The sequence below is a fragment of the Phalangium opilio genome, unplaced genomic scaffold (genome assembly GCF_054372755.1).
Source record: "Phalangium opilio isolate 3A_F unplaced genomic scaffold, DU_Popi_V2 ptg000037l_1, whole genome shotgun sequence".
Classification (NCBI taxonomy): domain Eukaryota; kingdom Metazoa; phylum Arthropoda; class Arachnida; order Opiliones; family Phalangiidae; genus Phalangium; species Phalangium opilio.
Genome location: NW_028324160.1, coordinates 2,714,187 through 2,786,275, shown reverse-complemented (window position 1 = coordinate 2,786,275; position 72,089 = coordinate 2,714,187). Strand labels below are relative to the sequence as shown.

Genomic DNA, 72,089 nt, shown 5'->3' with positions numbered 1-72,089 from the left:
GAATGAATATCGTTACATTGCTTGAATTAAAGCAAAAAGTATAAAAATAATGGTTTCAATGAATATATTTGAAAATAGTGAAGAAATACTCAAAGTATGCTTCTTTGGCCGTGAAACGTCTATTTTGAAAATGTTATTAAAAATCGAGGTAAATTTTTAATTATTGTTCAATCGAGATGAAATCACTTTCAATGAGTGTTTTATAGGGAATTAAGCTGAATTCGGTCAAAAATTTCTCCAGAAAAAAATGCATTCAAAAAAGTACCGAAAAAAATCGCATGTTTTTCTTCTTCAAGATACAAAATCCGTGACAACGATTTCTTATTGAAAAATTGAATTTTAACAGTTTTTTGAATGAATATCGTTACATTTGCTTGAATTAAAGCAAAAAGTATAAAAATAATGGTTTCAGTGGTTATTTTTGAAAATAGTGAAGAAATACTCAAAATATGCTTCTTTGGCCGTGAAACGTCGATTTTGAAAATGTTATTAAAAATCGAGGTACATTTTTATTTATTGTTCAATCGAGATGAAATCACTTTTAATGAGTGTTTTATAGGGAATTAAGCTGAATTCGGTCAAACATTTCTCCAGAAAAAAATGCATTCAAAAGTGTACCGAAAAAATCGCATGTTTTTTTTCTTCAAGATACAAAATCCGTGACAACGATTTCTTATTTAAAATTGAATTTTAACAGTTTGTTGAATGAATATCGTTACATTTGCTTGAATTAAAGCAAAAAGTATAAAAATAATGCTTTCAGTGAACATATTTGAAAATAGTGAAGAAATACTCAAAGTATGCTTCTTTGGCCGTGAAACGTCGATTTTGAAAATGTTATTAAAAATCGAGGTACATTTTTATTTATTGTTCAATCGAGATGAAATCACTTTTAATGAGTGTTTTATAGGGAATTAAGCTGAATTCGGTCAAAAATTTCTCCAGAAAAAAATTCATTCAAAAAAGTACCGAAAAAATCGCAGGTTTTTCTTCTTCAAGACACAAAATCCGTGAATACGATTTCTTACTGAAAATTGAATTTTAACAGTTTTTTGAATGAATATCGTTACATTGCTTGAATTAAAGCAAAAAGTATAAAAATAATGGTTTCAGTGAACATATTTGAAAATAGTGAAGAAATACTCAAAGTATGCTTCTTTGGCCGTGAAACGTCGATTTTGAAAATGTTATTAAAAATCGAGGTAAATTTTTAATTATTGTTCAATCAAGAAGAAATCACTTTCAAAGAGTGTTTTATAGGGAATTAAGCTGAATTCGGTCAAACATTTCTCCAAAAAAAATGCATTTAAAAGTGTACCGAAAAAATCGCATGTTTTTTTTCTTCAAGATACAAAATCCGTGACAATGATTTCTTATTTAAAATTGAATTTTAACAGTTTGTTGAATGAATATCGTTACATTTGCTTGAATTAACGCAAAAATTACAAAAATAATGGTTTCATTGGTTATATTTGAAAATAGTGAACAATAACTCAAAATGTTTTTCTTAGGCCGAGTTACGTCGATTTTGAAAATGTTATTAAAAATCGAGGTACATTTTTAATTATTGTTCAATCGAGATGAAATCACTTTCAATGAGTGTTTTATAGGGAATTAAGCTGAATTCGGTCAAAAATTTCTCCAGAAAAAAATGCATTCAAAAAAGTACCGAAAAAATCGCATGTTTTTCTTCTTCAAGATACAAAATCCGTGACAACGATTTCTTATTGAAAAATTGAATTTTAACAGTTTTTTGATTGAATATCGTTACATTTGCTTGAATTAAAGCAAAAAGTATAAAAATAATGGTTTCAGTGAATATATTTGTAAATAGTGAAGAAATACTCAAAATATGCTTCGTTGGCGGTGAAACGTCGATTTTTAAAATGTTATTAAAAATCGAGGTACATTTTTAATTATTGTTCAATCGAGATGAAATCACTTTTAATGAGTGTTTTATAGGGAATTAAGCTGAATTCGGTCAAACATTTCTCCAGAAAAAAATGCATTTAAAAGTGTACCGAAAAAATCGCATGTTTTTCTTCTTCAAGATACAAAATCCGTGACAACGATTTCTTATTGAAAAATTGAATTTTAACAGTTTTTTGAATGAATATCGTTACATTTGCTTGAATTAAAGCAAAAAGTATAAAAATAATGGTTTCAGTGAATATATTTGTAAATAGTGAAGAAATACTCAAAATATGCTTCGTTGGCGGTGAAACGTCGATTTTTAAAATGTTATTAAAAATCGAGGTACATTTTTAATTATTGTTCAATGGAGATGAAATCACTTTTAATGAGTGTTTTATAGGGAACTAAGCTGAATTCGGTCAAAAATTTCTCCAGAAAAAAATGCATTCAAAAAAGTACCGAAAAAATCGCATGTTTTTCTTCTTCAAGATACAAAATCCGTGACAACGATTTCTTATTTAAAATTGAATTTTAACAGTTTGTTGAATGAATATCGTTACATTTGCTTGAATTAACGCAAAAATTACAAAAATAATGGTTTCAGTGGTTATATTTGAAAACAGTGAACAAATACTCAAAATGTTTTTCTTAGGCCGAGTTACGTCGATTTTGAAAATGTTATTAAAAATCGAGGTACATTTTTATTTAATGTTCAATCGAGATGAAATCACTTTTATTGAGTGTTTTATAGGGAATTAAGCTGAATTCGGTCAAACATTTCTCCAGAAAAATATGAATTCAAAAAAGTACCGAAAAAATCGCATGTTTTTCTTCTTCAAGATACAAAATCCGTGACAACGATTTCTTATTGAAAATTGAATTTTAACAGTTTTTTGAATGAATATCGTTACATTGCTTGAATTAAAGCAAAAAGTATAAAAATAATGGTTTCAATGAATATATTTGAAAATAGTGAAGAAATACTCAAAGTATGCTTCTTTGAATTTGAATTTGAATTTGAATTTGATGCTTCTTTGGCCGTGAAACGTCGATTTTGAAAATGTTATTAAAAATCGAGGTAAATTTTTAATTATTGTTCAATCGAGATGAAATCACTTTCAATGAGTGTTTTATAGGGAATTAAGCTGAATTCGGTCAAAAATGTCTCCTGAAAAAAATGCATTCAAAAAAGTACCGAAAAAATCGCATGTTTTTCTTCTTCAAGTTACAAAATCAGTGACAACGATTTCTTATTGAAAAATTGAATTTTAACAGTTTTTTGAATGAATATCGTTACATTTTCTTGAATTAAAGCAAAAAGTATAAAAATAATGGTTTCAGTGGTTATATTTGAAAATAGTGAAGAAATACTCAAAATATGCTTCTTTGGCCGTGAAACGTCGATTTTGAAAATGTTATTAAAAATCGAGGTACATTTTTATTTATTGTTCAATCGAGATGAAATCACTTTTAATGAGTGTTTTATAGGGAATTAAGCTGAATTCGGTCAAAAATTTCTCCAGAAAAAAATGCATTCAAAAAAGTACCGAAAAAATCGCATGTTTTTCTTCTTCAAGATACAAAATCCGTGACAACGATTTCTTATTGAAAAATTTAATTTTAACAGTTTTTTGATTGAATATCGTTATATTTGCTTGAATTAAAGCAAAAAGTATAAAAATAATGGTTTCAGTGTATATATTTGTAAATAGTGAAGAAATACTCAAAATATGCTTCGTTGGCGGTGAAACGTCGATTTTTAAAATGTTATTAAAAATCGAGGTACATTTTTAATTATTGTTCAATCGAGATGAAATCACTTTTAATGAGTGTTTTATAGGGAATTAAGCTGAATTCGGTCAAACATTTCTCCAGAAAAAAATGCATTCAAAAGTGTACCGAAAAAATCGCATGTTTTTTTTCTTCAAGATACAAAATCCGTGACAACGATTTCTTATTTAAAATTGAATTTTAACAGTTTTTTGAATGAATATCGTTACATTTGCTTGAATTAACGCAAAAATTACAAAAATAATGGTTTCAGAGGTTATATTTGAAAACAGTGAACAAATACTCAAAATGTTTTTCTTAGGCCGAGTTACGTCGATTTTGAAAATGTTATTAAAAATCGAGGTACATTTTTATTTAATGTTCAATCGAGATGAAATCACTTTTATTGAGTGATTTATAGGGAATTAAGCTGAATTCGGTCAAAAATTTCTCCAGAAAAATATGAATTCAAAAAAGTACCGAAAAAATCGCATGTTTTTCTTCTTCAAGATACAAAATCCGTGACAACGATTTCTTATTGAAAATTGAATTTTAACAGTTTTTTGAATGAATATCGTTACATTGCTTGAATTAAAGCAAAAAGTATAAAAATAATGGTTTCAATGAATATATTTGAAAATAGTGAAGAAATACTCAAAGTATGCTTCTTTGGCCGTGAAACGTCGATTTTGAAAATGTTATTAAAAATCGAGGTAAATTTTTAATTATTGTTCAATCGAGATGAAATCACTTTCAATGAGTGTTTTATAGGGAATTAAGCTGAATTCGGTCAAAAATGTCTCCTGAAAAAAATGCATTCAAAAAAGTACCGAAAAAATCGCATGTTTTTTTTCTTCAAGTTACAAAATCAGTGACAACGATTTCTTATTGAAAAATTGAATTTTAACAGTTTTTTGAATGAATATCGTTACATTTTCTTGAATTAAAGCAAAAAGTATAAAAATAATGGTTTCAGTGGTTATATTTGAAAATAGTGAAGAAATACTCAAAATATGCTTCTTTGGCCGTGAAACGTCGATTTTGAAAATGTTATTAAAAATCGAGGTACATTTTGATTTATTGTTCAATCGAGATGAAATCACTTTTAATGAGTGTTTTAAAGGGAATTAAGCTGAATTCGGTCAAAGATTTCTCCAGAAAAAAATGCATTCAAAAAAGTACCGAAAAAATCGCATGCTTTTCTTCTTCAAGATACAAAATCCGTGACAACGATTTCTTATTGAAAAATTTAATTTTAACAGTTTTTTGATTGAATATCGTTACATTTGCTTGAATTAAAGCAAAAAGTATAAAAATAATGGTTTCAGTGTATATATTTGTAAATAGTGAAGAAATACTCAAAATATGCTTCGTTGGCGGTGAAACGTCGATTTTTAAAATGTTATTAAAAATCGAGGTACATTTTTAATTATTGTTCAATCGAGATGAAATCACTTTTAATGAGTGTTTTATAGGGAATTAAGCTGAATTCGGTCAAACATTTCTCCAGAAAAAAATGCATTCAAAAGTGTACCGAAAAAATCGCATGTTTTTTTTCTTCAAGATACAAAATCCGTGACAACGATTTCTTATTTAAAATTGAATTTTAACAGTTTGTTGAATGAATATCGTTACATTTGCTTGAATTAACGCAAAAATTACAAAAATAATGGTTTCAGTGGTTATATTTGAAAACAGTGAACAAATACTCAAAATGTTTTTCTTAGGCCGAGTTACGTCGATTTTGAAAATGTTATTAAAAATCGAGGTACATTTTTATTTAATGTTCAATCGAGATGAAATCACTTTTATTGAGTGTTTTATAGGGAATTAAGCTGAATTCGGTCAAAAATTTCTCCTGAAAAAAATGCATTCAAAAAAGTACCGAAAAAAATCGCATGTTTTTCTTCTTCAAGATACAAAATCAGTGACAACGATTTCTTATTGAAAAATTGAATTTTAACAGTTTTTTGAATGAATATCGTTACATTTGCTTGAATTAAAGCAAAAATTATAAAAATAATGGTTTCAGTGAATATATTTGTAAATAGTGAAGAAATACTCAAAATATGCTTCGTTGGCGGTGAAACGTCGATTTTTAAAATGTTATTAAAAATCGAGGTACATTTTTAATTATTGTTCAATCGAGATGAAATCACTTTTAATGAGTGTTTTATAGGGAATTAAGCTGAATTCGGTCAAACATTTCTCCAGAAAAAAATGCATTTAAAAGTGTACCGAAAAAATCGCATGTTTTTCTTCTTCAAGATACAAAATCCGTGACAACGATTTCTTATTGAAAAATTGAATTTTAACAGTTTTTTGAATGAATATCGTTACATTTGCTTGAATTAAAGGAAAAAGTATAAAAATAATGGTTTCAGTGAATATATTTGTAAATAGTGAAGAAATACTCAAAATATGCTTCGTTGGCGGTGAAACGTCGATTTTTAAAATGTTATTAAAAATCGAGGTACATTTTTAATTATTGTTCAATCGAGATGAAATCACTTTTAATGAGTGTTTTATAGGGAACTAAGCTGAATTCGGTCAAAAATTTCTCCAGAAAAAATGCATTCAAAAAAGTACCGAAAAAATCGCATGTTTTTCTTCTTCAAGATACAAAATCCGTGACAACGATTTCTTATTGAAAAATTTAATTTTAACAGTTTTTTGATTGAATATCGTTACATTTGCTTGAATTAAAGCAAAAAGTATAAAAATAATGGTTTCAGTGGTTATATTTGAAAATAGTGAAGAAATACTCAAAATATGCTTCTTTGGCCGTGAAACGTCGATTTTGAAAATTTTATTAAAAATCGAGGTACATTTTTATTTATTGTTCAATCGAGATGAAATCACTTTTAATGAGTGTTTTATAGGGAATTAAGCTGAATTCGGTCAAAAATGTCTCCTGAAAAAAATGCATTCAAAAAAGTACCGAAAAAATCGCATGTTTTTCTTCTTCAAGATACAAAATCAGTGACAACGATTTCTTATTGAAAAATTGAATTTTAACAGTTTTTTGAATGAATATCGTTACATTGCTTGAATTAAAGCAAAAAGTATAAAAATAATGGTTTCAATGAATATATTTGAAAATAGTGAAGAAATACTCAAAGTATGCTTCTTTGGCCGTGAAACGTCGATTTTGAAAATGTTATTAAAAATCGAGGTAAATTTTTAATTATTGTTCAATCGAGATGAAATCACTTTCAATGAGTGTTTTATAGGGAATTAAGCTGAATTCGGTCAAAAATTTCTCCAGAAAAAAATGCATTCAAAAAAGTACCGAAAAAATCGCATGTTTTTCTTCTTCAAGATACAAAATCCGTGACAACGATTTCTTATTTAAAATTGAATTTTTACAGTTTGTTGAATGAATATCGTTACATTTGCTTGAATTAACGCAAAAATTACAAAAATAATGGTTTCAGTGGTTATATTTGAAAATAGTGAACAAATACTCAAAATGTTTTTCTTAGGCCGAGTTACGTCGATTTTGAAAATGTTATTAAAAATCGAGGTACATTTTTATTTATTGATCAATCGAGATGATATCACTTTTAATGAGTGTTTTATAGAGAATTAAGCTGAATTCGGTCAAAAATTTCTCCAAAAAAAAAATGCATTCAAAAGTGTACCGAAAAAATCGCATGTTTTTCTTCTTCAAGATACAAAATCCGTGACAACGATTTCTTATTGAAAAATTGAATTTTAACAGTTTTTTGAATGAATATCGTTACATTTGCTTGAATTAAAGCAAAAAGTATAAAAATAATGGTTTCAGTGAATATATTTGTAAATAGTGAAGAAATACTCAAAATATGCTTCGTTGGCGGTGAAACGTCGATTTTTAAAATGTTATTAAAAATCGAGGTACATTTTTAATTATTGTTCAATCGAGATGAAATCACTTTTAATGAGTGTTTTATAGGGAACTAAGCTGAATTCGGTCAAAAATTTCTCCAGAAAAAAATGCATTCAAAAAAGTACCGAAAAAATCGCATGTTTTTCTTCTTCAAGATACAAAATCCGTGACAACGATTTCTTATTGAAAAATTTAATTTTAACAGTTTTTTGATTGAATATCGTTACATTTGCTTGAATTAAAGCCAAAAGTATAAAAATAATGGTTTCAGTGAATATATTTGTAAATAGTGAAGAAATACTCAAAATATGCTTCGTTGGCGGTGAAACGTCGACTTTTAAAATGTTATTAAAAATCGAGGTACATTTTTAATTATTGTTCAATCGAGATGAAATCACTTTTAATGAGTGTTTTATAGGGAATTTAGCTGAATTCGGTCAAACATTTCTCCAGAAAAAAATGCATTCAAAAGTGTACCGAAAAAATCGCATGTTTTATTTCTTCAAGATACAAAATCCGTGACAACGATTTCTTATTTAAAATTGAATTTTAACAGTTTGTTGAATGAATATCGTTACATTTGCTTGAATTAACGCAAAAATTACAAAAATAATGGTTTCAGTGGTTATATTTGAAAACAGTGAACAAATACTCAAAATGTTTTTCTTAGGCCGAGTTACGTCGATTTTGAAAATGTTATTAAAAATCGAGGTACATTTTTATTTAATGTTCAATCGAGATGAAATCACTTTTATTGAGTGTTTTATAGGGAATTAAGCTGAATTCGGTCAAAAATTTCTCCTGAAAAAAATGCATTCAAAAAAGTACCGAAAAAAATCGCATGTTTTTCTTCTTCAAGATACAAAATCAGTGACAACGATTTCTTATTGAAAAATTGAATTTTAACAGTTTTTTGAATGAATATCGTTACATTTGCTTGAATTAAAGCAAAAAGTATAAAAATAATGGTTTCAGTGAATATATTTGTAAATAGTGAAGAAATACTCAAAATATGCTTCGTTGGCGGTGAAACGTCGATTTTTAAAATGTTATTAAAAATCGAGGTACATTTTTAATTATTGTTCAATCAAGATGAAATCACTTTTAATGAGTGTTTTATAGGGAATTAAGCTGAATTCGGTCAAACATTTCTCCAGAAAAAAATGCATTTAAAAGTGTACCGAAAAAATCGCATGTTTTTCTTCTTCAAGATACAAAATCCGTGACAACGATTTCTTATTGAAAAATTGAATTTTAACAGTTTTTTGAATGAATATCGTTACATTTGCTTGAATTAAAGGAAAAAGTATAAAAATAATGGTTTCAGTGAATATATTTGTAAATAGTGAAGAAATACTCAAAATATGCTTCGTTGGCGGTGAAACGTCGATTTTGAAAATGTTATTAAAAATCGAGGTACATTTTTATTTATTGTTCAATCGAGATGAAATCACTTTTAATGAGTGTTTTATAGGGAATTAAGCTGAATTCGGTCAAAAATGTCTCCTGAAAAAAATGCATTCAAAAAAGTACCGAAAAAATCGCATGTTTTTCTTCTTCAAGATACAAAATCAGTGACAACGATTTCTTATTGAAAAATTGAATTTTAACAGTTTTTGGAATGAATATCGTTACATTGCTTGAATTAAAGCAAAAAGTATAAAAATAATGGTTTCAATGAATATATTTGAAAATAGTGAAGAAATACTCAAAGTATGCTTCTTTGGCCGTGAAACGTCGATTTTGAAAATGTTATTAAAAATCGAGGTAAATTTTTAATTATTGTTCAATCGAGATGAAATCACTTTCAATGAGTGTTTTATAGGGAATTAAGCTGAATTCGGTCAAAACTTTCTCCAGAAAAAAATGCATTCAAAAAAGTACCGAAAAAATCGCATGTTTTTCTTCTTCAAGACACAAAATCCGTGACAACGATTTCTTATTTAAAATTGAATTTTAACAGTTTTTTGATTGAATATCGTTACATTTGCTTGAATTAAAGCCAAAAGTATAAAAATAATGGTTTCAGTGTATATATTTGTAAATAGTGAAGAAATACTCAAAATATGCTTCGTTGGCGGTGAAACGTCGACTTTTAAAATGTTATTAAAAATCGAGGTACATTTTTAATTATATTTCAATCGAGATGAAATCACTTTTAATGAGTGTTTTATAGGGAATTAAGCTGAATTCGGTCAAACATTTCTCCAGAAAAAAATGCATTCAAAAGTGTACCGAAAAAATCGCATGTTTTTTTTCTTCAAGATACAAAATCCGTGACAACGATTTCTTATTTAAAATTGAATTTTAACAGTTTGTTGAATGAATATCGTTACATTTGCTTGAATTAACGCAAAAATTACAAAAATAATGGTTTCAGTGGTTATATTTGAAAACAGTGAACAAATACTCAAAATGTTTTTCTTAGGCCGAGTTACGTCGATTTTGAAAATGTTATTAAAAATCGAGGTACATTTTTATTTAATGTTCAATCGAGATGAAATCACTTTTATTGAGTGTTTTATAGGGAATTAAGCTGAATTCGGTCAAAAATTTCTCCAGAAAAATATGAATTCAAAAAAGTACCGAAAAAATCGCATGTTTTTCTTCTTCAAGATACAAAATCCGTGACAACGATTTCTTATTGAAAATTGAATTTTAACAGTTTTTTGAATGAATATCGTTACATTGCTTGAATTAAAGCAAAAAGTATAAAAATAATGGTTTCAATGAATATATTTGAAAATAGTGAAGAAATACTCAAAGTATGCTTCTTTGGCCGTGAAACGTCGATTTTGAATGCATTCAAAAAAGTACCGAAAAAATCGCATGTTTTTCTTCTTCAAGATACAAAATCCGTGACAACGATTTCTTATTTAAAATTGAATTTTAACAGTTTGTTGAATGAATATCGTTACATTTGCTTGAATTAAAGCAAAAAGTATAAAAATAATGGTTTCAGTGAATATATTTGTAAATAGTGAAGAAATACTCAAAATATGCTTCGTTGGCGGTGAAACGTCGATTTTTAAAATGTTATTAAAAATCGAGGTACATTTTTAATTATTGTTCAATCGAGATGAAATCACTTTTAATGAGTGTTTTATAGGGAACTAAGCTGAATTCGGTCAAAAATTTCTCCAGAAAAAATGCATTCAAAAAAGTACCGAAAAAATCGCATGTTTTTCTTCTTCAAGATACAAAATCCGTGACAACGATTTCTTATTGAAAAATTTAATTTTAACAGTTTTTTGATTGAATATCGTTACATTTGCTTGAATTAAAGCAAAAAGTATAAAAATAATGGTTTCAGTGTATATATTTGTAAGTAGTGAAGAAATACTCAAAATATGCTTCGTTGGCGGTGAAACGTCGATTTTTAAAATGTTATTAAAAATCGAGGTACATTTTTAATTATTGTTCAATCGAGATGAAATCACTTTTAATGAGTGTTTTATAGGGAATTAAGCTGAATTCGGTCAAACATTTCTCCAGAAAAAAATGCATTCAAAAGTGTACCGAAAAAATCGCATGTTTTTTTCTTCAAGATACAAAATCCGTGACAACGATTTCTTATTTAAAATTGAATTTTAACAGTTTGTTGAATGAATATCGTTACATTTGCTTGAATTAACGCAAAAATTACAAAAATAATGGTTTCAGTGAATATATTTGAAAACAGTGAACAAATACTCAAAATGTTTTTCTTAGGCCGAGTTACGTCGATTTTGAAAATGTTATTAAAAATCGAGGTAAATTTTTATTTATTGTTGAATCGAGATGAAATCACTTTTATTGAGTGTTTTATAGGGAATTAAGCTGACTGAATTCGGTCAAAAATTTCTCCAGAAAAAATGCATTCAAAAAAGTACCGAAAAAATCGCATGTTTTTCTTCTTCAAGATACAAAATCCGTGACAACGATTTCTTATTGAAAAATTGAATTTTAACAGTTTTTGAATGAATATCGTTACATTTGCTTGAATTAAAGCAAAAAGTATAAAAATAATGGTTTCAGTGAATATATTTGTAAATAGTGAAGAAATACTCAAAATATGCTTCGTTGGCGGTGAAACGTCGATTTTTAAAATGTTATTAAAAATCGAGGTACATTTTTAATTATTGTTCAATCGAGATGAAATCACTTTTAATGAGTGTTTTATAGGGAATTAAGCTGAATTCGGTCAAACATTTCTCCAGAAAATAATGCATTTAAAAGTGTACCGAAAAAATCGCATGTTTTTTTTCTTCAAGATACAAAATCCGTGACAACGATTTCTTATTTAAAATTGAATTTTATCAGTTTGTTGAATGAATATCGTTACATTTGCTTGAATTAACGCAAAAATTACAAAAATAATGGTTTCAGTGGTTATATTTGAAAATAGTGAACAAATACTCAAAATGTTTTTCTTAGGCCGAGTTACGTCGATTTTGAAAATGTTATTAAAAATCGAGGTACATTTTTATTTATTGTTCAATCGAGATGAAATCACTTTTATTGAGTGTTTTATAGGGAATTAAGCTGAATTCGGTCAAAAATTTCTCCAGAAAAAAATGCATTCAAAAAAGTACCGAAAAAATCGCATGTTTTTCTTCTTCAAGATACAAAATCCGTGACAACGATTTCTTATTGAAAATTGAATTTTAACAGTTTTTTGAATGAATATCGTTACATTTCTTGAATTAAAGCAAAAAGTATAAAAATAATGGTTTCAATGAATATATTTGAAAATAGTGAAGAAATACTCAAATTATGCTTCTTTGGCCGTGAAACGTCGATTTTGAAAATGTTATTAAAAATCGAGGTAAATTTTTAATTATTGTTCAATCGAGATGAAATCACTTTCAATGAGTGTTTTATAGGGAATTAAGCTGAATTCGGTCAAAAATTTCTCCAGAAAAAAATGCATTCAAAAAAGTACCGAAAAAATCGCATGTTTTTCTTCTTCAAGATACAAAATCCGTGACAACGATTTCTTATTTAAAATTGAATTTTAACTGTTTGTTGAATGAATATCGTTACATTTGCTTGAATTAACGCAAAAATTACAAAAATAATGGTTTCAGTGGTTATATTGGAAAATAGTGAACAAATACTCAAAATGTTTTTCTTAGGCCGAGTTACGTCGATTTTGAAAATGTTATTAAAAATCGAGGTACATTTTTATTTATTGTTCAATCGAGATTAAATCACTTTTATTGAGTGTTTTATAGGGAATTAAGCTGAATTCGGTCAAAAATTTCTCCAGAAAAAAATGCATTCAAAAAAGTACCGAAAAAATCGCATGTTTTTCTTCTTCAAGATACAAAATCCGTGACAACGATTTCTTATTGAAAATTGAATTTTAACAGTTTTTTGAATGAATATCGTTACATTGCTTGAATTAAAGCAAAAAGTATAAAAATAATGGTTTCAGTGAATATATTTGTAAATAGTGAAGAAATACTCAAAATATGCTTCGTTGGCGGTGAAACGTCGATTTTTAAAATGTTATTAAAAATCGAGGTACATTTTTAATTATTGTTCAGTCGAGATGAAATCACTTTTAATGAGTGTTTTATAGGGAACTAAGCTGAATTCGGTCAAAAATTTCTCCAGAAAAAAATGCATTCAAAAAAGTCCCGAATAAATCGCATGTTTTTTTTCTTCAAGATACAAAATCCGTGACAACGATTTCTTATTTAAAATTGAATTTTAACAGTTTGTTGAATGAATATCGTTACATTTGCTTGAATTAACGCAAAAATTACAAAAATAATGGTTTCAGTGGTTATATTTGAAAACAGTGAACAAATACTCAAAATGTTTTTCTTAGGCCGAGTTACGTCGATTTTGAAAATGTTATTAAAAATCGAGGTACATTTTTATTTAATGTTCAATCGAGATGAAATCACTTTTATTGAGTGTTTTATAGGGAATTAAGCTGAATTCGGTCAAAAATTTCTCCAGAAAAATATGAATTCAAAAAAGTACCGAAAAAATCGCATGTTTTTCTTCTTCAAGATACAAAATCCGTGACAACGATTTCTTATTGAAAATTGAATTTTAACAGTTTTTTGAATGAATATCGTTACATTGCTTGAATTAAAGCAAAAAGTATAAAAATAATGGTTTCAATGAATATATTTGAAAATAGTGAAGAAATACTCAAAGTATGCTTCTTTGGCCGTGAAACGTCGATTTTGAAAATGTTATTAAAAATCGAGGTAAATTTTTAATTATTGTTCAATCGAGATGAAATCACTTTCAATGAGTGTTTTATAGGGAATTAAGCTGAATTCGGTCAAAAATTTCTCCTGAAAAAAATGCATTCAAAAAAGTACCGAAAAAATCGCATGTTTTTCTTCTTCAAGATACAAAATCCGTGACAACGATTTCATATTGAAAAATTTAATTTTAACAGTTTTTGATTGAATATCGTTACATTTGCTTGAATTAAAGCAAAAAGTATAAAAATAATGGTTTCAGTGAACATATTTGAAAATAGTGAAGAAATACTCAAAGTATGCATCTTTGGCCGTGAAACGTCGATTTTGAAAATGTTATTAAAAATCGAGGTAAATTTTTAATTATTGTTCAATCGAGATGAAATCACTTTCAATGAGTGTTTTATAGGGAATTAAGCTGAATTCGGTCAAACATTTCTCCAGAAAAAAATGCATTCAAAAGTGTACCGAAAAAATCGCATGTTTTTTTTCTTCAAGATAAAAAATCCGTGACAACGATTTCTTATTTAAAATTGAATTTTAACAGTTTGTTGAATGAATATCGTTACATTTGCTTGAATTAACGCAAAAATTACAAAAATAATGGTTTCAGTGGTTATATTTGAAAACAGTGAACAAATACTCAAAATGTTTTTCTTAGGCCGAGTTACGTCGATTTTGAAAATGTTATTAAAAATCGAGGTACATTTTTATTTATTGTTCAATCGAGATGAAATCACTTTTATTGAGTGTTTTATAGCGAATTAAGCTGAATTCGGTCAAAAATTTCTCCAGAAAAAAATGCATTCAAAAAAGTACCGAAAAAATCGCATGTTTTTCTTCTTCAAGATACAAAATCCGTGACAACGATTTCTTATTGAAAAATTGAATTTTAACAGTTTTTTGAATGAATATCGTTACATTTGCTTGAATTAAAGCAAAAAGTATAAAAATAATGGTTTCAGTGACTATATTTGTAAATAGTGAAGAAATACTCAAAATATGCTTCGTTGGCGGTGAAACGTCGATTTTTAAAATGTTATTAAAAATCGAGGTACATTTTTAATTATTGTTCAGTCGAGATGAAATCACTTTTAATGAGTGTTTTATAGGGAACTAAGCTGAATTCGGTCAAAAATTTCTCCAGAAAAAAATGCATTCAAAAAAGTCCCGAATAAATCGCATGTTTTTTTTCTTCAAGATACAAAATCCGTGACAACGATTTCTTATTTAAAATTGAATTTTAACAGTTTGTTGAATGAATATCGTTACATTTGCTTGAATTAACGCAAAAATTACAAAAATAATGGTTTCAGTGGTTATATTTGAAAACAGTGAACAAATACTCAAAATGTTTTTCTTAGGCCGAGTTACGTCGATTTTGAAAATGTTATTAAAAATCGAGGTACATTTTTATTTAATGTTCAATCGAGATGAAATCACTTTTATTGAGTGTTTTATAGGGAATTAAGCTGAATTCGGTCAAAAATTTCTCCAGAAAAATATGAATTCAAAAAAGTACCGAAAAAATCGCATGTTTTTCTTCTTCAAGATACAAAATCCGTGACAACGATTTCTTATTGAAAATTGAATTTTAACAGTTTTTTGAATGAATATCGGTACATTGCTTGAATTAAAGCAAAAAGTATAAAAATAATGGTTTCAATGAATATATTTGAAAATAGTGAAGAAATACTCAAAGTATGCTTCTTTGGCCGTGAAACGTCGATTTTGAAAATGTTATTAAAAATCGAGGTAAATTTTTAATTATTGTTCAATCGAGATGAAATCACTTTCAATGAGTGTTTTATAGGGAATTAAGCTGAATTCGGTCAAAAATTTCTCCTGAAAAAAATGCATTCAAAAAAGTACCGAAAAAATCGCATGTTTTTCTTCTTCAAGATACAAAATCCGTGACAACGATTTCATATTGAAAAATTTAATTTTAACAGTTTTTGATTGAATATCGTTACATTTGCTTGAATTAAAGCAAACAGTATAAAAATAATGGTTTCAGTGAACATATTTGAAAATAGTGAAGAAATACTCAAAGTATGCATCTTTGGCCGTGAAACGTCGATTTTGAAAATGTTATTAAAAATCGAGGTAAATTTTTAATTATTGTTCAATCGAGATGAAATCACTTTCAATGAGTGTTTTATAGGGAATTAAGCTGAATTCGGTCAAAAAGTTCTCCAGAAAAAAATGAATTCAAAAAAGTACCGAAAAAATCGCATGTTTTTCTTCTTCAAGATACAAAATCCGTGACAACGATTTCTTATTTAAAATTGAATTTTAACAGTTTGTTGAATGAATATCGTTACATTGCTTGAATTAAAGCAAAAAGTATAAAAATAATGGTTTCAATGAATATATTTGAAAATAGTGAAGAAATACTCAAAGTATGCTTCTTTGGCCGTGAAACGTCGATTTTGAAAATGTTATTAAAAATCGAGGTAAATTTTTAATTATTGTTCAATCGAGATGAAATCCCTTTTATTGAGTGTTTTATAGGGAATTAAGCTGAATTCGGTCAAAAATTTCTCCAGAAAAAATGCATTCAAAAAAGTATCGAAAAAATCGCATGTTTTTCTTCTTCAAGATACAAAATCCGTGACAACGATTTCATATTGAAAAATTTAATTTTAACAGTTTTTGATTGAATATCGTTACATTTGCTTGAATTAAAGCAAAAAGTATAAAAATAATGGTTTCAGTGAACATATTTGAAAATAGTGAAGAAATACTCAAAGTATGCATCTTTGGCCGTGAAACGTCGATTTTTAAAATGTTATTAAAAATCGAGGTACATTTTTAATTATTGTTCAATCGAGATGAAATCACTTTTAATGAGTGTTTTATAGGGAATTAAGCTGAATTCGGTCAAACATTTCTCCAGAAAAAAATGCATTCAAAAGTGTACCGAAAAAATCGCATGTTTTTTTTCTTCAAGATAAAAAATCCGTGACAACGATTTCTTATTTAAAATTGAATTTTAACAGTTTGTTGAATGAATATCGTTACATTTGCTTGAATTAACGCAAAAATTACAAAAATAATGGTTTCAGTGGTTATATTTGAAAATAGTGAACAAATACTCAAAATGTTTTTCTTAGGCCGAGTTACGTCGATTTTGAAAATGTTATTAAAAATCGAGGTACATTTTTATTTATTGTTCAATCGAGATGAAATCACTTTTATTGAGTGTTTTATAGCGAATTAAGCTGAATTCGGTCAAAAATTTCTCCAGAAAAAAATGCATTCAAAAAAGTACCGAAAAAATCGCATGTTTTTCTTCTTCAAGATACAAAATCCGTGACAACGATTTCTTATTGAAAAATTGAATTTTAACAGTTTTTTGAATGAATATCGTTACATTTGCTTGAATTAAAGCAAAAAGTATAAAAATAATGGTTTCAGTGAATATATTTGTAAATGGTGAAGAAATACTCAAAATATGCTTCGTTGGCGGTGAAACGTCGATTTTTAAAATGTTATTAAAAATCGAGGTACATTTTTAATTATTGTTCAGTCGAGATGAAATCACTTTTAATGAGTGTTTTATAGGGAACTAAGCTGAATTCGGTCAAAAATTTCTCCAGAAAAAAATGCATTCAAAAAAGTCCCGAATAAATCGCATGTTTTTTTTCTTCAAGATACAAAATCCGTGACAACGATTTCTTATTTAAAATTGAATTTTAACAGTTTGTTGAATGAATATCGTTACATTTGCTTGAATTAACGCAAAAATTACAAAAATAATGGTTTCAGTGGTTATATTTGAAAACAGTGAACAAATACTCAAAATGTTTTTCTTAGGCCGAGTTACGTCGATTTTGAAAATGTTATTAAAAATCGAGGTACATTTTTATTTAATGTTCAATCGAGATGAAATCACTTTTATTGAGTGTTTTATAGGGAATTAAGCTGAATTCGGTCAAAAATTTCTCCAGAAAAATATGAATTCAAAAAAGTACCGAAAAAATCGCATGTTTTTCTTCTTCAAGATACAAAATCCGTGACAACGATTTCTTATTGAAAATTGAATTTTAACAGTTTTTTGAATGAATATCGTTACATTGCTTGAATTAAAGCAAAAAGTATAAAAATAATGGTTTCAATGAATATATTTGAAAATAGTGAAGAAATACTCAAAGTATGCTTCTTTGGCCGTGAAACGTCGATTTTGAAAATGTTATTAAAAATCGAGGTAAATTTTTAATTATTGTTCAATCGAGATGAAATCACTTTCAATGAGTGTTTTATAGGGAATTAAGCTGAATTCGGTCAAAAATTTCTCCTGAAAAAAATGCATTCAAAAAAGTACCGAAAAAATCGCATGTTTTTCTTCTTCAAGATACAAAATCCGTGACAACGATTTCATATTGAAAAATTTAATTTTAACAGTTTTTGATTGAATATCGTTACATTTGCTTGAATTAAAGCAAAAAGTATAAAAATAATGGTTTCAGTGAACATATTTGAAAATAGTGAAGAAATACTCAAAGTATGCATCTTTGGCCGTGAAACGTCGATTTTGAAAATGTTATTAAAAATCGAGGTAAATTTTTAATTATTGTTCAATCGAGATGAAATCACTTTCAATGAGTGTTTTATAGGGAATTAAGCTGAATTCGGTCAAACATTTCTCCAGAAAAAAATGCATTCAAAAGTGTACCGAAAAAATCGCATGTTTTTTTCTTCAAGATAAAAAATCCGTGACAACGATTTCTTATTTAAAATTGAATTTTAACAGTTTGTTGAATGAATATCGTTACATTTGCTTGAATTAACGCAAAAATTACAAAAATAATGGTTTCAGTGGTTATATTTGAAAACAGTGAACAAATACTCAAAATGTTTTTCTTAGGCCGAGTTACGTCGATTTTGAAAATGTTATTAAAAATCGAGGTACATTTTTATTTAATGTTCAATCGAGATGAAATCACTTTTATTGAGTGTTTTATAGGGAATTAAGCTGAATTCGGTCAAAAATTTCTCCAGAAAAATATGAATTCAAAAAAGTACCGAAAAAATCGCATGTTTTTCTTCTTCAAGATACAAAATCCGTGACAACGATTTCTTATTGAAAATTGAATTTTAACAGTTTTTTGAATGAATATCGTTACATTGCTTGAATTAAAGCAAAAAGTATAAAAATAATGGTTTCAATGAATATATTTGAAAATAGTGAAGAAATACTCAAAGTATGCTTCTTTGGCCGTGAAACGTCGATTTTGAAAATGTTATTAAAAATCGAGGTAAATTTTTAATTATTGTTCAATCGAGATGAAATCACTTTCAATGAGTGTTTTATAGAGAATTAAGCTGAATTCGGTCAAAAATTTCTCCTGAAAAAAATGCATTCAAAAAAGTACCGAAAAAATCGCATGTTTTTCTTCTTCAAGATACAAAATCCGTGACAACGATTTCATATTGAAAAATTTAATTTTAACAGTTTTTGATTGAATATCGTTACATTTGCTTGAATTAAAGCAAAAAGTATAAAAATAATGGTTTCAGTGAACATATTTGAAAATAGTGAAGAAATACTCAAAGTATGCATCTTTGGCCGTGAAACGTCGATTTTGAAAATGTTATTAAAAATCGAGGTAAATTTTTAATTATTGTTCAATCGAGATGAAATCACTTTCAATGAGTGTTTTATAGGGAATTAAGCTGAATTCGGTCAAACATTTCTCCAGAAAAAAATGCATTCAAAAGTGTACCGAAAAAATCGCATGTTTTTTTTCTTCAAGATAAAAAATCCGTGACAACGATTTCTTATTTAAAATTGAATTTTAACAGTTTGTTGAATGAATATCGTTACATTTGCTTGAATTAACGCAAAAATTACAAAAATAATGGTTTCAGTGGTTATATTTGAAAACAGTGAACAAATACTCAAAATGTTTTTCTTAGGCCGAGTTACGTCGATTTTGAAAATGTTATTAAAAATCGAGGTACATTTTTATTTATTGTTCAATCGAGATGAAATCACTTTTATTGAGTGTTTTATAGCGAATTAAGCTGAATTCGGTCAAAAATTTCTCCAGAAAAAAATGCATTCAAAAAAGTACCGAAAAAATCGCATGTTTTTCTTCTTCAAGATACAAAATCCGTGACAACGATTTCTTATTGAAAAATTGAATTTTAACAGTTTTTTGAATGAATATCGTTACATTTGCTTGAATTAAAGCAAAAAGTATAAAAATAATGGTTTCAGTGAATATATTTGTAAATAGTGAAGAAATACTCAAAATATGCTTCGTTGGCGGTGAAACGTCGATTTTTAAAATGTTATTAAAAATCGAGGTACATTTTTAATTATTGTTCAGTCGAGATGAAATCACTTTTAATGAGTGTTTTATAGGGAACTAAGCTGAATTCGGTCAAAAATTTCTCCAGAAAAAAATGCATTCAAAAAAGTCCCGAATAAATCGCATGTTTTTTTTCTTCAAGATACAAAATCCGTGACAACGATTTCTTATTTAAAATTGAATTTTAACAGTTTGTTGAATGAATATCGTTACATTTGCTTGAATTAACGCAAAAATTACAAAAATAATGGTTTCAGTGGTTATATTTGAAAACAGTGAACAAATACTCAAAATGTTTTTCTTAGGCCAAGTTACGTCGATTTTGAAAATGTTATTAAAAATCGAGGTACATTTTTATTTAATGTTCAATCGAGATGAAATCACTTTTATTGAGTGTTTTATAGGGAATTAAGCTGAATTCGGTCAAAAATTTCTCCAGAAAAATATGAATTCAAAAAAGTACCGAAAAAATCGCATGTTTTTCTTCTTCAAGATACAAAATCCGTGACAACGATTTCTTATTGAAAATTGAATTTTAACAGTTTTTTGAATGAATATCGTTACATTGCTTGAATTAAAGCAAAAAGTATAAAAATAATGGTTTCAATGAATATATTTGAAAATAGTGAAGAAATACTCAAAGTATGCTTCTTTGGCCGTGAAACGTCGATTTTGAAAATGTTATTAAAAATCGAGGTAAATTTTTAATTATTGTTCAATCGAGATGAAATCACTTTCAATGAGTGTTTTATAGGGAATTAAGCTGAATTCGGTCAAAAATTTCTCCTGAAAAAAATGCATTCAAAAAAGTACCGAAAAAATCGCATGTTTTTCTTCTTCAAGATACAAAATCCGTGACAACGATTTCATATTGAAAAATTTAATTTTAACAGTTTTTGATTGAATATCGTTACATTTGCTTGAATTAAAGCAAAAAGTATAAAAATAATGGTTTCAGTGAACATATTTGAAAATAGTGAAGAAATACTCAAAGTATGCATCTTTGGCCGTGAAACGTCGATTTTGAAAATGTTATTAAAAATCGAGGTAAATTTTTAATTATTGTTCAATCGAGATGAAATCACTTTCAATGAGTGTTTTATAGGGAATTAAGCTGAATTCGGTCAAACATTTCTCCAGAAAAAAATGCATTCAAAAGTGTACCGAAAAAATCGCATGTTTTTTTTCTTCAAGATAAAAAATCCGTGACAACGATTTCTTATTTAAAATTGAATTTTAACAGTTTGTTGAATGAATATCGTTACATTTGCTTGAATTAACGCAAAAATTACAAAAATAATGGTTTCAGTGGTTATATTTGAAAACAGTGAACAAATACTCAAAATGTTTTTCTTAGGCCGAGTTACGTCGATTTTGAAAATGTTATTAAAAATCGAGGTACATTTTTATTTATTGTTCAATCGAGATGAAATCACTTTTATTGAGTGTTTTATAGCGAATTAAGCTGAATTCGGTCAAAAATTTCTCCAGAAAAAAATGCATTCAAAAAAGTACCGAAAAAATCGCATGTTTTTCTTCTTCAAGATACAAAATCCGTGACAACGATTTCTTATTGAAAAATTGAATTTTAACAGTTTTTTGAATGAATATCGTTACATTTGCTTGAATTAAAGCAAAAAGTATAAAAATAATGGTTTCAGTGAATATATTTGTAAATAGTGAAGAAATACTCAAAATATGCTTCGTTGGCGGTGAAACGTCGATTTTTAAAATGTTATTAAAAATCGAGGTACATTTTTAATTATTGTTCAGTCGAGATGAAATCACTTTTAATGAGTGTTTTATAGGGAACTAAGCTGAATTCGGTCAAAAATTTCTCCAGAAAAAAATGCATTCAAAAAAGTCCCGAATAAATCGCATGTTTTTTTTCTTCAAGATACAAAATCCGTGACAACGATTTCTTATTTAAAATTGAATTTTAACAGTTTGTTGAATGAATATCGTTACATTTGCTTGAATTAACGCAAAAATTACAAAAATAATGGTTTCAGTGGTTATATTTGAAAACAGTGAACAAATACTCAAAATGTTTTTCTTAGGCCAAGTTACGTCGATTTTGAAAATGTTATTAAAAATCGAGGTACATTTTTATTTAATGTTCAATCGAGATGAAATCACTTTTATTGAGTGTTTTATAGGGAATTAAGCTGAATTCGGTCAAAAATTTCTCCAGAAAAATATGAATTCAAAAAAGTACCGAAAAAATCGCATGTTTTTCTTCTTCAAGATACAAAATCCGTGACAACGATTTCTTATTGAAAATTGAATTTTAACAGTTTTTTGAATGAATATCGTTACATTGCTTGAATTAAAGCAAAAAGTATAAAAATAATGGTTTCAATGAATATATTTGAAAATAGTGAAGAAATACTCAAAGTATGCTTCTTTGGCCGTGAAACGTCGATTTTGAAAATGTTATTAAAAATCGAGGTAAATTTTTAATTATTGTTCAATCGAGATGAAATCACTTTCAATGAGTGTTTTATAGGGAATTAAGCTGAATTCGGTCAAAAATTTCTCCTGAAAAAAATGCATTCAAAAAAGTACCGAAAAAATCGCATGTTTTTCTTCTTCAAGATACAAAATCCGTGACAACGATTTCATATTGAAAAATTTAATTTTAACAGTTTTTTGATTGAATATCGTTACATTTGCTTGAATTAAAGCAAAAAGTATAAAAATAATGGTTTCAGTGAACATATTTGAAAATAGTGAAGAAATACTCAAAGTATGCATCTTTGGCCGTGAAACGTCGATTTTGAAAATGTTATTAAAAATCGAGGTAAATTTGTAATTATTGTTCAATCGAGATGAAATCACTTTCAATGAGTGTTTTATAGGGAATTAAGCTGAATTCGGTCAAAAAGTTCTCCAGAAAAAAATGAATTCAAAAAAGTACCGAAAAAATCGCATGTTTTTCTTCTTCAAGATACAAAATCCGTGACAACGATTTCTTATTTAAAATTGAATTTTAACAGTTTGTTGAATGAATATCGTTACATTTGCTTGAATTAACGCAAAAATTACAAAAATAATGGTTTCAGTGAATATATTTGAAAACAGTGAACAAATACTCAAAATGTTTTTCTTAGGCCGAGTTACGTCGATTTTGAAAATGTTATTAAAAATCGAGGTAAATTTTTATTTATTGTTCAATCGAGATGAAATCCCTTTTATTGAGTGTTTTATAGGGAATTAAGGTGAATTCGGTCAAAAATTTCTCCAGAAAAAATGCATTCAAAAAAGTACCGAAAAAATCGCATGTTTTTCTTCTTCAAGATACAAAATCCGTGACAACGATTTCTTATTGAAAAATTGAATTTTAACAGTTTTTTGAATGAATATCGTTACATTTGCTTGAATTAAAGCAAAAAGTATAAAAATAATGGTTTCAGTGAATATATTTGTAAATAGTGAAGAAATACTCAAAATATGCTTCGTTGGCGGTGAAACGTCGATTTTTAAAATGTTATTAAAAATCGAGGTACATTTTTAATTATTGTTCAGTCGAGATGAAATCACTTTTAATGAGTGTTTTATAGGGAACTAAGCTGAATTCGGTCAAAAATTTCTCCAGAAAAAAATGCATTCAAAAAAGTCCCGAATAAATCGCATGTTTTTTTTCTTCAAGATACAAAATCCGTGACAACGATTTCTTATTTAAAATTGAATTTTAACAGTTTGTTGAATGAATATCGTTACATTTGCTTGAATTAACGCAAAAATTACAAAAATAATGGTTTCAGTGGTTATATTTGAAAACAGTGAACAAATACTCAAAATGTTTTTCTTAGGCCAAGTTACGTCGATTTTGAAAATGTTATTAAAAATCGAGGTACATTTTTATTTAATGTTCAATCGAGATGAAATCACTTTTATTGAGTGTTTTATAGGGAATTAAGCTGAATTCGGTCAAAAATTTCTCCAGAAAAATATGAATTCAAAAAAGTACCGAAAAAATCGCATGTTTTTCTTCTTCAAGATACAAAATCCGTGACAACGATTTCTTATTGAAAATTGAATTTTAACAGTTTTTTGAATGAATATCGTTACATTGCTTGAATTAAAGCAAAAAGTATAAAAATAATGGTTTCAATGAATATATTTGAAAATAGTGAAGAAATACTCAAAGTATGCTTCTTTGGCCGTGAAACGTCGATTTTGAAAATGTTATTAAAAATCGAGGTAAATTTTTAATTATTGTTCAATCGAGATGAAATCACTTTCAATGAGTGTTTTATAGGGAATTAAGCTGAATTCGGTCAAAAATTTCTCCTGAAAAAAATGCATTCAAAAAAGTACCGAAAAAATCGCATGTTTTTCTTCTTCAAGATACAAAATCCGTGACAACGATTTCATATTGAAAAATTTAATTTTAACAGTTTTTTGATTGAATATCGTTACATTTGCTTGAATTAAAGCAAAAAGTATAAAAATAATGGTTTCAGTGAACATATTTGAAAATAGTGAAGAAATACTCAAAGTATGCATCTTTGGCCGTGAAACGTCGATTTTGAAAATGTTATTAAAAATCGAGGTAAATTTGTAATTATTGTTCAATCGAGATGAAATCACTTTCAATGAGTGTTTTATAGGGAATTAAGCTGAATTCGGTCAAAAAGTTCTCCAGAAAAAAATGAATTCAAAAAAGTACCGAAAAAATCGCATGTTTTTCTTCTTCAAGATACAAAATCCGTGACAACGATTTCTTATTTAAAATTGAATTTTAACAGTTTGTTGAATGAATATCGTTACATTTGCTTGAATTAACGCAAAAATTACAAAAATAATGGTTTCAGTGAATATATTTGAAAACAGTGAACAAATACTCAAAATGTTTTTCTTAGGCCGAGTTACGTCGATTTTGAAAATGTTATTAAAAATCGAGGTAAATTTTTATTTATTGTTCAATCGAGATGAAATCCCTTTTATTGAGTGTTTTATAGGGAATTAAGCTGAATTCGGTCAAAAATTTCTCCAGAAAAAATGCATTCAAAAAAGTACCGAAAAAATCGCATGTTTTTCTTCTTCAAGATACAAAATCCGTGACAACGATTTCTTATTGAAAAATTGAATTTTAACAGTTTTTTGAATGAATATCGTTACATTTGCTTGAATTAAAGCAAAAAGTATAAAAATAATGGTTTCAGTGAATATATTTGTAAATAGTGAAGAAATACTCAAAATATGCTTCGTTGGCGGTGAAACGTCGATTTTTAAAATGTTATTAAAAATCGAGGTACATTTTTAATTATTGTTCAATCGAGATGAAATCTATTTTAATGAGTGTTTTATAGGGAGTTAAGCTGAATTCGGTCAAACATTTCTCCAGAAAATAATGCATTTAAAAGTGTACCGAAAAAATCGCATGTTTTTTTTCTTCAAGATACAAAATCCGTGACAACGATTTCTTATTTAAAATTGAATTTTAACAGTTTGTTGAATGAATATCGTTACATTTGCTTGAATTAACGCAAAAATTACAAAAATAATGGTTTCAGTGGTTATATTTGAAAATAGTGAACAAATACTCAAAATGTTTTTCTTAGGCCGAGTTACGTCGATTTTGAAAATGTTATTAAAAATCGAGGTACATTTTTATTTATTGTTCAATCGAGATGAAATCACTTTTATTGAGTGTTTTATAGGGAATTAAGCTGAATTCGGTCAAAAATTTCTCCAGAAAAAAATGCATTCAAAAAAGTACCGAAAAAATCGCATGTTTTTCTTCTTCAAGATACAAAATCCGTGACAACGATTTCTTATTGAAAAATTTAATTTTAACAGTTTTTTGATTGAATATCGTTACATTTGCTTGAATTAAAGCAAAAAGTATAAAAATAATGGTTTCAGTGAACATATTTGAAAATAGTGAAGAAATACTCAAAGTAAGCTTCTTTGGCCGTGAAACGTCGATTTTGAAAATGTTATTAAAAATCGAGGTAAATTTTTAATTATTGTTCAATCGAGATGAAATAACTTTCAATGAGTGTTTTATAGGGAATTAAGCTGAATTCGGTCAAAAAGTTCTCCAGAAAAAAATGAATTCAAAAAAGTACCGAAAAAATCGCATGTTTTCTTCTTCAAGATACAAAATCCGTGACAACGATTTCATATTGAAAAATTTAATTTTAACAGTTTTTTGATTGAATATCGTTACATTTGCTTGAATTAAAGCAAAAAGTATAAAAATAATGGTTTCAGTGAACATATTTGAAAATAGTGAAGAAATACTCAAAGTATGCATCTTTGGCCGTGAAACGTCGATTTTGAAAATGTTATTAAAAATCGAGGTAAATTTGTAATTATTGTTCAATCGAGATGAAATCACTTTCAATGAGTGTTTTATAGGGAATTAAGCTGAATTCGGTCAAAAAGTTCTCCAGAAAAAAATGAATTCAAAAAAGTACCGAAAAAATCGCATGTTTTTCTTCTTCAAGATACAAAATCCGTGACAACGATTTCTTATTTAAAATTGAATTTTAACAGTTTGTTGAATGAATATCGTTACATTTGCTTGAATTAACGCAAAAATTACAAAAATAATGGTTTCAGTGAATATATTTGAAAACAGTGAACAAATACTCAAAATGTTTTTCTTAGGCCGAGTTACGTCGATTTTGAAAATGTTATTAAAAATCGAGGTAAATTTTTATTTATTGTTCAATCGAGATGAAATCCCTTTTATTGAGTGTTTTATAGGGAATTAAGCTGAATTCGGTCAAAAATTTCTCCAGAAAAAATGCATTCAAAAAAGTACCGAAAAAATCGCATGTTTTTCTTCTTCAAGATACAAAATCCGTGACAACGATTTCTTATTGAAAAATTGAATTTTAACAGTTTTTTGAATGAATATCGTTACATTTGCTTGAATTAAAGCAAAAAGTATAAAAATAATGGTTTCAGTGAATATATTTGTAAATAGTGAAGAAATACTCAAAATATGCTTCGTTGGCGGTGAAACGTCGATTTTTAAAATGTTATTAAAAATCGAGGTACATTTTTAATTATTGTTCAATCGAGATGAAATCTATTTTAATGAGTGTTTTATAGGGAATTAAGCTGAATTCGGTCAAACATTTCTCCAGAAAATAATGCATTTAAAAGTGTACCGAAAAAATCGCATGTTTTTTTTCTTCAAGATACAAAATCCGTGACAACGATTTCTTATTTAAAATTGAATTTTAACAGTTTGTTGAATGAATATCGTTACATTTGCTTGAATTAACGCAAAAATTACAAAAATAATGGTTTCAGTGGTTATATTTGAAAATAGTGAACAAATACTCAAAATGTTTTTCTTAGGCCGAGTTACGTCGATTTTGAAAATGTTATTAAAAATCGAGGTACATTTTTATTTATTGTTCAATCGAGATGAAATCACTTTTATTGAGTGTTTTATAGGGAATTAAGCTGAATTCGGTCAAAAATTTCTCCAGAAAAAAATGCATTCAAAAAAGTACCGAAAAAATCGCATGTTTTTCTTCTTCAAGATACAAAATCCGTGACAACGATTTCTTATTGAAAAATTTAATTTTAACAGTTTTTTGATTGAATATCGTTACATTTGCTTGAATTAAAGCAAAAAGTATAAAAATAATGGTTTCAGTGAACATATTTGAAAATAGTGAAGAAATACTCAAAGTAAGCTTCTTTGGCCGTGAAACGTCGATTTTGAAAATGTTATTAAAAATCGAGGTAAATTTTTAATTATTGTTCAATCGAGATGAAATAACTTTCAATGAGTGTTTTATAGGGAATTAAGCTGAATTCGGTCAAAAAGTTCTCCAGAAAAAAATGAATTCAAAAAAGTACCGAAAAAATCGCATGTTTTTCTTCTTCAAGATACAAAATCCGTGACAACGATTTCTTATTGAAAAATTTAATTTTAACAGTTTTTTGATTGAATATCGTTACATTTGCTTGAATTAAAGCAAAAAGTATAAAAATAATGGTTTCAGTGTATATATTTGTAAATAGTGAAGAAATACTCAAAATATGCTTCGTTGGCGGTGAAACGTCGATTTTTAAAATGATATTAAAAATCGAGGTACATTTTTAATTATTGTTCAATCGAGATGAAATCACTTTTAATGAGTGTTTTATAGGGAATTAAGCTGAATTCGGTCAAACATTTCTCCAGAAAAAAATGCATTCAAAAGTGTACCGAAAAAATCGCATGTTTTTTTTTCTTCAAGATACAAAATCCGTGACAACGATTTCTTATTTAAAATTGAATTTTAACAGTTTGTTGAATGAATATCGTTACATTTGCTTGAATTAACGCAAAAATTACAAAAATAATGGTTTCAGTGAATATATTTGAAAACAGTGAACAAATACTCAAAATGTTTTTCTTAGGCCGAGTTACGTCGATTTTGAAAATGTTATTAAAAATCGAGGTAAATTTTTATTTATTGTTTAATCGAGATGAAATCCCTTTTATTGAGTGTTTTATAGGGAATTAAGCTGAATTCGGTCAAAAATGTCTCCAGAAAAAATGCATTCAAAAAAGTACCGAAAAAATCGCATGTTTTTCTTCTTCATGATACAAAATCCGTGACAACGATTTCTTATTGAAAAATTGAATTTTAACAGTTTTTTGAATGAATATCGTTACATTTGCTTGAATTAAAGCAAAAAGTATAAAAATAATGGTTTCAGTGAATATATTTGTAAATAGTGAAGAAATACTCAAAATATGCTTCGTTGGCGGTGAAACGTCGATTTTTAAAATGTTATTAAAAATCGAGGTACATTTTTAATTATTGTTCAATCGAGATGAAATCTATTTTAATGAGTTTTTTATAGGGAGTTAAGCTGAATTCGGTCAAACATTTCTCCAGAAAATAATGCATTTAAAAGTGTACCGAAAAAATCGCATGTTTTTTTTCTTCAAGATACAAAATCCGTGACAACGATTTCTTATTTAAAATTGAATTTTAACAGTTTGTTGAATGAATATCGTTACATTTGCTTGAATTAACGCAAAAATTACAAAAATAATGGTTTCAGTGGTTATATTTGAAAATAGTGAACAAATACTCAAAATGTTTTTCTTAGGCCGAGTTACGTCGATTTTGAAAATGTTATTAAAAATCGAGGTACATTTTTATTTATTGTTCAATCGAGATGAAATCACTTTTATTGAGTGTTTTATAGGGAATTAAGCTGAATTCGGTCAAAAATTTCTCCAGAAAAAAATGCATTCAAAAAAGTACCGAAAAAATCGCATGTTTTTCTTCTTCAAGATACAAAATCCGTGACAACGATTTCTTATTGAAAAATTTAATTTTAACAGTTTTTTGATTGAATATCGTTACATTTGCTTGAATTAAAGCAAAAAGTATAAAAATAATGGTTTCAGTGAACATATTTGAAAATAGTGAAGAAATACTCAAAGTAAGCTTCTTTGGCCGTGAAACGTCGATTTTGAAAATGTTATTAAAAATCGAGGTAAATTTTTAATTATTGTTCAATCGAGATGAAATAACTTTCAATGAGTGTTTTATAGGGAATTAAGCTGAATTCGGTCAAAAAGTTCTCCAGAAAAAAATGAATTCAAAAAAGTACCGAAAAAATCGCATGTTTTTCTTCTTCAAGATACAAAATCCGTGACAACGATTTCATATTGAAAAATTTAATTTTAACAGTTTTTTGATTGAATATCGTTACATTTGCTTGAATTAAAGCAAAAAGTATAAAAATAATGGTTTCAGTGAACATATTTGAAAATAGTGAAGAAATACTCAAAGTATGCATCTTTGGCCGTGAAACGTCGATTTTGAAAATGTTATTAAAAATCGAGGTAAATTTGTAATTATTGTTCAATCGAGATGAAATCACTTTCAATGAGTGTTTTATAGGGAATTAAGCTGAATTCGGTCCAAAAGTTCTCCAGAAAAAAATGAATTCAAAAAAGTACCGAAAAAATCGCATGTTTTTCTTCTTCAAGATACAAAATCCGTGACAACGATTTCTTATTTAAAATTGAATTTTAACAGTTTGTTGAATGAATATCGTTACATTTGCTTGAATTAACGCAAAAATTACAAAAATAATGGTTTCAGTGAATATATTTGAAAACAGTGAACAAATACTCAAAATGTTTTTCTTAGGCCGAGTTACGTCGATTTTGAAAATGTTATTAAAAATCGAGGTAAATTTTTATTTATTGTTCAATCGAGATGAAATCCCTTTTATTGAGTGTTTTATAGGGAATTAAGCTGAATTCGGTCAAAAATTTCTCCAGAAAAAATGCATTCAAAAAAGTACCGAAAAAATCGCATGTTTTTCTTCTTCAAGATACAAAATCCGTGACAACGATTTCTTATTGAAAAATTGAATTTTAACAGTTTTTTGAATGAATATCGTTACATTTGCTTGAATTAAAGCAAAAAGTATAAAAATAATGGTTTCAGTGAATATATTTGTAAATAGTGAAGAAATACTCAAAATATGCTTCGTTGGCGGTGAAACGTCGATTTTTAAAATGTTATTAAAAATCGAGGTACATTTTTAATTATTGTTCAATCGAGATGAAATCTATTTTAATGAGTGTTTTATAGGGAATTAAGCTGAATTCGGTCAAACATTTCTCCAGAAAATAATGCATTTAAAAGTGTACCGAAAAAATCGCATGTTTTTTTTCTTCAAGATACAAAATCCGTGACAACGATTTCTTATTTAAAATTGAATTTTAACAGTTTGTTGAATGAATATCGTTACATTTGCTTGAATTAACGCAAAAATTACAAAAATAATGGTTTCAGTGGTTATATTTGAAAATAGTGAACAAATACTCAAAATGTTTTTCTTAGGCCGAGTTACGTCGATTTTGAAAATGTTATTAAAAATCGAGGTACATTTTTATTTATTGTTCAATCGAGATGAAATCACTTTTATTGAGTGTTTTATAGGGAATTAAGCTGAATTCGGTCAAAAATTTCTCCAGAAAAAAATGCATTCAAAAAAGTACCGAAAAAATCGCATGTTTTTCTTCTTCAAGATACAAAATCCGTGACAACGATTTCTTATTGAAAAATTTAATTTTAACAGTTTTTTGATTGAATATCGTTACATTTGCTTGAATTAAAGCAAAAAGTATAAAAATAATGGTTTCAGTGAACATATTTGAAAATAGTGAAGAAATACTCAAAGTAAGCTTCTTTGGCCGTGAAACGTCGATTTTGAAAATGTTATTAAAAATCGAGGTAAATTTTTAATTATTGTTCAATCGAGATGAAATAACTTTCAATGAGTGTTTTATAGGGAATTAAGCTGAATTCGGTCAAAAAGTTCTCCAGAAAAAAATGAATTCAAAAAAGTACCGAAAAAATCGCATGTTTTTCTTCTTCAAGATACAAAATCCGTGACAACGATTTCTTATTGAAAAATTTAATTTTAACAGTTTTTTGATTGAATATCGTTACATTTGCTTGAATTAAAGCAAAAAGTATAAAAATAATGGTTTCAGTGTATATATTTGTAAATAGTGAAGAAATACTCAAAATATGCTTCGTTGGCGGTGAAACGTCGATTTTTAAAATGATATTAAAAATCGAGGTACATTTTTAATTATTGTTCAATCGAGATGAAATCACTTTTAATGAGTGTTTTATAGGGAATTAAGCTGAATTCGGTCAAACATTTCTCCAGAAAAAAATGCATTCAAAAGTGTACCGAAAAAATCGCATGTTTTTTTTTCTTCAAGATACAAAATCCGTGACAACGATTTCTTATTTAAAATTGAATTTTAACAGTTTGTTGAATGAATATCGTTACATTTGCTTGAATTAACGCAAAAATTACAAAAATAATGGTTTCAGTGAATATATTTGAAAACAGTGAACAAATACTCAAAATGTTTTTCTTAGGCCGAGTTACGTCGATTTTGAAAATGTTATTAAAAATCGAGGTAAATTTTTATTTATTGTTTAATCGAGATGAAATCCCTTTTATTGAGTGTTTTATAGGGAATTAAGCTGAATTCGGTCAAAAATTTCTCCAGAAAAAATGCATTCAAAAAAGTACCGAAAAAATCGCATGTTTTTCTTCTTCATGATACAAAATCCGTGACAACGATTTCTTATTGAAAAATTGAATTTTAACAGTTTTTTGAATGAATATCGTTACATTTGCTTGAATTAAAGCAAAAAGTATAAAAATAATGGTTTCAGTGAATATATTTGTAAATAGTGAAGAAATACTCAAAATATGCTTCGTTGGCGGTGAAACGTCGATTTTTAAAATGTTATTAAAAATCGAGGTACATTTTTAATTATTGTTCAATCGAGATGAAATCTATTTTAATGAGTGTTTTATAGGGAGTTAAGCTGAATTCGGTCAAACATTTCTCCAGAAAATAATGCATTTAAAAGTGTACCGAAAAAATCGCATGTTTTTTTTCTTCAAGATACAAAATCCGTGACAACGATTTCTTATTTAAAATTGAATTTTAACAGTTTGTTGAATGAATATCGTTACATTTGCTTGAATTAACGCAAAAATTACAAAAATAATGGTTTCAGTGGTTATATTTGAAAATAGTGAACAAATACTCAAAATGTTTTTCTTAGGCCGAGTTACGTCGATTTTGAAAATGTTATTAAAAATCGAGGTACATTTTTATTTATTGTTCAATCGAGATGAAATCACTTTTATTGAGTGTTTTATAGGGAATTAAGCTGAATTCGGTCAAAAATTTCTCCAGAAAAAAATGCATTCAAAAAAGTACCGAAAAAATCGCATGTTTTTCTTCTTCAAGATACAAAATCCGTGACAACGATTTCTTATTGAAAAATTTAATTTTAACAGTTTTTTGATTGAATATCGTTACATTTGCTTGAATTAAAGCAAAAAGTATAAAAATAATGGTTTCAGTGAACATATTTGAAAATAGTGAAGAAATACTCAAAGTAAGCTTCTTTGGCCGTGAAACGTCGATTTTGAAAATGTTATTAAAAATCGAGGTAAATTTTTAATTATTGTTCAATCGAGATGAAATAACTTTCAATGAGTGTTTTATAGGGAATTAAGCTGAATTCGGTCAAAAAGTTCTCCAGAAAGAAATGAATTCAAAAAAGTACCGAAAAAATCGCATGTTTTTCTTCTTCAAGATACAAAATCCGTGACAACGATTTCATATTGAAAAATTTAATTTTAACAGTTTTTTGATTGAATATCGTTACATTTGCTTGAATTAAAGCAAAAAGTATAAAAATAATGGTTTCAGTGAACATATTTGAAAATAGTGAAGAAATACTCAAAGTATGCATCTTTGGCCGTGAAACGTCGATTTTGAAAATGTTATTAAAAATCGAGGTAAATTTGTAATTATTGTTCAATCGAGATGAAATCACTTTCAATGAGTGTTTTATAGGGAATTAAGCTGAATTCGGTCAAAAAGTTCTCCAGAAAAAAATGAATTCAAAAAAGTACCGAAAAAATCGCATGTTTTTCTTCTTCAAGATACAAAATCCGTGACAACGATTTCTTATTTAAAATTGAATTTTAACAGTTTGTTGAATGAATATCGTTACATTTGCTTGAATTAACGCAAAAATTACAAAAATAATGGTTTCAGTGAATATATTTGAAAACAGTGAACAAATACTCAAAATGTTTTTCTTAGGCCGAGTTACGTCGATTTTGAAAATGTTATTAAAAATCGAGGTAAATTTTTATTTATTGTTCAATCGAGATGAAATCCCTTTTATTGAGTGTTTTATAGGGAATTAAGCTGAATTCGGTCAAAAATTTCTCCAGAAAAAATGCATTCAAAAAAGTACCGAAAAAATCGCATGTTTTTCTTCTTCAAGATACAAAATCCGTGACAACGATTTCTTATTGAAAAATTGAATTTTAACAGTTTTTTGAATGAATATCGTTACATTTGCTTGAATTAAAGCAAAAAGTATAAAAATAATGGTTTCAGTGAATATATTTGTAAATAGTGAAGAAATACTCAAAATATGCTTCGTTGGCGGTGAAACGTCGATTTTTAAAATGTTATTAAAAATCGAGGTACATTTTTAATTATTGTTCAATCGAGATGAAATCTATTTTAATGAGTGTTTTATAGGGAATTAAGCTGAATTCGGTCAAACATTTCTCCAGAAAATAATGCATTTAAAAGTGTACCGAAAAAATCGCATGTTTTTTTTCTTCAAGATACAAAATCCGTGACAACGATTTCTTATTTAAAATTGAATTTTAACAGTTTGTTGAATGAATATCGTTACATTTGCTTGAATTAACGCAAAAATTACAAAAATAATGGTTTCAGTGGTTATATTTGAAAATAGTGAACAAATACTCAAAATGTTTTTCTTAGGCCGAGTTACGTCGATTTTGAAAATGTTATTAAAAATCGAGGTACATTTTTATTTATTGTTCAATCGAGATGAAATCACTTTTATTGAGTGTTTTATAGGGAATTAAGCTGAATTCGGTCAAAAATTTCTCCAGAAAAAAATGCATTCAAAAAAGTACCGAAAAAATCGCATGTTTTTCTTCTTCAAGATACAAAATCCGTGACAACGATTTCTTATTGAAAAATTTAATTTTAACAGTTTTTTGATTGAATATCGTTACATTTGCTTGAATTAAAGCAAAAAGTATAAAAATAATGGTTTCAGTGAACATATTTGAAAATAGTGAAGAAATACTCAAAGTAAGCTTCTTTGGCCGTGAAACGTCGATTTTGAAAATGTTATTAAAAATCGAGGTAAATTTTTAATTATTGTTCAATCGAGATGAAATAACTTTCAATGAGTGTTTTATAGGGAATTAAGCTGAATTCGGTCAAAAAGTTCTCCAGAAAAAAATGAATTCAAAAAAGTACCGAAAAAATCGCATGTTTTTCTTCTTCAAGATACAAAATCCGTGACAACGATTTCTTATTGAAAAATTTAATTTTAACAGTTTTTTGATTGAATATCGTTACATTTGCTTGAATTAAAGCAAAAAGTATAAAAATAATGGTTTCAGTGTATATATTTGTAAATAGTGAAGAAATACTCAAAATATGCTTCGTTGGCGGTGAAACGTCGATTTTTAAAATGATATTAAAAATCGAGGTACATTTTTAATTATTGTTCAATCGAGATGAAATCACTTTTAATGAGTGTTTTATAGGGAATTAAGCTGAATTCGGTCAAACATTTCTCCAGAAAAAAATGCATTCAAAAGTGTACCGAAAAAATCGCATGTTTTTTTTTCTTCAAGATACAAAATCCGTGACAACGATTTCTTATTTAAAATTGAATTTTAACAGTTTGTTGAATGAATATCGTTACATTTGCTTGAATTAACGCAAAAATTACAAAAATAATGGTTTCAGTGAATATATTTGAAAACAGTGAACAAATACTCAAAATGTTTTTCTTAGGCCGAGTTACGTCGATTTTGAAAATGTTATTAAAAATCGAGGTAAATTTTTATTTATTGTTTAATCGAGATGAAATCCCTTTTATTGAGTGTTTTATAGGGAATTAAGCTGAATTCGGTCAAAAATTTCTCCAGAAAAAATGCATTCAAAAAAGTACCGAAAAAATCGCATGTTTTTCTTCTTCATGATACAAAATCCGTGACAACGATTTCTTATTGAAAAATTGAATTTTAACAGTTTTTTGAATGAATATCGTTACATTTGCTTGAATTAAAGCAAAAAGTATAAAAATAATGGTTTCAGTGAATATATTTGTAAATAGTGAAGAAATACTCAAAATATGCTTCGTTGGCGGTGAAACGTCGATTTTTAAAATGTTATTAAAAATCGAGGTACATTTTTAATTATTGTTCAATCGAGATGAAATCTATTTTAATGAGTGTTTTATAGGGAATTAAGCTGAATTCGGTCAAACATTTCTCCAGAAAATAATGCATTTAAAAGTGTACCGAAAAAATCGCATGTTTTTTTTCTTCAAGATACAAAATCCGTGACAACGATTTCTTATTTAAAATTGAATTTTAACAGTTTGTTGAATGAATATCGTTACATTTGCTTGAATTAACGCAAAAATTACAAAAATAATGGTTTCAGTGGTTATATTTGAAAATAGGGAACAAATACTCAAAATGTTTTTCTTAGGCCGAGTTACGTCGATTTTGAAAATGTTATTAAAAATCGAGGTACATTTTTATTTATTGTTCAATCGAGATGAAATCACTTTTATTGAGTGTTTTATAGGGAATTAAGCTGAATTCGGTCAAAAATTTCTCCAGAAAAAAATGCATTCAAAAAAGTACCGAAAAAATCGCATGTTTTTCTTCTTCAAGATACAAAATCCGTGACAACGATTTCTTATTGAAAAATTTAATTTTAACAGTTTTTTGATTGAATATCGTTACATTTGCTTGAATTAAAGCAAAAAGTATAAAAATAATGGTTTCAGTGAACATATTTGAAAATAGTGAAGAAATACTCAAAGTAAGCTTCTTTGGCCGTGAAACGTCGATTTTGAAAATGTTATTAAAAATCGAGGTAAATTTTTAATTATTGTTCAATCGAGATGAAATCACTTTCAATGAGTGTTTTATAGGGAATTAAGCTGAATTCGGTCAAAAAGTTCTCCAGAAAAAAATGAATTCAAAAAAGTACCGAAAAAATCGCATGTTTTTCTTCTTCAAGATACAAAATCCGTGACAACGATTTCTTATTTAAAATTGAATTTTAACAGTTTGTTGATTGAATATCGTTACATTTGCTTGAATTAAAGCAAAAAGTATAAAAATAATGGTTTCAGTGAACATATTTGAAAATAGTGAAGAAATACTCAAAGTAAGCTTCTTTGGCCGTGAAACGTCGATTTTGAAAATGTTATTAAAAATCGAGGTAAATTTTTAATTATTGTTCAATCGAGATGAAATCACTTTCAATGAGTGTTTTATAGGGAATTAAGCTGAATTCGGTCAAAAAGTTCTCCAGAAAAAAATGAATTCAAAAAAGTACCGAAAAAATCGCATGTTTTTCTTCTTCAAGATACAAAATCCGTGACAACGATTTCTTATTTAAAATTGAATTTTAACAGTTTGTTGAATGAATATCGTTACATTTGCTTGAATTAAAGCAAAAAGTATAAAAATAATGGTTTCAGTGGTTATATTTGAAAATTGTGAAGAAATACTCAAAATATGCTTCTTTGGCCGTGAAACGTCGATTTTGAAAATGTTATTAAAAATGTATTGTGGAAAAACTTTGGCTATTTACGTTACATTTGAGATCCAAAAACACCGCTCCCGGATGGGCTCGAACCACCAACCTTTCGGTTAACAGCCGAACGCGCTAACCATTGCGCCACGGACGCCCAAAAATTAAATGGTCGTCAGGTATTGAGGTAAAACTTTGACTTTTTACTTCACATCTGAGACCTCACAGCACCGCTCCCGGAAGGGCTCGAACCACCAACCTTTCGGTTAACAGCCGAACGAGCTAACCATTGCGCCACGGACGCCCAAAAATTAAATGCTCGTCAGGTATTGTGGAAAAACTCTGACATTTTACGTTACATCTGAGACGTCACAACACTTCTCCCGGATGGGCTCGAACCACCAACCTATTGGTTAACAGCCGAACGCGCTAACCAGTGAGCCACAGAAGCTCAGAAATTAAATGGTTGTTAGGTATTGTGGGTAAGTTATGACTTTTTACGTTACATCTGAGACCCTACAGCACCTCTCCCAGGTGGGCTCGAACCACCAACCTTTCGGTCAACAGCCGAACGCGCTAACCATTGCGCCAAGGAAGCCCAAAAATTAAATGGTAGTCAGGTATTGTGGAAAAACTTTGGCTTTCTACGTTACATTTGAGATCCCACAACACCGCTCCCGGGTGGGCTCGAACCACCAACCTATTGGTTAACAGCCGAACGCTCAAACCATTGAGCCACGGAAGCCCAAAAATTAAATGTTCGTCAGGTATTGTGGAAAAACTCTGACATTTTACGTAACATTTGAGACGTCACAACACGGCTCCCGGATGGGCTCGAACCACCAACCTTTCGGTTAACAGCCGAACGCGCTAACCATTGCGCCACGGACGCCCAAAAATTAAATGGTCGTCAGGTATTGTGGAAGAACTTTGGCTTTTTACGTTACATTAGAGATCCAACAACAACGCTCCCGGGTGGGCTCGAACCACCAACCTTTCGGTTAACAGCCGAACGCGCTAACCATTGCGCAACGGAAGCCCAAATATTAAAAGGTCGTCAGTTATTGTGGAAAATCCTTGACTTTTTACGTCACATCTGAGACATCACAACACCGCTCCCGGGTACGCTCGAACCACCAACCTTTCGGTTAACAGCCGAACGCGCTAACCATAGCGCAACGGAAGCCCAAATATTAAATGGTCGTCAGGTATTGAGGTAAAACTTTGACTTTTTACTTCACATCTGAGACCTCACAGCACCGCTTCCGGATGGGCTCGAACCACCAACCTTTCGGTTAACAGCCGGACGCGCTAACCATTGCGCCACGGACGCCCAAAAAATAAATGGTCGTCAGGTATTGTGGAAAAACTTTGGCTATTTACGTTACATTTGAGATCCCAAAACACCGCTCCCGGGTGGGCTCGAACCACCAACCTATTGGTTAACAGCTGAACGCGCTGACCATTGCGCCACTGAAGCCCAAAAATTAAATTTTCGTCAGGTATTGAGGTAAAACTTTGACTTTTTACTTCACATCTGAGACCACACAACACCGCTCCCGGATGGGCTCGAACCACCAACCTTTCGATTAACAGCTGAACGCGCTAACCATTGCGCCACGGAAGCCCAAAAATTAAATGCTCTTCAGGTATTGTGGAAAAACCCTGACATTTTACGTTACATCTGAGACGTCACAACAGCGCTCCCGGGAGGACTCGAACCACCAACCTATTGGTTAACAGCCGAACGCTCTAACCATTGAGCCACGGAAGCCCAAAAATTAAATGTTCGTCAGGTATTGTGGAAAAACTCTGACATTTTACGTAACATTTGAGACGTCACAACACGGCTCCCGGATGGGCTCGAACCACCAACCTTTCGGTTAACAGCCGAACGCGCTAACCATTGCGCCACGGACGCCCAAAAATTAAATGGTCGTCAGGTATTGTGGAAGAACTTTGGCTTTTTACGTTACATTAGAGATCCAACAACAACGCTCCTGGGTGGGCTCGAACCACCAACCTTTCGGTTAACAGCCGAACGCGCTAACCATTGCGCAACGGAAGCCCAAATATTAAAAGGTCGTCAGTTATTGTGGAAAGTCCTTGACTTTTTACGTCACATCTGAGACATCACAACACCGCTCCCGGGTACGCTCGAACCACCAACCTTTCGGTTAACAGCCGAACGCGCTAACCATAGCGCAACGGAAGCCCAAATATTAAATGGTCGTAAGGTATTGAGGTAAAACTTTGACTTTTTACTTCACATCTGAGACCTCACAGCACCGCTTCCGGATGGGCTCGAACCACCAACCTTTCGGTTAACAGCCGGACGCGCTAACCATTGCGCCACGGACGCCCAAAAATTAAATGATCGTCAGGTATTGTGGAAAAACTTTGGCTATTTACGTTACATTTGAGATCCCAAAACACCGCTCCCGGGTGGGCTCGAACCACCAACCTATTGGTTAACAGCTGAACGCGCTGACCATTGCGCCACTGAAGCCCAAAAATTAAATTTTCGTCAGGTATTGAGGTAAAACTTTGACTTTTTACTTCACATCTGAGACCACACAACACCGCTCCCGGATGGGCTCGAACCACCAACCTTTCGATTAACAGCTGAACGCGCTAACCATTGCGCCACGGAAGCCCAAAAATTAAATGCTCGTCAGGTATTGTGGAAAAACCCTGACATTTTACGTTACATCTGAGACGTCACAACAGCGCTCCCGGGAGGACTCGAACCACCAACCTATTGGTTAACAGCCGAACGCTCTAACCATTGAGCCACGGAAGCCCAAAAATTAAATGTTCGTCAGGTATTGTGGAAAAACTCTGACATTTTACGTAACATTTGAGACGTCACAACACGGCTCCCGGATGGGCTCGAACCACCAACCTTTCGGTTAACAGTCGAACGCGCTAACCATTGCGCCACGGACGCCCAAATATTAAAAGGTCGTCAGTTATTGTGGAAAATCCTTGACTTTTTACGTCACATTTGCGACCTCACAACACCGCTCCCGGGATGGCTCAAACCACCAGTCTTTTGAATAACAGCTGAACGCGCTAACCATTGCGCCACGGAAGCCCAAAATTTAAATGGTCGTCAGGTGCTGTGGAAAAACTATGACATTTTACGTTACATCTGAGACCTCACAACACCGCTCCCGGATGGGCTCGAACCACCAACCTATTGGTTATCAGCCGAACGCGCTAACCATTGAGCCACGGAAGCTCAGTAATTAATTGGTTGTCAGGTATTGTGGAGAAACTCTGACTTTTTACATTATATCTGAGACCCCACAAAACGCTCCCGGAGGGGCTCGAACCACCAACCTTTTGAATAACAGCTGAGCGCACTAACCATTGCGCCACGGAAGCCCAAAAATTAAATATTCGTCAGGTATTGTGGAAAAACTCTGACTTTTCACGTTACATCTGAGACACCACAAAACGCTCCCGGATGGGCTCGAACCACCAAACTTTCGGTTCGTCAGTTATTGTGGAAAACGTTTGACTTTTTACGTTACATCTGAGACCTCACAACACCGCTCCCAGATGGGCTCGAACCACCAACCTATTGGTTAACAGCCGAACGCGCTAACCATTGAGCCACGGAAGTTCAGAAATTAAATGTTTGTCCCGTATTGTGAAAAAGTTTTGACTTTTTACGCTACATCTGAGACCCCACAACACCTCTCCTGGTTGGGCTCGAAACACCAACCTTTCGGTTAACTGCTGAACGCGCTAACCATTGCGCCACGGAAGCCCAAATATTAAATGGTCGTCAGGTATTGTGGAAAAACCTCGACTTTTTACGTCAAATCTGAGATATCACAACACCGCTCCCGGGTACGCTCGAACCACCAACCTTTCGGTTAACAGCCGAACGCGCTAACCATTGCGCCACGGAAGCCCAAATATTAAATGGTCGTCAGGTATTGTGGAAAACCCTCGACTTTTTACGTCACATCTGAGACATCACAACACCGCTCCCGGGTACGCTCGAACCACCAACCTTTTGAATAACAGTTGAGCACGCTAACCATTGCGCCACGGAAGCCCAAAAATTAAATGTTCGTCAGGTATTGTGGAAAAACTCTGACTTTTTACGTCACATCTGAGACCTCACAACACCGCTCCCGGATGGGCACGAACCACCAACCTTTCGGTTCATAGCCGAACGCGCTAACCAATGCGCCACGGAAACCCAAAAATTCAATCGTCGTCAGGTATTGTGGAAAAACTTTGGTTTTTACGTTACATTACAGATCCCACAACACCGCTCCCGGGTGGGCTCGAACCACCAACCTTTCGATTAACAGCTGGACGCGCTAATTATTGCGCCACGGAAGCCCAAAAATGAAATGTTCGTCAGGTATTGTGGAAAAACTCTGACATTTTACGTAACATCTGAGACGTCACAACACCGCTCCCGGATGGGCTCGAACCACCAACCTCTCGGTTAACAGCCGAACGCGCTAACCATTGCGCCACGGACGCCCAAAAATGAAATGTTCGTCAGGTATTGAGGTAAAACTTAGGCTATTTACGTTACATTTGAGATCCCAAAACACCGCTCCCGGGTGGGCTCGAACCACCAACCTATTGGTTAAAAGCCGAACGCGCTAACAATTGAGCCACGGAAGCTCAGAAAATAAATGGTTATCACGTATTATGGAAAAAGTTTGACTTTTCACGCTACATCTGAGACCTCACAACACCGCTCCCGGATGGGCTCGAACCACCAACCTTTCGATTAACAGCCGAACGCGCTAACTATTCGCCACGGACGCCCAAAAATTAAATGGTCGTCAGGTATTGTGGAAAAACTCTGACATTTTACGTTACATCTGAGACGTCACAACACCTCTCCCGGATGAGCTCGAACCACCAACCTATTGGTTAACAGCCGAACGCGCTAACCATTGCGCCACTGAAGCCCAAAAATTAAATTTTCGTCAGGTATTGAGGTAAAACTTTGACTTTTTACTTCACATCTGAGACCTCACAACACCGCTCCCGGATGGGCTCGAACCACCATCCTTTCGATTAACAGCTGAACGCGCTAACCATTGCGCCACTGAAGCCCAAAAATTAAATGCTCGTCAAGTATTGTGGAAAAACTCTGACATTTTACGTTACATCAGAGACGTCACAACACCGCTCCCGGGAGGGCTCGAACCACCAACCTATTGGTTAACAGCCGAACGCTCTAACCATTGAGCCAAGGAAGCCCAAAAATTAAATGTTCGTCAGGTATTGTGGAAAATCTCTGACATTTTACGTTACATCTGAGACGTCACAACACTTCTCCCGGATGGGCTCGAACCACCAACCTATTGCTTAACAGCCGAACGCGCTAACCATTGAGCCACGGAAGCCCAAAAATTAAATGTTCGTCAGGTATTGTGGAAAAACTCTGACATTTTACGTTACATCTGAGACGTCACAACACTTCTCCCGGATGGGTTCGAACCACCAACCTATTAGTTAACAGCCGAACGCGCTAACCATTGAGCCACGGAAGCTCAGAAAATAAATGGTTATCATGTATTACGGAAAAAGTTTGACTTTTCACGCTACATCTGAGACCTCACAACACCGCTCCCGGATGAACTCGAACCACCAACCTTTCGGTTAACAGCCGAACGCGCTAACCATTGCGCCACGGACGCCCAAAAATTAAATGGTCGTCAGGTATTGTGGGAAAACTTTGGGTTTTTACGTTACATTAGAGATCCCAAAACACCGCTCCCGGGTGGGCTCGAACCACCAACCTTTCGGTTAACAGCCGAACGCGCTAACCATAGCGCAACGGAAGCCCAAATATTAAATGGTCGTCAGGTATTGAGGTGAAACTTTGACTTTTCACATCTGAGACCTCACAACACCGCTCCCGGATGGGCTCGAACCTCCAACCTTTCAGTTAACAGCCAAACGCGCTAACCATTGCGCCACGGACGCCCGAAAATTAAATGGTCGACAGGTATTGTGGAAAAACTCTGACATTTTACGTTACATCTGAGACGTCACAACACTTCTCCCGGATGGGCTCGAACCACCAACCTATTGGTTAACAGCCGAACGCGCTAACCAGTGAGCCACAGAAGCTCAGAAATTAAATGGTTGTTAGGTATTGTGGGTAAGTTATGACTTTTTACGTTACATCTGAGACCCTACAGCACCTCTCCCAGGTGGGCTCGAACCACCAACCTTTCGGTCAACAGCCGAACGCGCTAACCATTGCGCCAAGGAAGCCCAAAAATTAAATGGTAGTCAGGTATTGTGGAAAAACTTTGGCTTTCTACGTTACATTTGAGATCCCACAACACCGCTCCCGGGTGGGCTCGAACCACCAACCTATTGGTTAACAGCCGAACGCTCTAACCATTGAGCCACGGAAGCCCAAAAATTAAATGTTCGTCAGGTATTGTGGAAAAACTCTGACATTTTACGTAACATTTGAGACGTCACAACACGGCTCCCGGATGGGCTCGAACCACCGACCTTTCGGTTAACAGCCGAACGCGCTAACCATTGCGCCACGGACGCCCAAAAATTAAATGGTCGTCAGGTATTGTGGAAGAACTTTGGCTTTTTACGTTACATTAGAGATCCAACAACAACGCTCCCGGGTGGGCTCGAACCACCAACCTTTCGGTTAACAGCCGAACGCGCTAACCATTGCGCAACGGAAGCCCAAATATTAAAAGGTCGTCAGTTATTGTGGAAAATCCTTGACTTTTTACGTCACATCTGAGACATCACAACACCGCTCCCGGGTACGCTCGAACCACCAACCTTTCGGTTAACAGCCGAACGCGCTAACCATAGCGCAACGGAAGCCCAAATATTAAATGGTCGTCAGGTATTGAGGTAAAACTTTGACTTTTTACTTCACATCTGAGACCTCACAGCACCGCTTCCGGATGGGCTCGAACCACCAACCTTTCGGTTAACAGCCGGACGCGCTAACCATTGCGCCACGGACGCCCAAAAAATAAATGGTCGTCAGGTATTGTGGAAAAACTTTGGCTATTTACGTTACATTTGAGATCCCAAAACACCGCTCCCGGGTGGGCTCGAACCACCAACCTATTGGTTAACAGCTGAACGCGCTGACCATTGCGCCACTGAAGCCCAAAAATTAAATTTTCGTCAGGTATTGAGGTAAAACTTTGACTTTTTACGTCACATTTGCGACCTCACAACACCGCTCCCGGGATGGCTCAAACCACCAGTCTTTTGAATAACAGCTGAACGCGCTAACCATTGCGCCACGGAAGCCCAAAATTTAAATGGTCGTCAGGTGCTGTGGAAAAACTATGACATTTTACGTTACATCTGAGACCTCACAACACCGCTCCCGGATGGGCTCGAACCACCAACCTATTGGTTATCAGCCGAACGCGCTAACCATTGAGCCACGGAAGCTCAGTAATTAATTGGTTGTCAGGTATTGTGGAGAAACTCTGACTTTTTACATTATATCTGAGACCCCACAAAACGCTCCCGGAGGGGCTCGAACCACCAACCTTTTGAATAACAGCTGAGCGCACTAACCATTGCGCCACGGAAGCCCAAAAATTAAATATTCGTCAGGTATTGTGGAAAAACTCTGACTTTTCACGTTACATCTGAGACACCACAAAACGCTCCCGGATGGGCTCGAACCACCAAACTTTCGGTTCGTCAGTTATTGTGGAAAACGTTTGACTTTTTACGTTACATCTGAGACCTCACAACACCGCTCCCAGATGGGCTCGAACCACCAACCTATTGGTTAACAGCCGAACGCGCTAACCATTGAGCCACGGAAGTTCAGAAATTAAATGTTTGTCCCGTATTGTGAAAAAGTTTTGACTTTTTACGCTACATCTGAGACCCCACAACACCTCTCCTGGTTGGGCTCGAAACACCAACCTTTCGGTTAACTGCTGAACGCGTTAACCATTGCGCCACGGAAGCCCAAATATTAAATGGTCGTCAGGTATTGTGGAAAAACCTCGACTTTTTACGTCAAATCTGAGACATCACAACACCGCTCCCGGGTACGCTCGAACCACCAACCTTTCGGTTAACAGCCGAACGCGCTAACCATTGCGCCACGGAAGCCCAAATATTAAATGGTCGTCAGGTATTGTGGAAAACCCTCGACTTTTTACGTCACATCTGAGACATCACAACACCGCTCCCGGGTACGCTCGAACCACCAACCTTTTGAATAACAGTTGAGCACGCTAACCATTGCGCCACGGAAGCCCAAAAATTAAATGTTCGTCAGGTATTGTGGAAAAACTCTGACTTTTTACGTCACATCTGAGACCTCACAACACCGCTCCCGGATGGGCACGAACCACCAACCTTTCGGTTCATAGCCGAACGCGCTAACCAATGCGCCACGGAAACCCAAAAATTCAATCGTCGTCAGGTATTGTGGAAAAACTTTGGTTTTTACGTTACATTACAGATCCCACAACACCGCTCCCGGGTGGGCTCGAACCACCAACCTTTCGATTAACAGCTGGACGCGCTAATTATTGCGCCACGGAAGCCCAAAAATGAAATGTTCGTCAGGTATTGTGGAAAAACTCTGACATTTTACGTAACATCTGAGACGTCACAACACCGCTCCCGGATGGGCTCGAACCACCAACCTCTCGGTTAACAGCCGAACGCGCTAACCATTGCGCCACGGACGCCCAAAAATGAAATGTTCGTCAGGTATTGAGGTAAAACTTAGGCTATTTACGTTACATTTGAGATCCCAAAACACCGCTCCCGGGTGGGCTCGAACCACCAACCTATTGGTTAAAAGCCGAACGCGCTAACAATTGAGCCACGGAAGCTCAGAAAATAAATGGTTATCACGTATTATGGAAAAAGTTTGACTTTTCACGCTACATCTGAGACCTCACAACACCGCTCCCGGATGGGCTCGAACCACCAACCTTTCGATTAACAGCCGAACGCGCTAACCATTCGCCACGGACGCCCAAAAATTAAATGGTCGTCAGGTATTGTGGAAAAACTCTGACATTTTACGTTACATCTGAGACGTCACAACACCTCTCCCGGATGAGCTCGAACCACCAACCTATTGGTTAACAGCCGAACGCGCTAACCATTGCGCCACTGAAGCCCAAAAATTAAATTTTCGTCAGGTATTGAGGTAAAACTTTGACTTTTTACTTCACATCTGAGACCTCACAACACCGCTCCCGGATGGGCTCGAACCACCATCCTTTCGATTAACAGCTGAACGCGCTAACCATTGCGCCACTGAAGCCCAAAAATTAAATGCTCGTCAAGTATTGTGGAAAAACTCTGACATTTTACGTTACATCTGAGACGTCACAACACCGCTCCCGGGAGGGCTCGAACCACCAACCTATTGGTTAACAGCCGAACGCTCTAACCATTGAGCCAAGGAAGCCCAAAAATTAAATGTTCGTCAGGTATTGTGGAAAATCTCTGACATTTTACGTTACATCTGAGACGTCACAACACTTCTCCCGGATGGGCTCGAACCACCAACCTATTGCTTAACAGCCGAACGCGCTAACCATTGAGCCACGGAAGCTCAGAAAATAAATGGTTATCATGTATTACGGAAAAAGTTTGACTTTTCACGCTACATCTGAGACCTCACAACACCGCTCCCGGATGAACTCGAACCACCAACCTTTCGGTTAACAGCCGAACGCGCTAACCATTGCGCCACGGACGCCCAAAAATTAAATGGTCGTCAGGTATTGTGGAAAAACTTTGGTTTTTACGTTACATTTGAGATCCCACAACACCGGTCCCGGGTGGGCTCGAACCACCAACCTATTGGTTAACAGCCGAACGCGCTAACAATTAAGCCACGGAAGCTCAGAAATTAAATGGTTATCACGTATTGTGGAAAAGTTTTGAATTTTTATGCTACATCTGAGACCCCACAACACCGCTCCCGGGTGGGCTCGAACCACCAACCTATTGGTTAACAGCCGAACGCGCTAACCATTGAGCCATGGAAGCTCAGGAATTAAATGGTTGTCCCGTATTGTGGAAAAGTTTTGACTTTTTACGCTACATCTGAGACCCCACAACACCTCTCCCGGTTGGGCTCGAACCACCAACCTTTCGGTTAACTGCTGAACGCACTAACCATTGCGCCACGGAAGCCCAAAAATTAAATGTTCGTCAGTTATTGTGGAAAAACTCTGACATTTTACGTTACATCTGAGACCTCACAGCACCGCTCCCGGGAGGGCTCAAACCACCACTCTTTTGAATAACAGCTGAAAGCGCTAACCATTGCGCCACGGAAGCCCAAAAATTGAATCGTCGTCAGGTATTGTGGAAAAACCTTGACTTTTTACGCCACATCTGAGACCTCACAACACCGATTTCGGGTGGGCTCGAACCACCAACTTACTGGTTAACAGCCGAACGCGCTAACCATTGAGCCACGGAAGTTCAGAAATTATATGGTTGTCTCGTATTTTGGAAAAACTCTGACTTTTTACGTCACATCTGAGACCTCACAACACCGCTCCCGGGAGGGCTTAAACCACCAGCTTTTGAATAACAGCTGAACGCGCTAACCATTGCACCACGGAAGCCCAAATATTAAACGGTCGTCAGGTATTGTGGAAAACTCTTGACTTTTACGTCACATCTGAGACCTCACAACACCGCTCCCGGATGGGCTCGAACCACCAACCTATTGGTTAACAGCCGAACGCGCTAACCATTGAGCCACGGAAGTTCAGAAATTAAATGTTCGTCAGTTATTGTGGAAAAACTATGACATTTTACGTTACATCTGAGACCTCACAACACCGCTTTCGGGTGGGCTCGAACCACCAACCTTTCTGTTAACAGCCGAACGCGCTAACCATTGCGCCACGGAAGCCCAAATATTAAATGGTCGTCAGGTATTGTGGAAAAACCGCGACTTTTTACGTCACATCTGAGACATCACAACACCGCTCCCGGGTACGCTCGAACCACCAACCTTTTGAATAACAGTTGAGCGCGCTAACCATTGCGCCACGGAAGCCCAAAAATTAAATGTTCGTCAGGTATTGTGGAAAAACTCTGACTTTTCACGTTACATCTGAGACACCACAAAACGCTCCCGGATGGGCTCGAACCACCAAACTTTCGGTTCGTCAGTTATTGTGGAAAACGTTTGACTTTTTACGTTACATCTGAGACCTCACAACACCGCTCCCAGATGGGCTCGAACCACCAACCTATTGGTTAACAGCCGAACGCGCTAACCATTGAGCCACGGAAGTTCAGAAATTAAATGTTCGTCATTTATTGTGGAAAAACTATGACATTTTACGTTACATCTGAGACCTCACAACACCGCTTTCGGGTGGGCTCGAACCACCAACCTTTCTGTTAACAGCCGAACGCGCTAACCATTGCGCCACGGAAGCCCAAATATTAAATGGTCGTCAGGTATTGTGGAAAAACCGCGACTTTTTACGTCACATCTGAGACCTCACAACACCGCTCCCGGATGGGCACGAACCACCAACCTTTCGGTTCATAGCCGAACGCGCTAACCAATGCGCCACGGAAACCCAAAAATTCAATGGTCGTCAGGTATTGTGGAAAAACTTTGGTTTTTACGTTACATTTGAGATCCCACAACACCGGTCCCGGGTGGGCTCGAACCACCAACCTATTGGTTAACAGCCGAACGCGCTAACAATTAAGCCACGGAAGCTCAGAAATTAAGTGGTTATCACGTATTGTGGAAAAGTTTTGAATTTTTATGCTACATCTGAGACCCCAAAACACCGCTCCCGGGTGGGCTCGAACCACCAACCTATTGGTTAACAGCCGAACGCGCTAACCATTGAGCCACGGAAGCTCAGGAATTAAATGGTTGTCCCGTATTGTGGAAAGGTTTTGACTTTTTACGCTACATCTGAGACCCCACAACACCTCTCCCGGGTGGGCTCGAACCACCAACCTTTCGGTTAACTGCTGAACGCACTAACCATTGCTCCACGGAAGCCCAAAAATTAAATGTTCGTCAGTTATTGTGGAAAAACTCTGACATTTTACGTTACATCTGAGACCTCACAGCACCGCTCCCGGGAGGGCTCAAACCACCACTCTTTTGAATAACAGCTGAACGCGCTAACCATTGCGCCACGGAAGCCCAAAAATTGAATGGTCGTCAGGTATTGTGGAAAAACCTTGACTTTTTACGCCACATCTGAGAACTCACAACACCGATTTCGGGTGGGCTCGAACCACCAACTTACTGGTTAACAGCCGAACGCGCTAACCATTGAGCCACGGAAGTTCAGAAATTATATGGTTGTCTCGTATTTTGGAAAAACTCTGACTTTTTACGTCACATCTGAGACCTCACAACACCGCTCCCGGGAGGGCTTAAACCACCAGCTTTTGAATAACAGCTGAACGCGCTAACCATTGCGCCACGGAAGCCCAAATATTAAACGGTCGTCAGGTATTGTGGAAAACTCTTGACATTTACGTCACATCTGAGACCTCACAACACCGCTCCCGGATGGGCTCGAACCACCAACCTTTCGGTTAACAGCCGAACGCGCCAAACATTGAGCCACGGAAGCTCAGTAATTAAATGGTTGTCAGGTATTGTGGAGAAACCTTGACTTTTTACGCCACATCTGAGACCTCACAACACCGGTTTCGGGTGGGCTCGAACCACCAACTTACTGGTTAACAGCCGAACGCGCTAACCATTGAGCCACGGAAGTTCAGAAATTATATGGTTGTCTCGTATTGTGGAAAAACTCTGACTTTTTACGTTACATCTGAGACCCCACAAAACGCTCCCGGAGGGGCTCGAACCACCAACCTTTTGAATAACAGCTGAGCGCACTAACCATTGCGCCACGGAAGCCCAAAAATTATATGTTCGTCAGGTATTGTGGAAAAACTCTGACTTTTCACGTTACATCTGAGACACCACAAAACGCTCCCGGATGGGCTCGAACCACCAAACTTTCGGTTCGTCAGTTATTGTGGAAAACGTTTGACTTTTTACGTTACATCTGAGACCTCACAACACCGCTCCCAGATGGGCTCGAACCACCAACCTATTGGTTAACAGCCGAACGCGCTAACCATTGAGCCACGGAAGTTCAGAAATTAAATGTTCGTCATTTATTGTGGAAAAACTATGACATTTTACGTTACATCTGAGACCTCACAACACCGCTTTCGGGTGGGCTCGAACCACCAACCTTTCTGTTAACAGCCGAACGCGCTAACCATTGCGCCACGGAAGCCCAAATATTAAATGGTCGTCAGGTATTGTGGAAAAACCGCGACTTTTTACGTCACATCTGAGACATCACAACACCGCTCCCGGGTACGCTCGAACCACCAACCTTTTGAATAACAGTTGAGCGCGCTAACCATTGCGCCACGGAAGCCCAAAAATTAAATGTTCGTCAGGTATTGTGGAAAAACTCTGACTTTTTACGTCACATCTGAGACCTCACAACACCGCTCCCGGATGGGCACGAACCACCAACCTTTCGGTTCATAGCCGAACGCGCTAACCAATGCGCCACGGAAACCCAAAAATTCAATGGTCGTCAGGTATTGTGGAAAAACTTTGGTTTTTACGTTACATTTGAGATCCCACAACACCGGTCCCGGGTGGGCTCGAACCACCAACCTATTGGTTAACAGCCGAACGCGCTAACCATTGAGCCACGGAAGCTCAGGAATTAAATGGTTGTCCCGTATTGTGGAAAGGTTTTGACTTTTTACGCTACATCTGAGACCCCACAACACCTCTCCCGGGTGGGCTCGAACCACCAACCTTTCGGTTAACTGCTGAACGCACTAACCATTGCTCCACGGAAGCCCAAAAATTAAATGTTCGTCAGTTATTGTGGAAAAACTCTGACATTTTACGTTACATCTGAGACCTCACAGCACCGCTCCCGGGAGGGCTCAAACCACCACTCTTTTGAATAACAGCTGAACGCGCTAACCATTGCGCCACGGAAGCCCAAAAATTGAATGGTCGTCAGGTATTGTGGAAAACCTTGACTTTTTACGCCACATCTGAGACCTCACAACACCGGTTTCGGGTGGGCTAGAACCACCAACTTACTGGTTAACAGCCGAACGCGCTAACCATTGAGCCACGGAAGTTCAGAAATTATATGGTTGTCTCGTATTGTGGAAAAACTCTGACTTTTTACGTCACATCTGAGACCTCACAACACCGCTCCCGGGAGGGCTTAAACCACCAGCTTTTGAATAACAGCTGAACGCGCTAACCATTGCGCCACGGAAGCCCAAATATTAAATGGTCGTCAGGTTTTGTGGAAAACTCTTGACTTTTTACGTCACATCTGAGACCTCACAACACCGCTCCCGGATGGGCTCGAACCACCAACCTTTCGGTTAACAGCCGAACGCGCCAACCATTGCGCCATGGAAGCTAGAAACTTATATGGTCGTCAGGTATTGTGGAAAAACTTTGACTTTTTACGTCACATCTGAGACCTCACAACACCTCTCCCGGGTGGGCTCGAACCACCAAACTTTCGGTTAACAGCTGTACGAGCTAACCATTGAGCCACGGAAATTCAGAAATTAAATGTTTGTCCCGTATTGTGGAAAAGTTTTGACTTTTTACGCTACATCTGATACCTCACAACACCGCTTTCGGGTGGGCTCGAACCACTAACCTTTCGGTTAACAGCCGAACGCGCTAACCATTGCGCCACGGAAGCCCAAATATTAAATGGTCGTCAGGTATTGTGGAAAAACCTCGACTTTTTACGTCACATCTGAGACATCACAACACCACTCCCGGGTACGCTCGAACCACCAACCTTTTGAATAACAGTTGAGCGCGCTAACCATTGCGCCACGGAAGCCCAAATATTAAATGTTTGTCAGGTATTGTGGAAAAACTCTGACTTTTTACGTCACATCTGAGACCTCACAACACCGCTCCCGGATGGGCACGAACCACCAACCTTTCGGTTCATAGCCGAAAGCGCTAACCAATGCGGCACGGAAACCCAAAAATTAAATGGTTGTTAGGTATTGTGGAAAAACTTTGGTTTTTACGTTACATTTGAGATCCCACAACACCGGTCCCGGGTGGGCTCGAACCACCACTTTCAATGAGTGTTTTATAGGGAATTAAGCTGAATTCGGTCAAAAATTTCTCCAAAAAAAAATGCATTCAAAAAAGTACCGAAAAAATCGCAGGTTTTTCTTCTTCAAGACACAAAATCCGTGAATACGATTTCTTATTGAAAATTGAATTTTAAGTTTTTTGAATGAATATCGTTACATTGCTTGAATTAAAGCAAAAAGTATAAAAATAATGGTTTCAATGAATATATTTGAAAATAGTGAAGAAATACTCATGGTATGATTCTTTGGCCGTGAAACGTCGATTTTGAAAATGTTATTAAAACTCGAGGTACATTTTTATTTATTGTTCAATCGAGATGAAATCACTTTTATTGAGTGTTTTATAGGGAATTAAGCTGAATTCGGTCAAACATTTCTCCAGAAAAAAATGCATTCAAAAGTGTACCGAAAAAATCGCATGTTTTTCTTCTTCAAGATACAAAATCCGTGACAACGATTTCTTATTGAAAAATTGAATTTTAACAGTTTTTTGAATGAATATCGTTATATTTGCTTGAATTAAAGCAAAAAGTATAAAAATAATGGTTTCAGTGGTTATATTTGAAAATAGTGAAGAAATACTCAAAATATGCTTCTTTGGCCGTGAAACGTCGATTTTGAAAATGTTATTAAAAATCGAGGTACATTTTTATTTATTGTTCAATCGAGATGAAATCACTTTTAATGAGTGTTTTATAGGGAATTAAGCTGAATTGGGTCAAAAATTTCTCCAGAAAAAAATGCATTCAAAAAAGTACCGAAAAAATCGCATGTTTTTCCTCTTCAAGATACAAAATCCGTGACAACGATTTCTGATTGAAAAATTTAATTTTAACAGTTTTTTGATTGAATATCGTTACATTTGCTTGAATTAAAGCAAAAAGTATAAAAATAATGGTTTCAGTGAACATATTTGAAAATAGTGAAGAAATACTACAGTCACTGGTAACAAGATCTAACTGCATTCTCGACGCTCCCACTACCGTGATTATTGCTATCTTTCTGTTGTGCCCTACTTGTGAGAAGTCAGTTCGCTTTCGCTCGTGATCGATTAGTTTTGTTGCCAAATCCGGCCCCATCAAAAACGAGTAACTAGCAAACCGTGTTAAAAAATCTTCTGTTATTGCGTCGCAACCCAAAAAAATGGCGTGTAAATTCAAGACCAACGTACTTTCGTGAAACATTCAACGCCCGCTATATAAAAAATAAAATCGAATATCTCTTATTTTATCAGCAACCGACGAAAAATTTGGAATCTCAATTTTTCACTCTTCAGAGCACCAGCCACTGTGAACAAGGACTAACTGTATTCTATCTTTCAGGTATGAATGATCACCTTTAACGTTTTCAACGTCTCGCCTTCCACTGTGATCGCTACCGTCGGCTTAGCTACTTGCAAATCGTCGTAAGTCATCCCGCTTTTGCTGGTGGACAGCTTTCTCCAAGACCCGTATTTGCCTCGTGATAAGTACCATTAACGCATAACTTACAATCCGTGCTGAAACAAAAAACATCCGTTCTTGCGTCGCTTAAAAAAGACCTGGCGTGCAAAGCCAAGAGCATCGGTCTTCTTAAAAAAATCAACGCCCGCTTCTAAAAAAAACGAAAGGAACTACTCTCGCTTGTCTCATCTACAACCGAGGATTTAAATTGTGATCTCAACGCTTTGGAGCTTCAGTCACTGGTTACAAGATCTAACTGCATTCTCGACGCTCCCACTACCGTGATTATTGCTATCTTTCTGTTGTGCCCTACTTGTGAGAAGTCAGTTCGCTTTCGCTCGTGATCGATTAGTTTTGTTGCCAAATCCGGCCCCATCAAAAACGAGTAACTAGCAAACCGTGTTAAAAAATCTTCTGTTATTGCGTCGCAACCTAAAAAAACTGGCGTGTAAATTCAAGACCAACGTACTTTCGTGAAACATTCAACGCCCGCTATATAAAAAATAAAATCGAATATCTCTTATTTTATCAGCAACCGACGAAAAATTTGGAATCTCAATTTTTCACACTTCAGAGCACCAGCCACTGTGAACAAGGAGGGGTTTGTTTGTTCATGTATTGCTTAATTACTTGAACCTGTTCTTTCAATTAAAAATAATAACATATCTTTAGTGTAGCGGTTATCGCATCCGCCTCACTCCCGGAAGGCCACAGGTTCGAAACCGCGAAGTTTTTTTTTTTGCTTGGAACATGCAAAGACCTTTATAATTATCCGAACATTTGTGTCAAGGTCACATTATTTACATCCCCGTATCTCTGGTAGAACCAGAGTTACGAGCCTGCAAAGTTTATTTTCAAAAATCAAAAGTAACCTTCTAACAATAAGTGAGACAAAAAATAAGTTGACGACGATATTGAGGTAGCCTCAAGTTTAAAGTATCCTTGTATGGGGAGCAAAGAGTACTATAACATATCCAAAGGAGATCCCACTATCTCTTGTAGAACAAGAGTTATGAGCCTCCAAAGTTTAGTGCAAAAATCATAAGTAACATAATAAAAATAAGTGAGACGATACCAAAGTTGACGAACATTTTGCTTAATATCTCGGCCCTTGTTTGTCGTAGCTCAATGTTTTTAATATGGTTAGATGGGGGACAATTTGGACTATAACATATCCTAAGGACATCCCCGTATCTCTAGTAGACACAGAGTTATGGGCCTGCAAAATATAGTCTAATGCATTTCCTATGGACGGGTTGTTTGTTTACGTTTAGCTTAATTACTCGGCCCCTGTTTGTCGTAGCTCAATATTGTTAGTATGGTTAGATGGGGGACAAATTGGACTATAACATAATCAAAGGACATCCCCGTATCTCCAGTGGAAACAGAGTTACGAGCCTGCAAAGTATAGTCTAACTCATTTCCTATGGAGGGGGTTTGTTTCTTTACGTTTTGCTTAAGTACTCGGCCCCTGTTTGTCGTAGCCCAAAGTTTTTAGTATGGTTAGATGGGGGACAATTTGGAGTATAACATATCCTAAGGACATTCCCGTATCTCTAGTAGACACAGAGTTATGGGCCTTGCAAAGTATAGTCTAATGCATTTTCTATGGAGGGGTTGTTTGTTTACGTTTAGCTTAATTTTTCGGCCCCTGTTTGTCGTAGCTCAATGTTTCTAGTATGGTTAGATGGGGGACAAATTGAACTATAACATACTCAACGGACATCCCCGTATCTCCAGTAGAAACAGAGTTACGAGCCTGCAAATATAGTCTAACTCATTTCCTATGGAGGGGGTTTGTTTCTTTACGTTTTGCTTAAGTACTCGGCCCCTGTTTGTCGTAGCCCAAAGTTTTTAGTATGGTTAGATGGGGGACAATTTGGAGTATAACATATCCTAAGGACATTCCCGTATCTCTAGTAGACACAGAGTTATGGGCCTGCAAAGTATAGTCTAATGCATTTCCTATGGAGGGGTTTGTTTGTTTACGATTAGCTTAATTACTCGACTACTGTTTGTCGTAGCTCAATGTTTTTAGTATGGTTAGATGGGGGACAAATTGGACTATAACATACTCAAAGGACATCCCCGTATCTCCAGTAGAAACAGAGTTATGGGCCTGCAAAGTATAGTCTAATGCATTTTCTATGGAGGGGTTTGTTTGTTCACGTATTGCTTAATTACTTGACCCTGTTCTTTTGATTAAAAATAATAACATATCTTTAGTGTAGCGGTTATCGCATCCGCCTCACTCTCGGAAGGCCACACGTTCGAAACCGCGAAGTTTTTTTTTGCTTGGAACATGCAAAGACCTTTATAATTATCCGAACATTTGTGTCAAGGTCACATTATTTACATCCCCGTATCTCTGGTAGAACCAGAGTTACGAGCCTGCAAACTTTATTTTCAAAAATCAAAAGTAACCTTCTAACAATAAGTGAGACAAAAAAAAAGTTGACGACGATATTGAGGTAGCCTCAAGTTTAAAGTATCCTTGCATGGGGAGCAAAGAGTACTATAACATATCCAAAGGAGATCCCAGTATCTTTTGTAGAACAAGAGTTATGAGCCTCCAAAGTTTAGTGCAAAAATCATAAGTAACATAATAAAAATAAGTGAGACGATACCAAAGTTGACGAACATTTTGCTTAATATCTCGGCCCCTGTTTGTCGTAACTCAATGTTTTTAGTATGGTTAGATGGACGACAATTTGGACTATAACATATCTTAAGGACATCCCCGTATCTCTAGTAAACACAGAGTTATGGGCCTGCAAAGCATAGTCTAATGCATTTCCTTTGGACGGGCTGTTTGTTTACGTTTAGCTTAATTACTCGGCCCCTGTTTGTCGTAGCTCAATGTTTTTAGTATAATTAGATGGGGGACAAATTGGAATGTAACATACTCAAAGGACATCCCTGTATCTCCAGTAGAAACAGAGTTACGAGCCTGCAAAATATAGTCTAACTCATTTCCTATGGAGGGGGTTTGTTTCTTTACGTTTTGCTTAAGTACTCGGCTCCTGTTTGTCGTAGCCCAACGTTTTTAGTATATTTAGATGAAGGACAAATTGGACTATAACATATCCTAAGGACATCCCGGTATCTCTAGTAGACACAGAGTTATGGGCCTGCAAAGTATAGTCTAATGCATTTTCTATGGAGGGGTTTGTTTGTTCACGTATTGCTTAATTACTTGACCCTGTTCTTTCGATTAAAAATAATAACATATTTTTAGTGTAACGGTTATCGCATCCGCCTCACTCCCGGAAGGCCACAGGTTCGAAACCGCGAAGTTTTTTTTTTGCTTGGAACATGCAAAGAACTTTATAATTATCCGAACATTTGTGTCAAGGTCACATTATTTACATCCCCGTATCTCTGGTAGAACCAGAGTTACGAGCCTGCAAATTTTATTTTCAAAAATCAAAAGTAACCTTCTAACAATAAGTGAGACACAAAATAAGTTGACGACGATATTGAGGTAGCCTCAAGTTTAAAGTATCCTTGTATGGGGAGCAAAGAGTACTATAACATATCCAAAGGAGATCCCAGTATCTTTTGTAGAACAAGAGTTATGAGCCTCCAAAGTTTAGTGCAAAAATCATAAGTAACATAATAAAAATAAGTGAGACGATACCAAAGTTGACGAACATTTTGCTTAATATCTCGGCCCCTGTTTGTCGTAACTCAATGTTTTTAGTATGGTTAGATGGACGACAATTTGGACTATAACATATCTTAAGGACATCCCCGTATCTCTAGTAAACACAGAGTTATGGGCCTGCAAAGCATAGTCTAATGCATTTCCTTTGGACGGGCTGTTTGTTTACGTTTAGCTTAATTACTCGGCCCCTGTTTGTCGTAGCTCAATGTTTTTAGTATAATTAGATGGGGGACAAATTGGAATGTAACATACTCAAAGGACATCCCTGTATCTCCAGTAGAAACAGAGTTACGAGCCTGCAAAATATAGTCTAACTCATTTCCTATGGAGGGGGTTTGTTTCTTTACGTTTTGCTTAAGTACTCGGCTCCTGTTTGTCGTAGCCCAAAGTTTTTAGTATATTTAGATGAAGGACAAATTGGACTATAACATATCCTAAGGACATCCCGGTATCTCTAGTAGACACAGAGTTATGGGCCTGCAAAGTATAGTCTAATGCATTTTCTATGGAGGGGTTTGTTTGTTCACGTATTGCTTAATTACTTGACCCTGTTCTTTCGATTAAAAATAATAACATATTTTTAGTGTAACGGTTATCGCATCCGCCTCACTCCCGGAAGGCCACAGGTTCGAAACCGCGAAGTTTTTTTTTTTGCTTGGAACATGCAAAGAACTTTATAATTATCCGAACATTTGTGTCAAGGTCACATTATTTACATCCCCGTATCTCTGGTAGAACCAGAGTTACGAGCCTGCAAATTTTATTTTCAAAAATCAAAAGTAACCTTCTAACAATAAGTGAGACAAAAAATAAGTTGACGACGATATTGAGGTAGCCTCAAGTTTAAAGTATCCTTGTATGGGGAGCAAAGAGTACTATAACATATCCAAAGGAGATCCCAGTATCTTTTGTAGAACAAGAGTTATGAGCCTCCAAAGTTTAGTGCAAAAATCATAAGTAACATAATAAAAATAAGTGAGACGATACCAAAGTTGACGAACATTTTGCTTAATATCTCGGCCCCTGTTTGTCGTAACTCAATGTTTTTAGTATGGTTAGATGGACGACAATTTGGACTATAACATATCTGAAGGACATCCCCGTATCTCTAGTAAACACAGAGTTATGGGCCTGCAAAGCATAGTCTAATGCATTTCCTTTGGACGGGTTGTTTGTTTACGTTTAGCTTAATTACTCGGCCCCTGATTGTCGTAGCTCAATGTTTTTAGTATAATTAGATGGGGGACAAATTGGAATGTAACATACTCAAAGGACATCCCTGTATCTCCAGTAGAAACAGAGTTACGAGCCTGCAAAGTATAGTCTAACTCATTTCCTATGGAGGGGGTTTGTTTCTTTACGTTTTGCTTAAGTACTCGGCCCCTGTTTGTCGTAGCCCAAAGTTTTTATTATATTTAGATGAAGGACAAATTCGACTATAACATATCCTAAGGACATCCCGGTATCTCTAGTAGACACAGAGTTATGGGCCTGCAAAGTATAGTCTAATGCATTTTCTATGGAGGGGTTTGTTTGTTCACGTATTGCTTAATTACTTGACCCTGTTCTTTCGATTAAAAATAATAACATTTTTTAGTGTAACGGTTATCGCATCCGCCTCACTCCCGGAAGGCCACAGGTTCGAAACCGCGAAGTTTTTTTTTTTTGCTTGGAACATGCAAAGAACTTTATAATTATCCGAACATTTGTGTCAAGGTCACATTATTTACATCCCCGTATCTCTGGTAGAACCAGAGTTACGAGCCTGCAAATTTTATTCTCAAAAATCAAAAGTAACCTTCTAACAATAAGTGAGACAAAAAATAAGTTGACGACGATATTGAGGTAGCCTCAAGTTTAAAGTATCCTTGTATGGGGAGCAAAGAGTACTATAACATATCCAAAGGAGATCCCAGTATCTTTTGTAGAACAAGAGTTATGAGCCTCCAAAGTTTAGTGCAAAAATCATAAGTAACATAATAAAAATAAGTGAGACGATACCAAAGTTGACGAACATTTTGCTTAATATCTCGGCCCCTGTTTGTCGTAACTCAATGTTTTTAGTATGGTTAGATGGACGACAATTTGGACTATAACATATCCTAAGGACATCCCCGTATCTCTAGTAAACACAGAGTTATGGGCCTGCAAAGCATAGTCTAATGCATTTCCTTTGGACGGGTTGTTTGTTTACGTTTAGCTTAATTACTCGGCCCCTGTTTGTCGTAGCTCAATGTTTTTAGTATGGTTAGATGGGTGACAAATTGGACTATAACATACTCAAAGGACATCCCCGTATCTCTAGTAGACACAGAGTTATGGGCCTTGCAAAGTATAGTCTAATGCATTTTCTTTGGAGGGGTTTGTTTGTTCACGTATTGCTTAATTACTTGACCCTGTTCTTTCGATTAAAAATAATAACATATCTTTAGTGTAGCGGTTATCGCATCCGCCTCACTCCCGGAAGGCCACAGGTTCGAAACCGCGAAGTTTTTTTTTTTTGCTTGGAACATGCAAAGACCTTTATAATTATCCGAACATTTGTGTCAAGGTCACATTATTTACATCCCCGTATCTCTGGTAGAACCAGAGTTACGAGCCTGCAAAGTTTATTTTCAAAAATCAAAAGTAACCTTCTAACAATAAGTGAGACAAAAAATAAGTTGACGACGATATTGAGGTAGCCTCAAGTTTAAAGTATCCTTGTATGGGGAGCAAAGAGTACTATAACATATCCAAAGGAGATCCCACTATCTCTTGTAGAACAAGAGTTATGAGCCTCCAAAGTTTAGTGCAAAAATCATAAGTAACATAATAAAAATAAGTGAGACGATACCAAAGTTGACGAACATTTTGCTTAATATCTCGGCCCTTGTTTGTCGTAGCTCAATGTTTTTAATATGGTTAGATGGGGGACAATTTGGACTATAACATATCCTAAGGACATCCCCGTATCTCTAGTAGACACAGAGTTATGGGCCTGCAAAATATAGTCTAATGCATTTCCTATGGACGGGTTGTTTGTTTACGTTTAGCTTAATTACTCGGCCCCTGTTTGTCGTAGCTCAATATTGTTAGTATGGTTAGATGGGGGACAAATTGGACTATAACAAAATCAAAGGACATCCCCGTATCTCCAGTGGAAACAGAGTTACGAGCCTGCAAAGTATAGTCTAACTCATTTCCTATGGAGGGGGTTTGTTTCTTTACGTTTTGCTTAAGTACTCGGCCCCTGTTTGTCGTAGCCCAAAGTTTTTAGTATGGTTAGATGATGGACAAATTGGACCATAACATATCCTAAGAACATCCCGGTATCTCTAGTAGACACAGAGTTATGGGCCTTGCAAAGTATAGTCTAATGCATTTTCTATGGAGGGGTTGTTTGTTTACGTTTAGCTTAATTTTTCGGCCCCTGTTTGTCGTAGCTCAATGTTTTTAGTATGGTTAGATGGGGGACAAATTGAACTATAACATACTCAACGGACATCCCCGTATCTCCAGTAGAAACAGAGTTACGAGCCTGCAAATATAGTCTAACTCATTTCCTATGGAGGGGGTTTGTTTCTTTACGTTTTGCTTAAGTACTCGGCCCCTGTTTGTCGTAGCCCTAATTCTTAGTATGGCTAGATGGGGGACAAATTGGTCTATAACATACTCAAAGGACATCCCCGTATCTCCAGTAGAAACAGAGTTACGAGCCTGCAAAGTTTATTTTCAAAAATCAAAAGTAACCTTCTAACAATAAGTGAGACAAAAAATAAGTTGACGACGATATTGAGGTAGCCTCAAGTTTAAAGTATCCTTGCATGGGGAGCAAAGAGTACTATAACATATCCAAAGGAGATCCCAGTATCTTTTGTAGAACAAGAGTTATGAGCCTCCAAAGTTTAGTGCAAAAATCATAAGTAACATAATAAAAATAAGTGAGACGATACCAAAGTTGACGAACATTTTGCTTAATATCTCGGCCCCTGTTTGTCGTAACTCAATGTTTTTAGTATGGTTAGATGGACGACAATTTGGACTATAACATATCTTAAGGACATCCCCGTATCTCTAGTAAACACAGAGTTATGGGCCTGCAAAGCATAGTCTAATGCATTTCCTTTGGACGGGTTGTTTGTTTACGTTTAGCTTAATTACTCGGCCCCTGATTGTCGTAGCTCAATGTTTTTAGTATAATTAGATGGGGGACAAATTGGAATGTAACATACTCAAAGGACATCCCTGTATCTCCAGTAGAAACAGAGTAACGAGCCTGCAAAGTATAGTCTAACTCATTTCCTATGGAGGGGGTTTGTTTCTTTACGTTTTGCTTAAGTACTCGGCCCCTGTTTGTCGTAGCCCAAAGTTTTTAGTATGGTTAGATGGGGGACAATTTGGAGTATAACATATCCTAAGGACATTCCCGTATCTCTAGTAGACACAGAGTTATGGGCCTGCAAAGTATAGTCTAATGCATTTCCTATGGAGGGGTTTGTTTGTTTACGATTAGCTTAATTACTCGACTACTGTTTGTCGTAGCTCAATGTTTTTAGTATGGTTAGATGGGGGACAAATTGGACTATAACATACTCAAAGGACATCCCCGTATCTCCAGTAGAAACAGAGTTACGAGCCTGCAAAGTATAACCTAATGCATTTTCAATGGAGGGGTTTGTTTGTTCACGTATTGCTTAATTACTTGACCCTGTTCTTTCGATTAAAAATAATAACATATCTTTAGTGTAGCGGTTATCGCATCCGCCTCACTCTCGGAAGGCCACACGTTCGAAACCGCGAAGTTTTTTTTTGCTTGGAACATGCAAAGACCTTTATAATTATCCGAACATTTGTGTCAAGGTCACATTATTTACATCCCCGTATCTCTGGTAGAACCAGAGTTACGAGCCTGCAAACTTTATTTTCAAAAATCAAAAGTAACCTTCTAACAATAAGTGAGACAAAAAATAAGTTGACGACGATATTGAGGTAGCCTCAAGTTTAAAGTATCCTTGCATGGGGAGCAAAGAGTACTATAACATATCCAAAGGAGATCCCAGTATCTTTTGTAGAACAAGAGTTATGAGCCTCCAAAGTTTAGTGCAAAAATCATAAGTAACATAATAAAAATAAGTGAGACGATACCAAAGTTGACGAACATTTTGCTTAATATCTCGGCCCCTGTTTGTCGTAACTCAATGTTTTTAGTATGGTTAGATGGACGACAATTTGGACTATAACATATCTTAAGGACATCCCCGTATCTCTAGTAAACACAGAGTTATGGGCCTGCAAAGCATAGTCTAATGCATTTCCTTTGGACGGGTTGTTTGTTTACGTTTAGCTTAATTACTCGGCCCCTGATTGTCGTAGCTCAATGTTTTTAGTATAATTAGATGGGGGACAAATTGGAATGTAACATACTCAAAGGACATCCCTGTATCTCCAGTAGAAACAGAGTAACGAGCCTGCAAAGTATAGTCTAACTCATTTCCTATGGAGGGGGTTTGTTTCTTTACGTTTTGCTTAAGTACTCGGCCCCTGTTTGTCGTAGCCCAAAGTTTTTAGTATATTTAGATGAAGGACAAATTGGACTATAACATATCCTAAGGACATCCCGGTATCTCTAGTAGACACAGAGTTATGGGCCTGCAAAGTATAGTCTAATGCATTTTCTATGTAGGGGTTTGTTTGTTCACGTATTGCTTAATTACTTGACCCTGTTCTTTCGATTAAAAATAATAACATATTTTTAGTGTAACGGTTATCGCATCCGCCTCACTCCCGGAAGGCCACAGGTTCGAAACCGCGAAGTTTTTTTTTTTTGCTTGGAACATGCAAAGAACTTTATAATTATCCGAACATTTGTGTCAAGGTCACATTATTTACATCCCCGTATCTCTGGTAGAACCAGAGTTACGAGCCTGCAAATTTTATTTTCAAAAATCAAAAGTAACCTTCTAACAATAAGTGAGACAAAAAATAAGTTGACGACGATATTGAGGTAGCCTCAAGTTTAAAGTATCCTTGTATGGGGAGCAAAGAGTACTATAACATTTCCAAAGGAGATCCCAGTATCTCTTGTAGAACAAGAGTTATGAGCCTCCAAAGTTTAGTGCAAAAATCATAAGTAACATAATAAAAATAAGTGAGACGATACCAAAGTTGACGAACATTTTGCTTAATATCTCGGCCCCTGTTTGTCGTAACTCAATGTTTTTAGTATGGTTAGATGGACGACAATTTGGACTATAACATATCTTAAGGCCATCCCCGTATCTCTAGTAAACACAGAGTTATGGGCCTGCAAAGCATAGTCTAATGCATTTCCTTTGGACGGGTTGTTTGTTTACGTTTAGCTTAATTACTCGGCCCCTGATTGTCGTAGCTCAATGTTTTTAGTATAATTAGATGGGGGACAAATTGGAATGTAACATACTCAAAGGACATCCCTGTATCTCCAGTAGAAACAGAGTTACGAGCCTGCAAAGTATAGTCTAACTCATTTCCTATGGAGGGGGTTTGTTTCTTTACGTTTTGCTTAAGTACTCGGCCCCTGTTTGTCGTAGCCCAAAGTTTTTAGTATATTTAGATGAAGGACAAATTGGACTATAACATATCCTAAGGACATCCCGGTATCTCTAGTAGACACAGAGTTATGGGCCTGCAAAGTATAGTCTAATGCATTTTCTATGGAGGGGTTTGTTTGTTCACGTATTGCTTAATTACTTGACCCTGTTCTTTCGATTAAAAATAATAACATATTTTTAGTGTAACGGTTATCGCATCCGCCTCACTCCCGGAAGGCCACAGGTTCGAAACCGCGAAGTTTTTTTTTTTTGCTTGGAACATGCAAAGAACTTTATAATTATCCGAACATTTGTGTCAAGGTCACATTATTTACATCCCCGTATCTCTGGTAGAACCAGAGTTACGAGCCTGCAAATTTTATTTTCAAAAATCAAAAGTAACCTTCTAACAATAAGTGAGACAAAAAATAAGTTGACGACGATATTGAGGTAGCCTCAAGTTTAAAGTATCCTTGTATGGGGAGCAAAGAGTACTATAACATTTCCAAAGGAGATCCCAGTATCTCTTGTAGAACAAGAGTTATGAGCCTCCAAAGTTTAGTGCAAAAATCATAAGTAACATAATAAAAATAAGTGAGACGATACCAAAGTTGACGAACATTTTGCTTAATATCTCGGCCCTTGTTTGTCGTAGCTCAATGTTTTTAGTATGGTTAGATGGGGGACAATTTGGACTATAACATATCCTAAGGACATGCCCGTATCTCTAGTAAACACAGAGTTATGGGCCTGCAAAGCATAGTCTAATGCATTTCCTTTGGACGGGTTGTTTGTTTACGTTTAGCTTAATTACTCGGCCCCTGTTTGTCGTAGCTCAATGTTTTTAGTATGGTTAGATGGGGGACAAATTGGACTATAACATACTCAAAGGACATCCCCGTATCTCTAGTAGACACAGAGTTATGGGCCTTGCAAAATATAGTCTAATGCATTTTCTTTGGAGGGGTTTGTTTGTTCACGTATTGCTTAATTACTTGACCCTGTTCTTTCGATTAAAAATAATAACATATCTTTAGTGTAGCGGTTATCGCATCCGCCTCACTCCCGGAAGGCCACAGGTTCGAAACCGCGAAGTTTTTTTTTTTGCTTGGAACATGCAAAGACCTTTATAATTATCCGAACATTTGTGTCAAGGTCACATTATTTACATCCCCGTATCTCTGGTAGAACCAGAGTTACGAGCCTGCAAAGTTTATTTTCAAAAATCAAAAGTAACCTTCTATTAATAAGTGAGACAAAAAATAAGTTGACGACGATATTGAGGTAGCCTCAAGTTTAAAGTATCCTTGTATGGGGAGCAAAGAGTACTATAACATATCCAAAGGAGATCCCACTATCTCTTGTAGAACAAGAGTTATGAGCCTCCAAAGTTTAGTGCAAAAATCATAAGTAACATAATAAAAATAAGTGAGACGATACCAAAGTTGACGAACATTTTGCTTAATATCTCGGCCCTTGTTTGTCGTAGCTCAATGTTTTTAATATGGTTAGATGGGGGACAATTTGGACTATAACATATCCTAAGGACATCCCCGTATCTCTAGTAGACACAGAGTTATGGGCCTGCAAAATATAGTCTAATGCATTTCCTATGGACGGGTTGTTTGTTTACGTTTAGCTTAATTACTCGGCCCCTGTTTGTCGTAGCTCAATATTGTTAGTATGGTTAGATGGGGGACAAATTGGACTATAACATAATCAAAGGACATCCCCGTATCTCCAGTGGAAACAGAGTTACGAGCCTGCAAAGTATAGTCTAACTCATTTCCTATGGAGGGGGTTTGTTTCTTTACGTTTTGCTTAAGTACTCGGCCCCTGTTTGTCGTAGCCCAAAGTTTTAGTATGGTTAGATGAAGGACAAATTGGACCATAACATATCCTAAGAACATCCCGGTATCTCTAGTAGACACAGAGTTATGGGCCTTGCAAAGTATAGTCTAATGCATTTTCTATGGAGGGGTTGTTTGTTTACGTTTAGCTTAATTTTTCGGCCCCTGTTTGTCGTAGCTCAATGTTTTTAGTATGGTTAGATGGGGGACAAATTGAACTATAACATACTCAACGGACATCCCCGTATCTCCAGTAGAAACAGAGTTACGAGCCTGCAAATATAGTCTAACTCATTTCCTATGGAGGGGGTTTGTTTCTTTACGTTTTGCTTAAGTACTCGGCCCCTGTTTGTCGTAGCCCAAAGTTTTTAGTATGGTTAGATGGGGGACAATTTGGAGTATAACATATCCTAAGGACATTCCCGTATCTCTAGTAGACACAGAGTTATGGGCCTGCAAAGTATAGTCTAATGCATTTCCTATGGAGGGGTTTGTTTGTTTACGATTAGCTTAATTACTCGACTACTGTTTGTCGTAGCTCAATGTTTTTAGTATGGTTAGATGGGGGACAAATTGGACTATAACATACTCAAAGGACATCCCCGTATCTCCAGTAGAAACAGAGTTACGAGCCTGCAAAGTATAGTCTAATGCATTTTCTATGGAGGGGTTTGTTTGTTCACGTATTGCTTAATTACTTGACCCTGTTCTTTCGATTAAAAATAATAACATATCTTTAGTGTAGCGGTTATCGCATCCGCCTCACTCCCGGAAGGCCACAGGTTCGAAACCGCGAAGTTTTTTTTTTTGCTTGGAACATGCAAAGACCTTTATAATTATCCGAACATTTGTGTCAAGGTCACATTATTTACATCCCCGTATCTCTGGTAGAACCAGAGTTACGAGCCTGCAAAGTTTATTTTCAAAAATCAAAAGTAACCTTCTAACAATAAGTGAGACAAAAAATAAGTTGACGACGATATTGAGGTAGCCTCAAGTTTAAAGTATCCTTGTATGGGGAGCAAAGAGTACTATAACATTTCCAAAGGAGATCCCAGTATCTCTTGTAGAACAAGAGTTATGAGCCTCCAAAGTTTAGTGCAAAAATCATAAGTAACATAATAAAAATAAGTGAGACGATACCAAAGTTGACGAACATTTTGCTTAATATCTCGGCCCTTGTTTGTCGTAGCTCAATGTTTTTAGTATTGTTAGATGGGAATCAATTTGGACTATAACATATCCTAAGGACATCCCCGTATCTCTAGTAGACACAGAGTTATGGGCCTGCAAAGTATAGTCTAATGCATTTCCTAAGGACGGGTTGTTTGTTTACGTTTAGCTTAATTACTCGGCCCCTGTTTGTCGTAGCTCAATGTTTTTAGTATGGTTAGATGGGGGACAAATTGGACTATAACATACTCAAAGGACATCCCCGTATCTCCAGTGGAAACAGAGTTACGAGCCTGCAAAGTATAGTCTAATGCATTTCCTATGGAGGGGGTTTGTTTCGTTACGTTTTGCTTAAGTACTCGGCCCCTGTTTGTCGTAGCCCAAAGTTTTTAGTATGGTTAGATGGGGGACAATTTGGACTATAACATATCCTAAGGACATCTCCGTATCTCCAGTAGAAACAGAGTTACGAGCCTGCAAAGTATAGTCTAATGCATTTCCTATGGAGGGGTTGTTTGTTTACGTTTAGCTTAATTACTCGGCCCCTGTTTGTCGTAGCTCAATGTTTTTAGTATGGTTAGATGGGGGACAAATTGGACTGTAACATACTCAAAGGACATCCCCGTATCTACAGTAGAAACAGAGTTACGAGCCTGCAAAGTATAGTCTAATGCATTTTCTATGGAGGGGTTTGTTTGTTCACGTATTGCTTAATTACTTGACCCTGTTCTTTCGATTAAAAATAATAACATATCTTTAGTGTAGCGGTTATCGCATCCGCCTCACTCCCGGAAGGCCACAGGTTCGAAACCGCGAAGTTTTTTTTTATAATTATCCGAACATTTGTGTCAAGGTCACATTATTTACATCCCCGTATCTCTGGTAGAACCAGAGTTACCAGCCTCCAGAATTTAGTCTAATGTATTTCCTATGGAGGGGTTTGTTTGTTTACGATTAGCTTAATTACTCGACTACTGTTTGTCGAAGCCCTAATTCTTAGTATGGCTAGATGGGGGACAAATTGGTCTATAACATACTCAAAGGACATCCCCGTATCTCCAGTAGAAACAGAGTTACGAGCCTGCAAAGTTTATTTTCAAAAATCAAAAGTAACCATCTAACAATAAGTGAGACAAAAAATAAGTTGACGACGATATTGAGGTAGCCTCAAGTTTAAAGTATCCTTGTATGGGGAGCAAAGAGTACTATAACATATCCAAAGGAGATCCCAGTATCTCTTGTAGAACAAGAGTTATGAGCCTCCAAAGTTTAGTGCAAAAATCATAAGTAACATAATAAAAATAAGTGAGACGATACCAAAGTTGACGAACATTTTGCTTAATATCTCGGCCCTTGTTCGTCGTAGCTCAATGTTTTTAGTATGGTTAGATGGGGGTCAATTTGGACTATAACATATCCTAAGGACATCCCCGTATCTCTAGTAGACACAGAGTTATGGGCCTGCAAAGTATAGTCTAATGCATTTCCTAAGGACGGGTGTTTGTTTACGTTTGGCTTAATTATTCTGCCCCTGTTTGTCGTAGCTCAATGTTTTTAGTATGGTTAGATGGGTGACAAATTGCACTATAACATACTCAAAGGACATCCCCGTATCTTCAGTGGAAACAGAGTTACGAGCCTGCAAAGTATACACTGTAAAAAATTGTGGTGTCTAAATAGTGCCATAATGGTGTTAAAACAATGTGCACTATTTGTGCACCTTGACAAGGTGCGGAAATAGTACGAAAATGGTTCGATATTTTAAAAACACCACTAGCTTAAACGAATGGTGTAGAAATGGGTTTATAAAGCATAATTCTTTAAAAGGTGTGCAAATGATACCTTAATTATATAAAATAACCCCATTGAATACCCCATTAAATGGTGCTCAAATGGCATAGAATTAGTGCGATATTTTTTAAACACCATTCGCTTAAATAAACGGTGTGAAAAAGGGTTGAAAAAGCCTCATTCATTAAAAGGCGCACAAATGATACCCAAACGATATAAAATAACACCTTCGCAAGGCCCATATAAAAGGTGTTCAAATAATGTGAAAATAGAGTTATGTTTTAAACACCATTGGCTAAAATAGAAGGTGTAAATAAGGGCGGAAAAAACCTCATCCTTGGAAAGGTGCGCAATTGATATAAAATAACACCTTCGCAGGCCCTTAAAAAGATGTTGAAATAATGTGAAAATGTAGTTATCTTTTAAACACCTTTCGCTTAAATAGAAGGTGTAAAAAACTACTGAAGAAACCTCATCCTCGAAAAGGTGAGCAAGACTCATATAAAAGATGGTGAAATAACGTGAAAATGGAGTTATGCACGCTAAATTAAGGTACCTAAAAAGTGTTGTAGTGGTGTAAAATTTATTCCGCAGCACTTGACAATGTGTTGAAATTGTTTGAAAATAGTGCGATATTTTACAAAATACCATTAGCGAAAATGAATGGTGCAAAAAACCGATTCATAAAACAACATTCGATAAAAGTTGCTCAAATTATACATAAATGGATTAAAATAACACCTTCAATTATACCATTAAATGGTGTTAAAATAATACGAAAATACACCTTTGCAAACCTCTATTTACCCCATTTTAAGGCCTTAATTAGCCCATTCCAAGTCTATATTTACCCCATTTCAAGTCTATATTTACCCCATTTCAAGCCCCATTTACACCATTGCAAACCCCTATTCACCTCATTTCAAGTCCATATTTACCCCATTTCAAAATTGCAAAATCCCTATTTACACCATTGCAAACCCCGTATTTATACCATTGCAAAATCTCTATTTACACCATTGCAAAACCCCTATTTACACCATTGCAAAACCCCAATTTACACCATTGCAAAACCCCAATTTACACCATTGCAAAACCCCAATTTACACCATTGCAAAACCCCAATTTACACCATTGCAAAACCCCTATTTATACCATTGCAAAACCCCTATTTACACCATTGCAAAACCCCTATTTACACCATTGCAAAACCCCTATTTACACCATTGCAAAACCTCTATTTACACCATTGCAAAACCTCTATTTACAGCATTGCAAAACCCCTATTTCACCATTGCAAAACCCCTATTTGAAACATTGTAAAACCCCTATTTACACCTTTGCAAAACCCCTATTTACCCCATTTAAAGTCCCTATTTTATTTACCCCATTTAAAAACTCTATTTACACCTTTTCAAGCATTATTTACACCATTGCAAAACCCCTATTCACACCATTGCAAAACCCCTATTAACACCATTGCAAAACCCCTATTAACACCATTGCAAAACCCCTATTAACACCATTGCAAAACCCCTATTAACACCATTGCAAAACCCCTATTAACACCATTGCAAAACCTCTATTAACACCATTGCAAAACCCCTATTTATACCATTACAAAACCCCTATTTACACCATTGCAAATCCCCTATTTACACCATTGCAAAACCCCTATTTACACCTTTAGAAAACCCCTATTTACACCATTGCAAAACCCTATTTACACCATTGCAAAACCCCTATTTACACCTTTAGAAAACCCCTATTTACACCATTGCAAAACCCCTATTTACACTATTGCAAAACCCCTATTTACACTATTGCAAAACCCCTATTTACACCATTGCAAAACCCCTATTTACACCATTGCAAAACCCCTATTTCCACCATTGCAAAACCCCTATTTACACCATTGCAAAACCCCTATTTACACCATTGCAAAGCCCCTATTTACACCATTGCAAAACCCCTATTTACACCATTGCAAAGCCCCTATTTACACCATTGCAAAACCCCTATTTACACCATTGCAAAGCCCCTATTTACACCATTGCAAAACCCCTATTTACACTATTGCAAAACCCCTATTTACACCATTGCAAAACCCTTATTTACACCATTGCAAAACCCCTATTTACACCATTGCAAAACCCCTATTTACACCATTGCAAAACCCCTATTTACACCATTGCAAACCCCTATTCACCTCATTTCAAGTCCATATTTACCCCATTTCAAAATTGCAAAATCCCTATTTACACCATTGCAAAACCCGTATTTATACCATTGCAAAATCTCTATTTACACCATGGCAAAACCCCTATTTACACCATTGCAAAACCCCTATTTACACCATTGCAAAACCCCAATTTACACCATTGCAAAACCCCAATTTACACCATTGCAAAACCCCAATTTACACCATTGCAAAACCCCTATTTATACCATTGCAAAACCCCTATTTACACCATTGCAAAACCCCTATTTACACCATTGCAAAACCCCTATTTACACCATTGCAAAACCTCTATTTACACCATTGCAAAACCTCTATTTACAGCATTGCAAAACCCCTATTTCACCATTGCAAAACCCCTATTTGAAACATTGTAAAACCCCTATTTACACCTTTGCAAAACCCCTATTTACCCCATTTAAAGTCCCTATTTTATTTACCCCATTTAAAAACTCTATTTACACCTTTTCAAGCATTATTTACACCATTGCAAAACCCCTATTCACACCATTGCAAAACCCCTATTAACACCATTGCAAAACCCCTATTAACACCATTGCAAAACCCCTATTAACACCATTGCAAAACCCCTATTAACACCATTGCAAAACCCCTATTAACACCATTGCAAAACCTCTATTAACACCATTGCAAAACCCCTATTTATACCATTACAAAACCCCTATTTACACCATTGCAAAACCCCTATTTACACCATTGCAAAACCCCTATTTACACCTTTAGAAAACCCCTATTTACACCATTGCAAAACCCTATTTACACCATTGCAAAACCCCTATTTACACCTTTAGAAAACCCCTATTTACACCATTGCAAAACCCCTATTTACACTATTGCAAAACCCCTATTTACACTATTGCAAAACCCCTATTTACACCATTGCAAAACCCCTATTTACACCATTGCAAAACC

General features: G+C 34.4%; 6 non-coding genes across 6 annotated transcripts; all 6 read right to left on the bottom strand.

Annotated features, from left to right (window-relative positions):
* Nucleotides 1–40,428: 40,428 nt before the first annotated feature.
* On the bottom strand, nucleotides 40,429–40,501 carry TRNAI-GAU (transfer RNA isoleucine (anticodon GAU)). Its single transcript has one exon. It is a non-coding gene; the product is annotated as a tRNA-Ile (tRNA).
* A 902-nt stretch (nucleotides 40,502–41,403) lies between these two features.
* TRNAH-AUG (transfer RNA histidin (anticodon AUG)) lies at nucleotides 41,404–41,476 on the bottom strand. Its single transcript has one exon. It is a non-coding gene; the product is annotated as a tRNA-His (tRNA).
* Nucleotides 41,477–44,630: 3,154 nt separating this feature from the next.
* Nucleotides 44,631–44,703, bottom strand: TRNAI-GAU (transfer RNA isoleucine (anticodon GAU)). The gene has a single exon. It is a non-coding gene; the product is annotated as a tRNA-Ile (tRNA).
* Nucleotides 44,704–45,605: 902 nt separating this feature from the next.
* Nucleotides 45,606–45,678, bottom strand: TRNAH-AUG (transfer RNA histidin (anticodon AUG)). The gene has a single exon. It is a non-coding gene; the product is annotated as a tRNA-His (tRNA).
* A 3,103-nt stretch (nucleotides 45,679–48,781) lies between these two features.
* On the bottom strand, nucleotides 48,782–48,854 carry TRNAH-AUG (transfer RNA histidin (anticodon AUG)). Its single transcript has one exon. It is a non-coding gene; the product is annotated as a tRNA-His (tRNA).
* Nucleotides 48,855–50,782: 1,928 nt separating this feature from the next.
* On the bottom strand, nucleotides 50,783–50,855 carry TRNAH-AUG (transfer RNA histidin (anticodon AUG)). Its single transcript has one exon. It is a non-coding gene; the product is annotated as a tRNA-His (tRNA).
* Between the last annotated feature and the right edge of the window lie 21,234 nt (nucleotides 50,856–72,089).